This window comes from Scophthalmus maximus, chromosome 3 (assembly GCF_022379125.1).
Source record: "Scophthalmus maximus strain ysfricsl-2021 chromosome 3, ASM2237912v1, whole genome shotgun sequence".
In the NCBI taxonomy this organism is placed as follows: domain Eukaryota; kingdom Metazoa; phylum Chordata; class Actinopteri; order Pleuronectiformes; family Scophthalmidae; genus Scophthalmus; species Scophthalmus maximus.
This window is the reverse complement of record NC_061517.1, coordinates 20972707-21044192: the sequence shown is the minus strand read 5'-3', so window position 1 is coordinate 21044192 and position 71486 is coordinate 20972707. Positions and strand designations below refer to the sequence as shown.

At 44.3% G+C, this 71486-nt stretch overlaps 3 protein-coding genes across 6 annotated transcripts in view; 2 read left to right on the top strand and 1 right to left on the bottom strand.

The window, feature by feature from the left end:
* LOC118316269 (plexin-B1-like) overlaps nucleotides 1-12564 on the top strand; it is a 64183-nt gene extending 51619 nt beyond the window's left edge. For both annotated transcript variants that reach the window (XM_035643919.2, XM_035643920.2), the window contains 14 exons: nucleotides 1-182; nucleotides 373-551; nucleotides 1087-1153; nucleotides 1641-1787; nucleotides 1884-2058; nucleotides 2292-2395; nucleotides 2523-2607; nucleotides 4509-4681; nucleotides 5487-5647; nucleotides 6626-6773; nucleotides 7107-7171; nucleotides 7940-8015; nucleotides 8197-8271; nucleotides 10132-12564. The exon at nucleotides 1-182 is cut by the window's left edge and continues 36 nt beyond it. In XM_035643919.2, coding sequence (XP_035499812.2) covers nucleotides 1-182; nucleotides 373-551; nucleotides 1087-1153; nucleotides 1641-1787; nucleotides 1884-2058; nucleotides 2292-2395; nucleotides 2523-2607; nucleotides 4509-4681; nucleotides 5487-5647; nucleotides 6626-6773; nucleotides 7107-7171; nucleotides 7940-8015; nucleotides 8197-8271; nucleotides 10132-10236 — 1742 coding nt within the window. In that variant the 3' untranslated portion in view covers nucleotides 10237-12564. The remainder of the gene's footprint in view (nucleotides 183-372; nucleotides 552-1086; nucleotides 1154-1640; nucleotides 1788-1883; nucleotides 2059-2291; nucleotides 2396-2522; nucleotides 2608-4508; nucleotides 4682-5486; nucleotides 5648-6625; nucleotides 6774-7106; nucleotides 7172-7939; nucleotides 8016-8196; nucleotides 8272-10131) is intronic.
* A 3946-nt stretch (nucleotides 12565-16510) lies between these two features.
* On the top strand, nucleotides 16511-24216 carry si:ch211-220i18.4 (SRSF protein kinase 3). Of its 3 annotated transcripts, none has more exons than XM_035646281.2 (13): nucleotides 16511-16601; nucleotides 16852-16946; nucleotides 17783-17886; nucleotides 19172-19280; nucleotides 19643-19730; nucleotides 20008-20095; nucleotides 20327-20433; nucleotides 21116-21284; nucleotides 21583-21659; nucleotides 21998-22105; nucleotides 23181-23250; nucleotides 23410-23502; nucleotides 23599-24216. In XM_035646281.2, exons 2-13 carry the CDS (start codon nucleotides 16900-16902, stop codon nucleotides 23784-23786), a joined length of 1248 nt encoding a protein of 415 aa, XP_035502174.1. In that variant the 5' UTR covers nucleotides 16511-16601; nucleotides 16852-16899; the 3' UTR covers nucleotides 23787-24216. The 3 variants fall into 3 exon arrangements, with proteins under 3 accessions (XP_035502174.1, XP_035502172.1, XP_035502173.1); XM_035646279.2 differs by having other exon boundaries at nucleotides 16520-16750; XM_035646280.2 differs by having other exon boundaries at nucleotides 16520-16756.
* Nucleotides 24217-34842: 10626 nt separating this feature from the next.
* Nucleotides 34843-65020, bottom strand: lhfpl4a (LHFPL tetraspan subfamily member 4a). The gene is made up of 4 exons (XM_035646264.2): nucleotides 64574-65020; nucleotides 40787-41023; nucleotides 37479-37495; nucleotides 34843-36394 (listed from the first exon to the last, which is right to left on the bottom strand). The coding sequence occupies exons 1-4, from the start codon at nucleotides 64980-64982 to the stop codon at nucleotides 36341-36343; spliced, it is 717 nt and encodes a 238-aa protein (XP_035502157.1). The 5' UTR covers nucleotides 64983-65020; the 3' UTR covers nucleotides 34843-36340.
* Between the last annotated feature and the right edge of the window lie 6466 nt (nucleotides 65021-71486).

The window sequence follows — 71486 nt, the reverse complement described above, 5'->3', positions numbered from 1 at the left end:
TGGTGGGCTCCGGGATTCCCTTCCTGGATTACCGGGCGTACGCCGAGCGCATTTTCTTCCCGGGTCACCAGGAGTCGCCGCTGAGGCGAGATCTGGACGTTCCCGAGAGTCGGAGGCAGACGGTGGAGCAGGGGCTGGTTCAGCTGTCCAACCTGCTCAACAGTAAACTGTTTCTCACCAAGGTCAGCCAACACGCTAGTGTGTTTGTTACTGTGAGAGAACAAGATCCACATCTAAATAAATTTCACCCTTTGTTCTGAGATTCAGGGACGGACATCATTCAACCTCAGTTCTCATTCAGTATTCACTCATTTTCCCAATACCTCGCTGTTTTGTTTTGTTCACATCGCCTCATTTGCGTTGTCTCTCCAGTTCATTCACACTCTGGAGGTGCAGCGGACGTTCTCCCCCAGGGACCGGGCTTACGTGGCCTCTCTGCTGACTGTGGCGCTGCATGGTAAACTGGAGTACTTCACAGACATCCTGAAGACGCTGCTCAACGATCTGGTGGAGCAGTACGTGGCCAAGAACCCCAAACTGATGCTCCGGAGGTGAGGAAGACGTTTCATCTCATCCTCAGTTTGATTCTATTTGTGTAGAGTGCCAAATATTAATATTCATTCTCTCAAGGCACTAAACAGAGTCAAGGTCAAGACCTTACAATATTGCAGAGAAACCCTTTGGACAAAGTACTTGTACTTCGTTACAGTACTAAGCTCTGTTATTATTGAGGACCTTCTTGTCCAGACCAGGTGATGTTACTGTAGATTGGTGGAACGTCTTTCGCGATGGCTGCTCCACAGCACATTTGTGGATCGCACCGCGGATCATCACCTCCTCTGACTCCTCTCCCCTTTTCAGAGTCAAGTGTCTTACGCAGCTCGGCTGCTCCGCCCGTGAACAATGATCCTCTTTGTACGGGACTGAAGTTGAGATAACAGTCCTCCATTGCACACTAACACATGACAGTGGAGTAAAACATAATGGAGTACTTTTCCTGAATGTGCAGTTACAGCCTCATCAGATAAGTGGTTAATGGACCTTCCTCATCCATAAACGACTAGTTTACATGTCTTCCTTTTCCAGAACCGAGTCTGTGGTGGAGAAGCTACTCACAAACTGGATGTCCATCTGTCTCTTCACCTTTCTGAGGGTATGTACAGTACATCAGTGTTTCAAACCTGACCGAAGGTCATGGCCTTGATGTGGACAACAACTGTACGACCAGAAAGATTTGTCCTTTTAACTGTAGATTGTTCCAATTTATTTGGAGCTCGAACGAGTTTAAGAGCATGAATAATAGAAAAAAGTAGTTAGTAATATAACATATTTTTTGGTCTTTCTAATTACCTTTTTTTTTATCTGGTGACCTATTGTGTTCTGGAGGTCCACCACTTCTATTATTAAAAGTATGGCTGTTTTATTATGTGTTTTTATTTCTTACTAAAGCTTGTGACACAAATCAATAATGTTTTATATTTGATCGTGTTCAAATGACACATCTGTTATGTCACAAAAACTGAAAAGCCGTGATATCGAATTTCTCCGAGGAGACGAGAGAGAGACCGCCTGGTCACGACATCGATGGAAGGAGTTAATTGATGGGGTTTTGTTGACCTCCGGTCTTTGTGCCTGAGCAGGAATCAGCGGGGGAGTCGTTCTACATGCTGTTCAGGGCGATAAAGCACCAGGTGGACAAGGGACCCGTGGACGCGGTGACGGGAAAAGCCAAGTACACACTGAACGACAACCGGCTGCTACGGGAGGACGTGGAGTACCGCACACTGGTGAGTATGCACGTGTTAGTACAGTAAGTGTCCGTGTCCCTTTTGCTTTATTATAGAATGGCTGATAGCCATAACCCGATCTGTATTTCTGTCCAGACGCTCAATGTTGTGATGCCAGCCGGGGCGGCCGGTGGAGGCACCACTGCGCAGACGGTACCTGCCAAGGTCCTGGACTGTGACACCATCACCCAGGTGAAGGAGAAGCTCCTGGAGCAAACCTGGAAGGGAACCTCCTTCTCCCAGAGGCCACACGTTGACTCGCTGCATCTCGGTACGACCACTCTCGTTTCACACCATCCCACGCGCGGGCAGGGCATCAGACGGAGCCGTTTTATCACATTTGCTTGTGGGCTAGCGTCCGCTCTGACTTGCGAATAAGCGAGCGCAGAAAATCCATTTCTATCGAAACATAAACAAATCTTCTGACCAAACTATTTCCAGGCCTCTCCATGTGCCCCCGGATTTGCTTGAAGTTGCACATATATATATTTTTATTCCCTCCAGAGTGGCGTTCAGGTGTTGCAGGTCACCTAATCCTATCGGATGAGGACCTGACATCCGTAGTGCAAGGCTTGTGGAAGCGCCTTAACACACTGCAACACTACAAGGTCAGAGCGAGTCACACACACACACACACACACAAATATTTGATCCATGTATGTGCAGGATCGAGCTGGAGAGAGAGGCTAGTTTTTCCCCACCGTGTGAAAGTTGTGACACTTCTTTGTGACGCAGGTCCCTGATGGAGCGACGGTCGCCCTCGTCGCCAGGAACACCAAACATCTCCTCCATGACAGCCATGATTACATGCCTGGAGAAAGTAAGTAAAGAGTGCCCGTGCACTTTTTTGTGGATTGTAAACGCGCAAGGGATTTACATTTGTATGTTGTTCTGTATGAAGTGGAACTGCGAGTCGTCAAATCGACACGGATTAGCCAAAGTGTTAACAAAGTGGCTACAGGCAATAAGTCGTTTTTAGTTCGGCATTCAACCATTCAATAACTTTTCATTCCTTTTCCTCAGATTGGTCGTGTAGCGCAGGATGAACCTTGCCTAATTTGGCACGGGTGTTATTTTACCCCATGGTCTGATAATGAGGCCGGCAACTTTGCAAGGACTTAAAGGGGCAGTAAGCGCCTTTCAATCAAATTTTCTCTTCTATCAAAAATCAGCGAATATTTGTTCAAGGTTCGCGAGCTGTCGATTCTGTGTGCACCGGGAAAAAAACCTGGGTTTTTGGCTCAGTCCTGGGTCTGTAAATGTGAAAAAAAGACCGCACCACACGACACCGTGTCAGGAGCTTGTAAACATCCCGTGCTGACACCTGACAGGCTTTTGGCCTAGTGGTAGGCACGGTCGGTCTCCCACCCCCTAGGCTGCGGGTTCGAGACTCGGTCAGAGCAGTCAAATCATCAACAACAACAAAGAGAGAAAACAAGCTTTCCTCCAACATCGCTTACTGCGCCTTTGGCGAGAGACGGCGATATGAGGAGCTGAGGTTAGGGACCGTCGTTAACCCTGTAAAGCCCAAATATAGAAATAAAAATGAGCTCAATTTTTTTCAGATGTTGTTGTAGGAGGCCTCTGATGCAGAAATTAAAGGGGGTTTTGAATTTTACACGTTTTAGTAAGTTTTTAGGGTAACTTTGTAATTTTGCAACGCTGGGCCTTTTGCACTCACAGTCTGAATGAATGTACAGAACTACTAAGGGATTATTTACAGGCTTGTTTGCTCATAACAACATATATCCTGAATAATCATCAAACAATGATAACTTATGAATAAAAAAATGGGGAAAATATTACGGAATTTGTCTAAAATATTTACAAAACTCAATGAACTGAATGAAAGCCTTGACACAGACCAAGTGTTCCACCATGTTCATTTGCAGTGACAGCCCCAAAGACAGTTCTTCTCCTTTATTCACGGACACTGCAGAGTGTTGGTGAAATTGGCGATCATGTCCTTGCGTATGTCCACTAAGAAGTCCTCTTGGCTGGGACCCTATATTTGGTGCACTCTGATCACCTGAGCAAGGTCTCTTCTGAGCAGTCTAAGGGCTCCTTGATGGCACTGTCTGTGTTACTGGGCTCCCATTGCCTCAAGACGGTCGCCCTCTTTGGTGTGTTGACAGTTGTGTTCACCAGGATGAGAGAGGATGTGAGTTAGTTTAGTATCTCTTTCTTAGGAATGCTTTGCAGTCCTGTCAGATTCCTTTCAGGGTGTAACTTTTAAGTTTACCTGAGCTTCCTATCCTTACATATTCAACCTCCAGTTTTTAGAGAAAGATCAGTCCGCACCTTGCTTTTCTCTTTCCTCTTTTGGAGGGAGGGTTCAAGTATAAACCAGGCTTCATTTAATTTGAAGCAGTTAAGTGTAGATACTGTATATGTCAGACTGAATGGTGGGACAGAGCCTGGGCAGCCAGGAGAGGGCGCTGTTTGACTGTGTGTTCATACGACGACACTGGATGGGATGAAGCCTGATGCTGAGGCACAGTGAGAACAGCGGAGCTGTTAACTTTGGATCATCTAAGGCTCTTATAATCATATTGATTATAAAACTGGGGGGGAAAAATTGCATGTCAGAACAACTCAACAAGCAACCTCAGTTTCACACAGTTTCAGTAAAATAAAGCCTTATTTAATTTTTCTCAGCGTGTAAGCCCTACCCGAGCCAACAAAAACACACAGTGTCTGACTGTCTGTGCCATTCCCCAGAGACCCCCATGCTGGATGACGGGGAGGAGGGGGGCGTGAGGCTCTGGCATCTGGTGAAGGCCAGCGAGGAGTCGGAGCTGCCCAAGCACAGGAGGGGTAGCGTGAGGGAGAGGGGTGGGGAGAGAGCCAAGGCTATCCCCGAGATCTACCTCACCCGACTGCTCTCCATGAAGGTAACAGATGATGATGTGACTGGTGCCGCTCACTCATATTTAAAAAAGTAACGCACATGGTAGATGACCACATAAAAATGAATCCCAAAATAAGTCATCATGGCTAAAGTTAAATCTTTATAATCTTACGTCACAGATTCAGATCCCAAGTATGAATTCTGACACTGTCATTATCACTATCGTGACATACTTGAAATTATATTGATTTAAAAAAAGGGTTAATTTGGTTGTTTAGTGAATCACACTTTATTTGGACAGCGATACTGCACTTCCAACAATAAACACCCTCTTCTGTCCTCACAGTTTTCAATCCTGAACAGGCCACATCAGTTGTTTTTATTTTACTTTTTTTTTTTGATATTTAATATATTCAATGTGATAAATAATTGTCAACATCTAACATAATGCAGTTGGATCTTTTCTGTTTGTGATTTTTGATTTCAAGCTATGATTTGCATGGTGTAAAAATTGCAGTGGACAAGTAATATGTGCAGTATATTGGATAAATACTTTGAAATAGTTTTAGTGTGAACTTCAACACGTGAACAAAAAGAATGATCATAATCTGGAGAGCAGAGGCCGAGACATCCTGACTTCAGTGTCTGGTGTAGGATCAATTCCAAAAACAATGGATCCTCCATTTCCCATAATGCAAAGTGATAGTGTTGTTTATCAGACTCTGATCTGGTAAATTCCATTGTCTCTCCAAATCCAGTCTGAGATGTCTGATGACATCACTATGGCATCATCAGGGTTACTTGACGAAGCCATGTACATTAACGACACTGTCACTTGTGTTTCACAGGGCACGCTGCAGAAGTTTGTGGACGATCTATTCACTGCGATCCTCAGCACCAGTCGCCCTGTACCTCTGGCCGTCAAGTACTTTTTCGACTTGCTGGATGAGCAGGCGCTGCAGCACAACATCACGGACCCCGAGACCATCCACATCTGGAAGACCAACAGGTACGGTATCTGTCCAGCAGCGGCAGCAGCTTACAAAGAGTCTGGACGGGTTGAGGAGGGAGAGATGGAGGCAAGGGAAGGGGGTCACAGGCAGACCAAAGTTATAAACACACGCAAGGGTCATTTCATCCAGAGGTTCAAGAACATCATGTGCCAGTGAAGCTGAACCACATTTAACATGTGGAGAACAGTCGGTCTTTATATAGCATGATTTGTGTTTCATAAAACCAATATGATCTCTAGCTGTGGCTCAGCAGGAAGAGACAGTCATCCACTAAACAGAAGGTCGTCAGTTTGAAGGCACTCAACCCTAATGTGTGTGTGAATGGGTAAAAGTGACTTGTGTGTAAAGTGCTTTGAGTGGTCGATAAAACTACAAAAAGCGCAATATAAAAACAGTCCATTTTCCATTTATCTAAGAGAAACACAAAAGACTCCACTAGTGTTTCTTTTTAGATCACATCTGTAATGTTCCAAAAATCAGTTCCTGGATCTATCCCTTTTGCCAAGTTCACACAACAAGAATTTAAAAGACGTTGGATGGCTTTGCGGTTCACACTACGCGACTTGCTGTCTTTTGATCTGGAGCCTTGCAGTCGTGACTGGCGACAGGGCGTCACACACTTCTCGATCTTTCACCAGCAGAAATCCCCGACTAGTACGTCTTGTCTCCAACAAACAAAAAAGAATTTAAAAAAATGATGAAAGCTTTTGGTGCCGAGTTCCAAAATTTGCTAGTGAGTGGAAAGTTGAGCTGTCATTTGTAACCCAAATGAACTTTTTTGGAAGTGGTATCAGTCAAGCATATTAAAAAAATATACCAAACAATTCCTTAGAGAACTGTCTGGTTTTTTTTCACTGTAATTTGAATTAAAATATATTTTTCTCTGTATATATGTCCCGTCCTAATATAGCTGATATAATTAGTGGAATCTCATCTATTTCCACGTGCGCCCTCTCTCCCGTCTTGCCGCGCAGTTTACCACTGCGCTTCTGGATCAATATCCTGAAGAACCCACAGTTCATCTTCGACGTGCAGACCTCGGACCATGTGGATGCCGTGCTGTCCGTCATCGCCCAAACCTTCATGGATTCTTGCACCATCGCCGACCACAAACTGGGACGGGTGAGCTGACCCAAAATAATGGAATATTGTAATTCTATACAGTGCCGCCGGAGCTCTGCTGTTATATAAACAAAAACCCCAAAAAAGACTATGCTAAGGACGTGATGGAATGGGACTTCATGCGTGGTAGTTCATCACAATGCTAATAAAATCTAGAAATTAATATCGTGATGCACTATGGTCACTGTGATACACTCCCTGACAAACCAAGTAATATAAATATGTAGGACGACAGCTGCAATGAGCCCTCATGCTGTTTGTACCTGCTGCGTAGTTTAACTCGACAGAGCTTTATGGTACCGACACGCTTCTCCATTTGTCTCCCTCCCGCAGGACTCCCCCATCAACAAGTTGCTGTATGCCAGAGACATCCCGCGCTACAAGCAGATGGTGGAGAGGTAAGAGCATGGCGGGCCCGAGCGCCCCACTGACCCTCAGGCATAAAAAAAACACACCGCGGAGGGAGGTGAGAGAGCGAGGCCCGGGACAATCTGTCGGTGCCAGGCAGAGGGCAGACGAAAAGCCTGCGAGGTTTCCACGCATGGATGGTCTGAGAGCAGACGGCCGCACTTACTGTACTGTCTGCTGCACATTACACTGTTGATGAGGCTGCGCAGGACGAGGTTATTGATGTAGCAAATATGAGCATTTTAGATGCTTTATTAGTGAATCAAATCAGGAAAAAAAACTTGTATTTCACCAGACCAGTTCTTAGGAAGGGACAAATGGATCCAAGGTAGCAAACAAAATCCCGTCTAACTTGCAATAATGCTTTTTTTCATGAATAAAATAAATGATAATAAAAAATAACACATATTCATAACTTTTACTTAGATGAAGATCTGAGTCAAATTTGTACATAAATGCTTATTATTCTCTCTACTGTAAACAGCTCTGCTCCTCACCACCATGGCGGTTTTGCATCAGTTTGATGGTACTGTACATACTGTACAGGTTCTCCATGCAGCCTGTGGTTAGGATGAGTTTGTGTAACAGCTGCTGTAAAATATTACCAGGAAGAGAATCAAGACACGTGAGGCCTCAAATTCAAAGGTGTATTTATCGTAAAAAGAAAAAAAAAAGGAAAGAAAAAAAAGTGTCTTATCAACTTGTTTTCATTTCACCAATAATTACGTCATTCCTTTTTCCCCTCCCTCTCTCACCAGGTATTACGCAGACATCCGTCAGACCATCTCTGCAAGTGACCAGGAGATGAACTCGGCTCTGGCAGAACTCTCCCATGTATGTTACCCGCTCTTGTTTCCCCATCCTGTAAAAATAACATTTTGAACACACACACAATCATTTCCTGACATGGATGTTTCCGTCTGCCTGGCAGCCCTATAACCAGCGAGACGTACAGTTTGAGATACTCTTCTTCACCTCTCTCTTTTCTTCTCTTTTTTTTCCTCTACCAAAACAGAATTACGCTGCTGAGGTCAACTGCCTTGTGGCTCTACACGAGCTGTACAAGTACATCAACAAATACTATGATCAAGTGAGTACAAGAAGCATGACTGCTGAGGTTCATTTGGCTCTGGTCTGCATACAAAAATCACTTAATTCTGACAAACAGTACCCGAGGGAGCACACAACAATTTGTAAAACATGTCAAATCGTCTGTTTGCGAAGCCCCGACCCCATTCGTTTCCGTCGCTACGCTTTAAGACTCTCCGTTTTCATGCGATTGCAGATGTGTCTTTATTTCACACAAACAGACAAAGCTTCTGGGTTATAATCGGCAGTTATCAGAGACAAGTTTTTGTTTTTAGATGATATGTTGATTGTTGAGCTGTGATGTAACGTTTACACTCGACTTTGTCATCCATTTTGACAAAAATGCTGCAACACAAAAACTTCTTTCACTTTGTGAGAATTAGTTTAAAACCTTCAGTTAAAGCTACAGTGTGTAATATTTAGAATAACTTATTCAGAGAAATTTAATATATTGTCCATAATAATGTGTTCGCATATGTATAATTACCTGCAACAAAGAACGTTTTTTCATTGACTTTAAAAGAGTTAAATATAGTAACATGAGGTGGACCCGACCTCCGTGTAAGTCTCCATGTTTGCTTCGTCGTGTAGAATACAGTTGCACAAAACAGTCCAGAATACTTCAGATAGATTTTCAGCGCTGCCGGAAACGGGAAAGGGAATTAGCGGTGCACAATCATAAAGTGTCCCTGTCAGGGGCCTAGTTGGTTGCAGTTTGCAACTTTACCACCAGATGCCGCCAGAAAAGTACAAAAATTACACATTGGGGCATTAAGTTAGACCTAGCTGTCTTTATTAGGTTGGACGAGTTTAAAGCTGTCAAACCATTTTAATGTGTCTTGACCAAGTGGGAACCCACCTTGGCGTCACCCGTTGATTTGTGAGCTTGTCCACTGCGCACTTACACCTGCTACCGTGCACCGATTGGACAGAACCAGCCGTCAATCATCGGGGAGATAGACGCAGAAGGAGAAGAGCAGTGTGACAGAAGCAGGGGGGGAGGTCGAATTGTCAAATTGGCTTAGGAAGTTTCCTAAATCTTGACGTGACCCGGAAGTATTTGATCAGCAGCCATGATAAGAGCTGTTCGGTTTCTCTAAATTCATAGGCAATGAGCTTCAATGCTTCCTTTCCTATCTCCTTTAGCATAGGGTACATTGGATCTTCCTAAGTGAGAGTAAGGAGAAATAGACGCCCCACAATTCATCGCGACAGCGATATTTAACGTGACGCGCAATGCAAGGACGTAAACGATTAAATCCGAAACAAAAGTAGAAGAGTATGAATATGACCCAGAAGAGACGCATGTCATCATGTCAGTAACTGTTACATATTAATCATTTACATCCGATCTTACACTGTGGAATAACACACTGAAACATTCTGACGGAGCCGCTGCGTTTTTTGTAGTTCATCTCTGGAAATTCGTAGTTTCACCACGGCAGACGCACGTCAATAACATCCGCCGTCGCGTTATGACGTAGTACAGTGAAAGTTGAGTCGGATTCTCTGAGCAGCGCTGTCGGCTTTTCCTAAGTCCTATGAGTCCTCCTTTACACCTTTCCTTGACCTCATGGCGTTTTCCACTGAGGTCAAGGAATAGCAGATAGGAATAGAGGATAGGAGGGAAATTTCGACATCACCCCAAAGCTTTACGAGCCCTTCAGACTTAATTAAGAGTCGCTAAGCTGTGATTGGACAGTCTCTGTTCAGGGGCGGGGCTAGCAAGCAGATAAGTAGATGTTACCTCGAAGCCGCTCAGCCATTCACATCCACAATGCAAAAGTTTTTCCTCCATTTAGGTAGTCACACAATATTCCTTTCAAATTCAAACCCCCCCCCCCCCCCCCCCCCCCATCAGATCATCACAGCTCTGGAAGAGGACGCCACCGCTCAGAAGATGCAGCTCGGCTACAGGCTCCAGCAGATCGCCGCTGCTGTAGAAAACAAAGTCACCGACCTATGACCCAGAGGACACGCTGGATCTCTCCTCTAACCTCGAAGAGACGGCAACATTGGCGAAATTGGTTTCTTTTCTCTCTTTTTCACGAGGAGGTACAAAGGAACAGCTTGCTGTCATTTGACAGACTCAATTTTTTGTGAAGTGAGCAACAATCTCAAGAGGATCACTGACACTGACCATGTTTCCTGACTCCCGACACATTTCCTTACCACACTGCTCCGAGCAGAAAACAGGAGAAAATGTGAAATGAGTCTCACGAAGCTGCGACGCCTCTCCTCCCGAGGATTTCCCACCATTGAGGGAGAGACGTAATACGAACAGAGATCAGTGCTGACTCTTTGTATCATGTTGAACATTCCTGCAGGCTTTTACAGGCTCGTCAGTCTCGTGCTGAGGTGATGGATGCTGGGGGGGGTGTGTGTGTGTGTGTGTGTGTGTGTGTGTGTGTGTGTGTGTGTGTGTGTGTGTGTGTATGTGTGTGTGTGTGTGTGTGTGGGCCGGGCCGATGAGGGAAAAGGGAAAAGGAGGATTTGAAACTCTTAACGTCAGCTGTGTGTGTTCCAAAAGTCTTACGCAAAGGACAAAACAGATAACGACACGGTCGAGGAGCCTTTTTTTGAAATTCTGCTTTTAGCTTCGTCGAATCATTCTCCCAAGTCTTACTCTGACAGTTGTTGTTTTTTTTAATCTTTCATGCTTCACATCCCTTCTTGTCCTTTGACTGTTTTTAACCGATCCTGCACTCGCGTTTGAACAGAAAACCAGAGTTGATTTTATTTCGTTGAAAACCCGGCACACCGATAATCTCGTCTGGCTCTCTCCTCGACCTCCTGCTGTCGTGTACAGTATCTTCTTCTTCTTTGGCAGATGTCGATGTACGTTTTTTGGTCAGGGTGCTTGAAGCTAACTCCGTCCTGAAGGAAACCACGAGAGTAAAATCCTCCACACGAGTTTAACCATATAAAACCGATCTCCACTAAACCAGTGAGAACCGACGGATCCTATCACCAGGGGAAAGGCCGAGCCTGACTTTTTAAGGAAACACACATGCGCAAATAATGTTAAATAATGCACACGGGAATCCAGGAATATGTATCTGATAAAGGAATTCCACATACAATTTTTTTTTTATCTTTCACCGCCACTCAGGGTTTATTTCCTGTTTGCGTCAGACATTTCCCTACTGCCGGATTCTTTTTTTCTTCTATGAATCATAAATCCTGGGGTTACTGTGAAAAAGAAATTGTGGAATTAAACAACGTAATGTTCAGTCATTTCTTATATGTGCATTTTTGTACATGCATTGATTTCCATTGCTTAGTCCAATTTATTTATCTTATTTAAGTCAGGTTTGATCTTTCCGCGTTTCATCCAAAATATGTTTTGCTTCTGTCTTTAATATACACGTTCCATTTTTTGGATTGACGATTATTTTTCACTACTCAACCGAGCTGTTGTCTCTTTTCCGTGGTAACTTGACGACACCGGAGTCCACGTTGCAGCTGATTCAGCTCCACGTGTACATGCCTGTACGTTTCGAACTTTGCCTTATTGTTTTTCAAGGTGAAGGAAATCGAGGAAACGGCGGTCGCAGCACAACTGCCTCCAGGTATCTGGTTTTCACACCTGAAAGCCCACGGCCCGATTTTAAGCTTTAATTTGCATTCGCGTTTTCGGTGTCGATGCCAGATATTAGCGGTGCAAAGCTGCACCTCTTCACCCCACGCAAGACGGCATCGCTCCTCTTCTTCAACGAGTCAATGTGGCTGATAAACAAAAGTGTTCCCAGTTTCTTTGTGATGAAAGACTTTTCCCAGTTTTTTTTTCTTTTTTCTCCAATTTAATTTATTGTTTATTTATTTTATTGCACATGTTGTTGGTCATTATTTTCAGACTTAGAAAATAATAATAATGCTTATGTCCCTCCCAATCAGATGTTACGTTTTGATTCTTTTTTTTCTTCTTTTGTTTTTTAAAAGCAAGAGTTATTTTTGGACCTCATGGTTTTTCCGTTTTTATCTGCTGATCAAGTCAAAGTCAAATTCTGACACAGTTCCAATCGCATTTTATATGTTGCATCCATTTTAAGAAGCTGTAGAGAAATATGATTTTATAATGTTGTACATTAAAAAAAAAACTTATTACCATTCTTTGCCGTACACGTCAGTGGCTTACCTGTGTATGCGCAGCTCAGTTCTGATGTTTGACCATTTCTCCGTGCTGTAGATACAAACTGTTCTTAAGTAATCCTGACTTTAGTGAGCTCTGACTAATTGATAGGACGAACCTAACAACAACTTAATGTGATGCAATAAAGTGGTCCCAGTGTTACTGAGTGTGTGAAGTTAGTGTTCTGATCACACCTCGCCCCCCCTGTCAGTAAACACACACACACACACACACACACCCCCCTAAACCTTCATACTCAACATATCTGGCTTGAGAAACGGGTCAACACAAGGTGATTAGTTACTGGCAGAACGCTTTTATTGTGACGTGTCGTAGCAGGAAAAGCTCAGGTGTACTGTAACTCGGGTCTGATGAAAGTGTCAGTAAGTTATGCAAGTGAGCCAACATGCACAAAATGAAGAGGCCAGAAGTGAATCACCTCGGTGCGAATCCAGTCATTATTCATCAATTTTTTTTTCCCGTCAGGTTTCCCACATGAGGACAAGCTCAAAGTGTTGTGTAGTTAACATCAGTGGGGATTCGCTTTGGTCCATTTATGTGCAGTAGATCAGTGAACATACTGCGCCAGCCGACCGTCCAGAGCCTTTTTCTGTGTGGAGTTTGCATGTTCTCCCGGTGTTTTCAGTGGGTTTTTCTCCAGATACTCTTGCTTCCTCCAAAGACATGCACATTGGGGTAAGATTAATTGGAGACTCTAAGATCATAGGTGTGAATGGCTGACATTGGGTGCACCCCGCCTATTACCCAATGTCAGCAAATGCCAATGTCAGCTGTGATTGGCTCCAGAACCCCCCCCCCCATTGACTCTAAAATTGGTACAGTTAATGGATGGATGAAATGGATAACCCTCCTACATGTTATGAAAGCTTTATTTGTGTTATTAATTGCAGCAGTTATAACCAGTTGGTATGTCTGCTGAAAGTAAGACATGTTAAAAAAGGGATCCTTCTTCAGACTGTGAAACAATGGGGAGTTGTCATATAGACTTACTTAGTCTATATACTCATAAATACTTATGAGTTCAAATGTAATACTCTGGGGTTATTTCTACATTGTTACAGGAGTTATCAGTAGTCTTTACTTCATTATTACAGTAATCATTGCTACATTATTACAGCAGTGCTCGGCAGATTTACTACATTGTTACAGTAGTCATTATGACATTATTACTACAGTGCTCGGCAGATTTACTGCTTTATTACAGCAGTGATCGGCATATTTACTACGTTATTACAGTTGTCATTACTACATTATTACAGCGGTGCTCGGCAGATTTACTACGTTATTACAGTAACCATTGCTACTTTATTACAGCAGTGATCGGCATATTTACTACGTTATTACAGTTGTCATTACTACATTATTACAGCAGTACTCGGCAGATTTACTACGTTACTGCAGTAGTCATTACTACATTATTACTGCAGTGCTCGGTATATTTACTACATTATTGCATTAGTCATTACTACATTATTACAGCAGTGCTCGGCATATTTACTACGCTATTACAGTTCTCATTACTACATGGGTATACAGTGGTCATTACTACATTATTGCAGAGTATTCAGCAGTTATACTACATTAGTACAAGAGTAGTCAGTCATTATTCCAGGAATACGAAGTAGTTATTACTACGTTATTGTACAAGTACTTCGTAGTAATTGCTACATTATTACACGCTACTTATTACTACATCAGTACTTGGTAGTCATTACAGCGTTATTACAAGAGTACCCAGTAGCCATTGCTACATTATTGCAAGAATACTGCATAGCCATTACTACATTATTGCAAGAGTAATCAGTAGTCATTACTACATTATTGCAGGAGTTTTCAGTACTCATGGGTCAGACCACATTAATCTTCGAACTCGGCCTTCAAGTCAACTCCATCTTGCTCAGTTGCTATCGGATTAAATCTGTCAACAGAAAAATAAACACCTGCAAAATGACTCAAAACTGCCTCTTTGATAATTTACGCTACAGTGGCACACCCACCCACCCACACACACACACACACACACACACACACTGATGAAATCCAACGATGCTGTCGCAGCAGTTCATTCCTGCAGTACATTTCATGAGGTCGCCTGAAGGTGTCATAGTAAATCATAAGTAGTTCCAGACTGTCCCCGTTAGTTGACACTAATGGGCGCACTCGCTTAGCCTCAGACAGCACGTGAACTACTTCCTGTCATCAGGGAGACAGACTGGAGAGACTCCATATTTGCACATCTGAGATGCCAACAGAGCCCAGTTTGAGGCCCACACCAGATGTGTGTGACAGGTGCTCGTACCTCCAAGTTGTGTTTTGTCCGGAGACAACAGTTACAAATGTAGTTAGTGTAAAAAAAAAAAAAAGCCAGTAAGACAGATTAAATACTGTAGTCTAACAGATAATCGGCCATCCAGAGTATCAGACGACGGCTGTGTGTTTGCTTTGGTTGGAGGGTGATCAAATCTCAAATCTGTGAAATGTAGCCACCATATGTGAATACATATGTGCTGTGTGCACAAGCCGAGGACGAGCAGGATCCGTGTGTGTGTGTGTGTGTGTGTGTGTGTGTGTGTGTGTGTGTGTGTGTGTGTGTGTGTGTGTGTGTGTGTGTGTGTGTGTGTGTGTGTGTGTGTGTGTGTGTGTGTGTGTGTGTGTGTGTGTGTGTTCGTGTGTGTGTTCGTGTGTGTGTTCGTGTGTGTGTTCGTGTGTGTGTTCGTGTTCGTGTGTGTGTGTGTGTGTGTGTGTCTTACATTAGCAGCAGCATCATAGCAAATGAATGCAGGTCACGTTTCAGTCTGCGGTAGACAGGCGTGGGGGTCAGACAGGCCAAACTGAGGGTCAGGGTGTGTGCGTGGGTGTGTTTGCGCGTGTGTTTGTGTGTGTTTGTATGAATATGATTCCATGTGTGGGAACACTGATTGTGCAGCGTTGTCCGAGCCACATCCGCCCTCACACAACCCCTTTTTACAGATGAAGAGTTTGTTCAGCTTCAGATAAAAAGAGCCTTTTATAACTCCTGTGCTTACTTACACTATATTCTTTACTTTAAAGCTTTACCTCAATATTTTTAACAGCTTCTCCTTCCACACTAGTTACATTAGATGATATAGATTTAGGTAATAGGATTCCTCTCATCAAATGTTTACCACCGTATGTGTTGGCTTTTCATGCCCTAGATATAGATTCATTGTTGTGATTTAAATGTTGAAATTATGTCATCTTGTATCTATTGTTCTGCTGCAAATGGGCCACATGAATGAATGAATTTGTTTAAAATGTGTTACTTGTTCACTTTGTGAATAAAAGGGTAGGTGGAAGTGAAAGTGTGCAGTGCGCTCTATAGTTTAAGAGCCCAGATAAGAACCTGTGATAACATGTCATCTGACTGACAACGGTTATTCACGTGAGGTCGAGTGGCACACACTCTCACACACACACTCACACACACACACACACACACACACACACACACACACACCTTCACTCCTCAACTCTCATTTCTCTCACTTCAACACCAAGCCCCATTTTTGTCTGCGGTATCAAGAGAGCCTGTGTTTGAGTGGGGGTCTTAACAGAATGCTCCTGGCAACAGAAAGCAGAGCAGTTTTCTCAGCATGTGTACACACACACACACACACACACACACACACACACACACACACACACACACAGAGGGGTGAAAGGGTTTAAAGCAGGTGTATATATAGCAAGCTCGCACCATGTGTCTCCTTCTTCCAAAAAATTTGAATTCTTTTTTTTTTTCGGGCAAATGGTTTTTGATCACAGTAAACCCACACACTTTCACACCTCATCACGCCGGTGAAAACAACCAACCCCTCCTCATTTGACCTTTGTTGTCATGACCATACTGTGATACTCTATATCGTGTTGGAGGACGGGCGATCCCATTCTTCAACCAGGATTAGTATTCTGTCATCCCAAAGGCCAAACTCCCCGTGAGACGTGGGGGGGGGGGTCCGGCAGCTGTCACTCCCTCACCTCCCTCGATCTGCCTGGCCCTCACGAGACACTCCTCTCATCTTTTTCGCCCCCCCCGCTGCCCTCTGTCGTGACTTTCCCACAGCAGGCGACGGGAGAGGAGAAAAATCCCGACGGAGAGGGGCGACCTGTCAGCCTCGGGTTCACTCAGCCCTGGAGCGGGTCACGCAGCGGAGCAGGTAGAGGCCTGACAGGCAGTGAGTTAGGAGGCCGCGTGGGGGGGGGGCTTTCCATGATTAGACCCTGCTGACTCTCCTGAGACGTCGAGCCGGACCCCTCCCCCTTTGCACCTCTCGGCCGCTCGACTGTTCTCAAGGGGTCAAAAACGGTAAAGGTGCTGCAAGTCTTCAGTTACTGCCGCTCCTGCTACTTGTCTCTTTTAGGGCCAGAGATCTGTCATCTGTCCACATATCTTTTTATTTGATTCAGCTCCTCGACTGCTCCGCCGGCTGCCGCCTCTGCAGGCTGAGCCACGCCATGCAGAGGAGTCCCTGCTCGGCCGACGCAGCTGCTCAGCAGCGGAGGTGAGTAATGGACTGCCTGTTCGTTTGTTTCTTGGTTGACTCACCTTCCCCCAATCCTCTGCAAACACAGAAAGCAACTGGGCCTCGTAGCCGTTCGAGCGCACAGAAGATGCAGCAAGACATCTCTTGCATCTCGTTTGGTGCTCGAATGCCGCGCTTGACCTCATCCGAATGCTCTGACACTTTTTCCCTTCTGCAGGTCGGGGCCGTTGAGCTCAGCAAAGCAGTGCACAGATGCAGCGCACCAGCACTATTCGATGCATCGTGGAGGTGACTTAGATAATAGTTTGGAGTTGAGCCAGAGTTAGTGGTAATTCATTTCGCGGTGACCCCTAAAACAAAGGCTCCTCACATTAAACTCTCCCGTGTGTCCGAAAATCAGACCCGCGGTCGGTGTTTTTACAGACATGACGTGGCCCGCAGTCTCGCGGCCATCCCTTCCAGTCGACGCGCAAAGCAGCTGGGGTGCAGAGTTATCGGGTTGCGGGGACATGCCGCAAAATGATTTACAGCTGAGTCAGGAATAGTGCAACTTCCGATGGTCCCGGGCAGTGGGACAAGTTTCCATGGGCAGGCCGGGTCTATGGGAAACTCTATAAGTAGTTTGACTCCCCCAGCTGCCCCCAGCAACTCAACAGGGACGCGCGTGCACACACACACACACACACACACGCACACGCGCACGCGCACGCGCACGCAGACGCACGCAGACACGCACCTACTGCACGGTCAGTAATGCTGACTATAGAATCAAGTTTTTTATGTGACATGCCTGTGTGTGTGTGTGTGTGTGTGTGTGTGTGTGTGTGTGTGTGTGTGTGTGTGTGTGTGTGTAGGAGTGAAGCCGGGTCGTCCAATAGTTTCAAAGCCTTTGGATGCCCCGAGCAGCTGGATGCCAAGGAGAGCCGGGACTGTGAGGACCCCAGAGAATACTGTTATGGTACGGTAGTTTGGCTCCTGCTCACTCCATCATCTGCACACGTGTTCATAAGCTGCAGCCAGTGTTACCGCCCTTCTTTTCATGCTCGCCCTCTCCGTCCCGTTAGAGCGGCACCGCGCCGGGTCGCGCTAAATGATTTCGTTGCACAGTCAGCGCAGACTACACAGTGGAATCAGCTGAACATCGTGAATGAAGCAACAGGTGCTGGACACCTCTACGTATATGTGACCTATCATCCTCTCAAGCTGTAGCTGCATTTCTTTCCCTCGAGCGAAAGCCCTACAGGAGCGTGGCTTGAAAGAAATCTGGTGCGGACCGCACCACACAACTCCTGTGTGTCCAGTGCGTATACCTCACGCCCCGGCACCTTAAAGGGGCAGTACGCGATTCCAAAGAAACACACGTTTTGTAAAAAACGGCGAATATGTCTTGCATGGCTCTGTAAATTGTAGACAAACAGATGGCTCGGGTTGCACCAACAGCACTGCGAGTGCGGTTTGTAAACATCACGCTAGCGGGTGGTGATGCAACGCAAGGTCTTTGGCCTAGTGGTGAGGGAGTTTGCGGCCTGCCCCGAGCAGTAAAATCACAAAGCTTTCTCCAAAAATCGCTCACTGCCCCTTTAAGAGACGTGCCAGCGACAGACCCTACGGTTGGCGCGTCCGTCTCCCGTTACCCAGGCAGCGGGTTCGAGGGCCAGACCACTTCAGTCAGCAAACAACAACAAACAATCTTATTCCAACGTCACTTACAGATCTTTTTTTTTTCTTCCTTTTTTTTTTTGGCAAATCTGACCCTGTCCCGGTTCTTCCCTCCTTCCCTACCTGCTCTTCAGGTCTCTGTGTGCACCGCTTAAAAGCAGATGAAGCTGCTGAGTATATGACACCACAGATACAGTAATAAATCCCATACCGCGTTATATTATACTATAAGTTTTAATAGAAATGGAGATTTGACTTTGCTCAGTTTTAATAGTAACAGATTTCATTTTTCTCAGATCTCTTGTAAGGTCCAAGCGTGTAAGGCATCATACACTCTTGGACCTTACGTTGTAATGCCAGAGAAATGCCAGAGAAAGAAGCTATAGTGCCTCAGTCTCATCTATCCAAGCCTTTCCTCACATCAAATGAAAAATGTACGGCATACAGTACAATGGAAAGGCTTAGGATTAGGGTTTCACATTCCACTGCGACTGTTGTTTAAGGCTTTACTGAAGTGAACTCACATCAACAATTATAATCTTACCTTGTTCACTCCTAGAGTTGTCCTGTTTCCGTCCCCTCAGGTGGATACCACCCCGTCCAGATCGGCGACACCTTCAACAGGAGGTATCAGGTGGTGTCCAAGCTCGGCTGGGGCTATTTCGCCACCGTCTGGCTGTGTCTGGACCTCAGGTGCAGGAGGTTAATCGGGGGCTGTATAAAAGCTATAGGACTGTAAGGCAGCAGCTTGTACAGCCGCTGTTTTATTACACTTTTCCTTTTATGGGAAAAGAAAGAAGAAACAGAACAAGAGAAAAATATACTGTATATATATATATATATGTTACATAACTATCCCTCGCCCTTTTCAGCCTCTTTTCTATGTCTGATAATTTCTGTGCAGTACCACAAAGATACAAAGAAAGAGTTGAACCGATGAGCGTTTTGTTATTATGATCAGTATCCGATCATTTGACTAAATCACAGCTCTTGGTGGACTCAGCCCGGTGGACTTTTGACGTCCTGTGCTCTGATGTGCTGTCTGTTGTTGGCAGAGTATGTCGGCACGTCGCAGTGAAGGTGCTGAAGAGCGGTGCAGGCTTCACCCAGGCGGGACAGGATGAACTGGCTCTCCTACGATGTGTGAGTGACCCTCTGCCTGTGTCTCCTGTCCCTGACATGTCTCACTCTGTTCTGTCTATCTTTGTGATTTTAATTTTTCGAATGCAGTTTGGAACCTCTACCTCTGTCTTTCCCAACACCGTCCTCATTTTCACCCCTTCTCTGCCTCCCTTCGACGCCAAAAAAACACACCTCCATCTTCTCATGTTCCTACCACCTTTCCCCTCTCTATATTCCCCTCTGGTTTTTTTTTGCATTGTCTGCCCTCTTCTCCATCTTCCTCCCACTCCTCCCTCAGGCCAGCGGTCCTACGAGCCGTCATCCTTTCCGGCAAAGGGTCGTTCAGCTGCTCGATGACTTCAAGCTGGCCGGGGTCAACGGGGTCCGTATCCTTTTCACAGCCTCTCATTTCTAAACCTGACACCGAGCGCTGAAGAGTTATCATGAGTGGAGGTGTGTTGCTTGTGTGCAATTTATCTGTGCAAAAATCGATTTGAACGTGACCACAACAGATAATGCGCGCATTGCATTCGCTAAGCTGGCTCGCTGAACAACGTATTGCGTCCTATCGTACAGTGGTTTGATTCGTAATTCTGACCTTAATGGCCGGTGGTTAGACATTTGCCTGGTGCTGGAGCTGCTGGGGCCCGACCTGAGAAGCTGGCAGCTCTGTTTCGGGAGCCCAGGGCTGTCACGGCAGTGGGCCAAACAAATTCTTGGTCAGGTAAAGCACAAAAGACAACTGGAAATAAACCCATTACCCCAGATTGGCAGCATGAAGTTTAGATCATACAGAGAGGTTTCTGTTTAACATTTTGTAAAAGAACTAAATCAATTAAATTAATTCATTTGCATTCTTTCCGAGCGTCATGAGGAAGATTGATACCACTCTCCTGTCTGTATGCTTGAAAGTAAACTACAGGTGGTTAGCTTAGATTAGCATGAAGACTGGCAACAAAGGGGAAAAGCTGGCCTGGCTTACTTTAACATATATGTTTGTCTAAAACATTTTTTGGGGTTAGGGTTGGCCTTTTTGTTTTTTCTAAACACATAGGACAAAGCCATGCTAGCTGTTTCCACCTGTTTCCAGTCCTAATGCTAGGCTAAGCTAGGCAGCTGGAGCTGGAGCTTTCTAGTGGATGGAGTGGACATGAGGGCGCTGTGAGGATAAGTGTATTTTACCAGATGTTGAACTGTTTTTCTCTGAGGTCACCCAACATTGTGGTATACACACGTTTCGGATTTTTTTGCACAACTGGAAACCATACAGCTTTTAACATATGCGGTTGGGTTACCCGAGTCGTCCAGTAGTTCCGACTGAAATTATAGTCAAGGTGACAGTTTAGTGAACAGTTTAGCGCCGGTTTTATGGAGGGGAAACTTCAGCATAACTCTGCTTTCACAAGGTTCTGCAAGGCCTGGACTACCTTCACGCCACGTGTAAAATCATCCACACGGACATCAAGCCAGAGAACATCCTGCTGTGCCTGGAGGAGCAGCCTCACAAAGCGCCAGTGGGGGGCAGCCGCTCCCCGTCTCTGCTGCCCGGGAAGGCGTCGTCGTCCAAGTCCACAGGCACAGTTGGTTTTTGTTGTCGCTTCCGACGCTGGCGAATTTCAAATTAAGCACTTAAGTACTTCTGATGTTCGTTTTTTAACATCTGCTCTTGATACAACTTTGGCATATTGTAGGGGTCAGCACATTGGTTGTGCTGATATCAAAACTAAAAGAAAGAAAGAGATCTATTTAGAATAATTCAACCATGCAAATGTATCCTACTCAAATGAATAGGTGTCCAATGTTGTCTCGTGTATCCAAAAAGATTACTTCTTGAAATGAATGAGATGTTTAATTACATGGTTTGCTCTTTCAGAGAGGGAGCGGGCGAACCCTGACAGTTTGAAGGAAATCACAGTGAAAATTGCTGACCTGGGCAGCTCCTGCTGGGTGGTCAGTACTTTACACTCAGCCATTGTAATGCTCTAAGATTGATATGTCACATCAGCCTGAAATTGGTTGACATTTTTTTTTGTAGACCTAAGAGAAGGGTCCATCTTTACGAGCCATTCAATGCCTTCAATATGAAAAGCGATCAATTTTAAAATCAGCGTTTAAAGCCACTATAATGACGTATAATGACGTTGCAGTCATGATTTGTAACTATATGTTTATGCTTGCAGGGAATTTTATGCTCTGAAAAGTAGAAGCCCAAATTTGTTGCACATAGCACCAAAAGGCTAAAATTCCTCTTTCTTGTCTACTCTGTTTGTCTCTCTTTCTTGGCCCAGTACAAACATTTCTGTGAAGAGATTCAGACCCGACAGTATCGCTCACTAGAGGTTTTACTGGGATCTGAGTATGGCCCGCCTGCTGACATCTGGAGTGTGGCCTGCATGGTGAGGGGGAAAACTATGCATAGACACAATGGTTTTGTAACTGCATCACACTGCATGTACAATGAAGCTGGACTATCTATATTCCCTTTTGAAAAAATATTCTGATGTTTAACAAAATCAAAACCAGAATTTCTTTTAGTAAAAAGTAAAAGTCAAAAAAGATTATTATGAACTAAGTTTTTCTTAATTTTGTTCTGGTAAGAACGAAAAATATTTGCATTATCTGCAAATAGCATGTATTCCAATGTTTTGGAAAGCTCACATATGTAATTTATGTTCGAAACAAACAACAAGGGGCCTAGCACTGAGCCTTGAGGAACCCCGAAATTAACCTTTACAATTAAAAAGAACCCAAACTTTAAAAAAAGATAATATTTGTTTTTCAACTATCAAAGTGAAGCAAATGTAATGACTGGGTGGTGGTGTCTAAATGTATTTTATCTGGTGACTGATTCTGGGGGAATTACAACGTTGTGATCTTGAAAAGTTATCTTTATTTACGTGAGAGTTGTGTAAGCAGAAAGTTCAACATTTTCATCAGGATTCATCCTTTGGGAATCATGAATGTCAGCATAGAAGTAAATGTCATGTCAATTTTAGTTAAAGTGCAACATAACAAGTCAGGGATTTTTTCCTCAAGGGGCTCTACAGTCTGTAAAGGAAATAACACCCTCTGTCCTTAGAATCTCTGTTGAGATGAGGGAAAACTCCCTTTAATTGGAGTTTAATGTGTCAATCCATCCAGCAGATGTTGGGATATTTTACCAGATAAGTCGAAACACCAGATGACGGCTCTAGATGTAAAGTGTTGGGTCATTAAACTAATGGGAATTCCCTGCCAAACCATTTATTTTGTGGTAGAGGTACTTCAGTCGGTACAAAAGTGGTGGACCTACTGAAAGGCCGACTCTTAAATCCTGTGGTCTAACCTTTATGTTACAGATTGTAGCAGTTGTGTGCCACAGTTAAACAAAAACGTGGACTCTCATTCGGTGTGGTTGGGATTGGTCCGGTAGATATAGATGCTAACTTGGCCATACATCTCAACCTTTCTTTTTCTCTTGTATTCTCTTAGGCCTTTGAATTGGTCACTGGAGACTCGCTGTTCGAGCCCAAAGCCCGGGAGTCCATTTCCCTGGAGGAAGGTATACGCCTACTACAGTGTGCTGACACTGGCAGAAGTGTGACAAGTACTCATACTAGGACTTGAATGGGATTACACTGTAGCTGCATTGTAATTGTTGGTGCAGTGAATGCTAGTGTGTCCTGTAAATGTGTGTGCTTGTTCTCTCCGTCCTTATCAGACCACATAGCCCAGATCATGGAGCTGCTCGGTAAAATCCCACCGTCTGTTGCCTTGTCGGGTAAATACTCGGCAGAGTACTTTGGTCAAAGAGGTAAATCTGCTGCTGCCAGTTTTTGCTCCTGTGACTTCATTTACGTTCTTCCCTGAAAATCAGTTGGCTAATTGCGACTTGTGGGCATCCTTCCAGGTGACCTGCGCCGCGTCGGTCCACTCGGGCTCTGGAGCCTTTATGACGTTCTCGTGGAAAAATACCACTTCCAGTTAGAGGAGGCCTCTGGGTTCTCCGGCTTCCTTCTCCGCATGTTGGATTATCATCCGGAGAGGAGGGCCACCGCAGCGACGTGCCTCGGCCACCCCTGGCTGACCGCACAATAGCCCGTGATGGCTATGCAGGGCATCGGGCCCCATCCACAGTCCTCGCAGCCAGATGCCGTCAGCAGTTGGACTGGATTATTTCAGGGCATCATTTTTAGAAGACAGTTTGTGTGCTGCTTTGAAATGTGAATTCCTGCCAATATCGAGTAGGGAATAAGATACTCTTCTCCAGTGAAGGCCTATTGTGCACTTTATGCTTCTAAGGTGTTTTAAAAAAAGTAGCTAAGTTTGACTGTCAGACCTTTGAGTCAGATAAGAAGCGGCCCCTCATGACGCTGACACAGCGAGCCAGTGTGACGCTGTTTGATGCAAACCGCTGTTGTTCAGTGAAATTGAATGTCACCGATGAAATCAAAAAAAAAACGTCGCATGGTCTTTCACGGCGAATGAACAGGGTAATGAGCCGCTTTAATTTCAGTGCACGAGTCGGTCTATTGTAAATCTATTTTATTCATATGAACCCAGATCAAAAAAATATACATCAACATTTCCCTTAAAGCCGATATAAAAAACAGAACAACATATAACCTGACCTAATAAAAAAAAGAAAAGAGTCATAAGATATTCTTCATATTCCACAAAGGGTCCCAACAACTCCTGCTGCATTGATACAAAGAAACTCTGAATCGCAACTGAAACCTGCTTGAAGCTGATGAGGGTCCTCAAGGTCTAAATGTTTCTCTGCTGGTGTTGTCTAACTTTCTCATCTGTTTCGTTCTCCTCTCATTGTCTGTCATGCACAGAGCATTAATCTGGCGTTTCTCTCGCTCATGCAGTTCACGAGAGGAGCCTTCCTTCACTCTATTTGAAATATTTAAAGCTTCACCAGTCAAAACAACGGATCAGGCCACAATCTCACAGAGTTATCCCTCGACTCTGCCTTGCTGAAAAGTTTGCCATGTTAACCTAAAAGGGTCCATGTTGTGTTTTCAGCAGGTGAGGAGGCCACGAGGAAATCGCTACATGGAAAAGATTGCCCACTTTTGAATTTTTGTCAGTTCTGATTCTGTCTATGATCTTATAACAACAGGTAATGCGAAGATCAGACTATTGTAACAGCTTCTTTAAAACAAATACAGTTCACCTCCACTCCCTTTCATGCCGCTCTGTCAAAGAATTGCACATCGTAACTGCGCTGCTGCCTGTGTAATCTCCTCTGAAGCAAAGCCGTCAGGGTGTGAATTTCAGATCTGCTAAAATCATCGCCATCGGACCAAAGTCAAGTGAGTATAAAAGATCTGTGAGCACCATGTTTTGTCACGCTACACTGTACTGTTGCAACCTTTGAATTACTAACAAACACGAAACCTAGAAGACATGAATTAACAAAACGTTGTCAAGTGCAATAGACTGAGAAATCTGCAAATGATCTCTAATCTTCAGCTGAGGATAATATGCTTCTCTTAATTTCCAGAAAAATCAAATGATGACTCGTCCCCATTGCACCTTATTACCATAACACCATAAGGTCATGATGTCCACATTGTACTTTAGATCATATATTATCCACATGTGTAAATTGTTTTCTAGTCAGTTGTCCCAGTGGGTCATCCTATCCAGCTGTAGGCTCGGCACTCCGCCAGTGGGTTTTCTTTATAGACGACTGTATAACCGCACTGTGTCCTGACCCGACGGCACTTCTGGGGCCACGAGGTGGGCTTCATTGGCCTGCAGGGGACAGAGGAGAGGAGAGGGGCGGGGAGGACAGTTTTCACAGGGGCCAGACACAATGACAGAATGCCCAAAGGCGATGCTTGATATAACTGAATTATTATCAATAATTATGACCGGAGAGTGAATAATCTACTCACGCAAAGCAGTAGAATCCCAAGTCATGACAGAAGCACTTGTCGCAGCCTCTGCGGAAAGAATCTCCTGGTTTGTAGAACTTGTCTTTGTGCGAGCAGATGCCTGGGGATGAAATGAAACCACGGTCACACACAGTATCTCACGAGCTTTCCTCCCCTGTTCAGGTTTGGACCCTGCCCGGGGGAAAAACCCGACGGCGTCTTTTTTATAGGAGGTTACGTCGAAAAAGCTCTGCAGAGGCCACGAATGTCCGTCCCGCTGGTGGAATACATAGAGCCCCGCTGCAAGAGGTCAGGCACATTAATGGCTAAATCTACTCGTCCACAGCGAGTTCCCCTCCCATTCCTGCAGGCTGCGCTGCGCTATCCTCCCGGGGTACGTCTGTCACCCCTTGAGGAGGGGATCAATAGGAACACACTGATCTGCTGTGAAGAGCCCCACGGGGGGCCGAATGCAAGGTCAGGGTATAGAGGACAAAGTCCGTGGTCAGCCCATTTGGGTTTAATGGCCGAATTGTGCCATGAGTCACATTGCGAGTGTTGATTAATGCGCCCAGGGCGAAAAACGAGGAGCCCAGGGGCTGGGTTTGGACAAATGACTTAGAATACAAGACTTTTGCAGAAGAACAGAAGTGATTCTTACCTTTTTTGTGGTACAGAGAGGCCTCTGAGCGTCTGTCGTTCAACAGGAGGACGAGGGACAGGCAGAAGGCAAACAGCAGCGACAGAGAGCATCCGTGAATGTTACTCCCTGAGTGTAACATTGTCGAAAAAAAACGGAATGAATTAAAGAGCTCTTCCAATCCGGAAGAATATGTGTCAATCTCTTTTTCAATCTCTATAAAATTGACTATGTCAAAATGGGATGGTTTCACTACTTTGAATCTCGCCAGACGGCTCAGTCCAATAACATCCTTGTGATTGTCCAGTAGACAGCGGCTAATATTTATAGTCTCTCATACTGAGCAGAAAGAGGAGAGAGGGAGAAAGAAGAAGAGAAAAAAAGCTTCTCCACATGTTTTGTTCTCTGGTTTGGCTCCGGCGTCCAACTTTTTGTTTCAGAGCGAGGTTTGTTTGGAGTTTGGCTGTGTACCCGTGCGTCACTAAATATTACCTTTGGGCCCCGCTTGCCGCGCACGAGGCAACGTGGGCGCTCTGAAAAGGACGAGCGATTGGTTCAGCGGTGGCCTCTGACCAGCTGGACTTTTGCAGGTTTTCTGCATCTTTATCTTCTATCTACAGTACAACCTACCCTTCATTTGACCTGTTTCTCTTTTACACGTCACTCCCTACCGCAGATGCTGACTGTTAAAGCTAAACATATTTTTAAAACATAACTCCTGACATTATAAAAATATAACACTTTGAGCATACTACGGTCCCCGTACTATTTTTGTTTTCTATTATTCCAAACTAAAAGCCCCAGTGTGTAATTTTTGTTCTTTTCTGGTGGCATATGGTGGTAAAGTTGCAAACCGCAACCAACTGAGCACCCGACAGGGGACACTTTATGGTGGCACACCGCTGATTCCATTTACAGTGTCCAGCAGCACTGGAAATTCAAGGCGATGCGCCATATTCTGGACCGTTTTGTGCAACCGTATTGAACACGACATAGCAAACATGGCGACTTACGACAAGGTCGGGTCCACCTCATGTAAGTATAATGAACTCGTCCAAAGTTGACGAAAAAACATTGGTTCGGGTGATTATACGTATATGAACACATAGTTATGGACAATATATTCAATTTCTGTGAATAGGATCTTTTCAATATTACACACTGTAGCTTTAAAACTTGGAGGGACAAGGACTTTTTATACTTTTTGACTTTGGTATTTGATATGGAGACGGCAAGGGAATGGAAAGAACAGTATCGCGGATTGCCCAGGACGTTCTGTGCTTTTTAGCTGTGTATATATGCTGCAGTACACATAGCATGAAGTAAAGACTACAATAGAGCCAAGAAGGTAATATAGAAGTGTCATATTTTAAGCTGTATTTACACGTTGATCAGCCGCAACATTAAAACAGGAAAACGGTTTAAAGTTGTGGCTGATCGGTGCAGTCTGGAAACATTTCTCAAATACCTGAGGGCAAAATCAGGAAGAGTCCAGTCTTGCATGTTTACAGATGGTGTAGTTTGACCTATAGAGGAAACTACTCACATCACTTTGTTTCTCTGTCACACAACCACAGGCGGACATTACTGGAAGTGTGACCGACCGCGGGACAGTTTGTGGACACTGTCTTCCTTCCGGACCGCCTCTGGCCAGTGACCAAGTCGACACACCATCCTCTGACAGGAGAGAAAACAAACTGGGACCTCGAGGGACTGGAAGGAGCTTGTGGCGGCCGAGGGACTCCAGCTAGCCGCCTCCATGTCGACACTTTCAGGGTGTTCGGTGGCTCGGTGGTCAGTGTTTTACGCAGAAGACGGAGGTTGGCTTCTACTTCCAGGAGCTTTGAGTGGTTTGTTTTTGCACTCAGTATATTACTTAAGTGCAAACCTCTAAATGTATATAATATTTTCAGTTCTACAGTTGAGGTGTTGTGCACCTTTCAGGCCACAAAAGCTTAACACGATATGCCAGTATTGAGTTTAACATTATCGTCCCAAAATATTAAGATGATAAATTGCAAGTAGTCCTTGTTAGCTAGTCCAGATTTCGTTGATAATCAGCCTCAGCAGTACTTTGTGTTTAGTGCCAATTAGCCACCATGGCTAATACTAACACACCAAACTAAAATGGCGAACCTCTTCAATATCATACCAACTATACGTGAGCATGTTAGCATTTTTTCGAATTAAGCATTTTCACATTAAGACATGTAGCTATTTGTTGATTTTTTTCTTCTTCAAGACAAGTGAGTATAAATTTATCACAAATTTTCCTCCAGGTAATGCAAATGACAGAGGTTAAGCTTTGGGAGAATGAGGGCAGATTTGTTGCTGGAACAGCCACAAAGGACCAACTTGGAAAAACCAACCGGACGTGGAAGCTGAGCTGATAAGGTAAGAATGTTTTTTTTTTAATTTACTTTTCATGTAGGTGCTGGACAGGTTACAACCTCTTGTTGTTGTAATTCACTATCATAGCTTCGCCCTATTGGACAGCCATGCACTTGTTTTGTCAATGACAGGAGTCCTTGTTTTAGACAGCAGCGCATGACCTGGCTTGGTAACTGAAACAATGAGGGAAGTAAATTGTTTTGGTTTCATATCCCATGACCACTTGGCGTGGTAGATGCACTCGCGCTACGTCACTCATTAGACATCCTGTAATTTGCACGTTTGCTCCGAAAAAAAAACAGCATCTCTGGTCCACATCCTGGAGGAGTTGCGCTGAACTTCTTACAGCTTATTTGCTGAGTGAGAGACTTACAAGTTAAATGCCTTGATAGATGGCTGACTGTCTGTCACACAATGTGGTAGGTCGAAGTCAGCGGATTCTACGTGAGCACGCGCTGACTGTGGTAGGTTGGACGGAAACAAGTGAAGGAGGCTCTGCCTCTGGAGTGTAACAGTGTGTAGGTAGGGCAGCAGGAAAGGACCACACAGACATCCACACCACTGATGAGCAAGATGCAGTCTGGCTTTACACTGAATGTCAAAGCAAATTCAAAATGAAATGGCAGCCTTGTGGAAAATTAGGTCCTTTTAGATGATGACCCTCTTTAAAAACATGACTCAATATCATGTGATTCAAGATTTCGATGTCATACAATAGAAGGCGTAACCTTGGTTACCAGGCTGCTCATGCATCCACCATGACTCGCACTGACCCCAGTTAATGTCTGCTGCATGTCATTCCACATCTTTCTCCCGTAAATTGTCCAAAATAATTAGAAGAGTTAGACTGTTATCTCTTAGTATAGCTCTGAAGTTGCAGCGCTATGGCCCAGACTGGAAAATCCCCCCATTTGTAATATCTTTGATAGTGGTCAAGCCCATTTTTCCATTTGTACAACACAACTTAATAATCTATAACTAACCACTTTCCCACCAGCACTAGCTTTACTTTGTGTTTAGTGCTAGTTAGCAAATTGTTTCATATGGGTTGCACAGACCCATACGAAACAGAGGGCTATTCATTGTTCACGCTGAAATACCAATTTATGAAGTGATATGCAAATTTTAACGATTAAAGATTTTTGATTGTTTGCGTTAAAACACAGAATCATGTCATGCTATATAGTGAGTCATCTCACTGTAAATGTAGCATATCCTTGTCACAAAAATAAAACATTCTTGTTTAGAGGTCTCATGTTTGAAAAACAGAAGCGAACCGAATAATTTATTATTTTGCAATATTTGTGGTGATTGTGTTTTTTCTCTGAACAACTGGATTGAATCTAGAGGAAATCTGTGATGGCGAGCCCAGCCAGAGAGACTGTGGACACATACCGGTGCAAGACATCTGACCTTCTGGATTCACACATTCGGACGGCACATAAGAACGCATGCACACTCTTTACTCTATCTGGAAAATAGTTGCAGTACAACAATTCAACTCACACATTCGCAAGGGGAAGCAACTGAACTATTGGATCGCAATCGTTTTGGTGTAAAAAGAATTGGCACTGTGCACGCTAGGTTGTCGTCTCAAAGCAGTACATCCGTCAGCTCTTCAACATCCTATAAACTCCTCCAATGGGCAATCCTCAAACCTCGGTAGATCTCAGCATCAGGGCTAGTCCCGTTAGTTGACATTCGCTTGGTTAGCATGGTAAACATTAGGCTATACCTGTTTGACATTAGCATGTGGTCGGTTGGGGCTCAGGAGGTATATAGCACAGCCCATCTAGCATGATAGCACGTTGACACATGCACTTCACTCAAAGTGCAGCCTCACAGAGCTGTTAACATGGCTGTCGATGTCTTGTTTCATACTCAATTATTTATATTTCATCGAATAAATGTCATATTCACTTCACTTCGCTGAGTAGCTAAAATGGCATCGGATTAGGCCAAATTAAACTATCTATTAGATTGGCAAGAGTGTTTTTTTAAGATAATAATAGTAATTAAAAAAAAAAAAAAACTGTTGTAGCAGTTATGTGGTTCATACCTGTTTGATTCAATGAAACAATACACTGTCCTTTGGCATCGCCTGCAGTCGTGCTTTGATTGTCACCGGTTTGGCTTCAGGTTTCCGCTTCAGTTTCAGTTCCAAACCTTGAATGGCAGTGTGCCTTTTTGAGTTTTTTTTTTCTTCTAAAAGTAGCACCTTGTAGTGGAGCCATGCCTTGTGGTGTCCAAAGTCTCATCCTACTTCAAAAAACGGATACAACACGGAGCTGAGTGAATCACACTGCTGGGTGACTGGTGCGGTGGGAGCTGAAGGCAGACCACACAGAGGATGAACCCACTGATGAATTACAGGTACTTACTGTGACAGGCTGCGGATTCCAAGTCACAGGCGGTCTCAGGCTGAGCCACCCTCACACGAGGGCATCTATGTACAGTGGCCTCGTGTGATATTTTTGGTTTGCGTGACTCATCCTCATCGCCAAAGCCGAACAGGATGCTGCTAATTACATAAATAGTCCATTTTCAACCACAAGTATCAAGATTGATTCAGGCATCAGGACACATCTGGTAGAAAATGAGGTGGCGAAGCATCGTGTCATCCACACTATCAAGTGATTCATTCCTTCAGTCAGAATAATGTTTTTGAATGTAAAATATCTTTATTCGACCCTCTCAAAATGTGTTTCGAGAACAGAAATTGTCATCATGGTGAGTTGGAATACTATGCACAAATAGGAATTAAATAGACATTATAACTATTCAAATCAAAATCAGCATGTCATCATAACCCATGAAAAGCAACAAGCCCCTTTCAGACTCTGTCCACTTGTCCACGATCGAGCAACTTCATAAAGAGACTCATATGCGTTTGGGTGTTGAGATTTCAACAAGCAGTCGTCCATCAGTGAGTCACAACTGAATCGGAGATGTTAAGTTTGATGTGACGAAACAACAATCATCATACCAAAAAATACATAGAAAGTAATCCATAACAGAAAGCAAAGATTCTGTAGTTAACACATAAAACAAAGATCTCATCAGAAGTACTTGACAAATATCAGTATATCTTTCTTTTGTTATACAAAACAAAAACGGATTATTTCTTCTTTTTTTTTTTTTCATGTCAACTCATGATAGCCGATGGTATTTTGGCAAAATCTGCATTTCAGGAGTTAACAGAAAGTCAACTATTATCATAACATAAGTCACTGGACATTATTCATTTTTGCCCCCCGTACCTGTCCCGCCCCCAACATTAGGTCTTTATACATGATATTGCATGATAGAAAAAAAAACTATGATGAAATCATTGATGCATCAATGACATTTACATAGTCAACAAACATCTTGTTTGCTGCCAGAGACCAAAAACGACTTCTCATTGACTCGTGTGTCCTCGTATCATTCTCTTTTCACGTCTTCAGATGGTTCTGTAGTTCTGTAGTTCAAGACTGAGGTGAATTCTGACTTGGAGTCCAATCGCAAAATTAAAAAAAAAAGAAATGTAAGCAAATCAACTGCTGTCTTTTCAAGGTCTACATATCAAAAAGGTTAACAGTTGGGGAAAACTGTTCTTAATTTTTTTCTCTCCTTTATTTCCAGTTGTTCGGGTTGAAACCGAATTGACCTCAGATCTGCAATAAAATCCATCTCGATTCAGCGCTTGGTCAGGAGACGTTTTCTTTAGTAGAAAAAAAACCTACAGTGTCACTACTTGTTTTGCTGGTTCTGCAGCACATCTGAATTAAATCAATAGTTCTTAGAGGCACCTGGAGTGGTACAAATATGTGCTCATTAGGGTTAAGGTATTGTCAGTTCCTTGTTAAGGTATTTTTCAGTTCGTCGTCAAGTCCTCAGGAACGGCGTTGCCGGAGAGGAGAACCGGACCAGTGATCGCACAGGTAATGATGCTTGGAAGCCTGACACGACCTCTCAGCCATCAGGCCTTTTTACCTGGACTATTTTTCTTTTCGAAGATTTGTCGTAAAATACAATATGTCCTGGGCCCGGGAAAGCATTCCCCAAATGAGAAACGCGGGCTGTAGGCGATGTCTAAAATCACAATATATGCCATATGAGAGACATTTACCGCCTGCTTTATGCAAACTTTAGATACATAGAATAAAAATAAAAAAAGTCACCATGCTGATGTCGCAGCAAGTGCACTGATTTTCTCGAATGACCATGTTCATACGAAAAAGCAAAAAACTTAATTCCTGCGATACCAAATGGATGAGGTCTGTAAATACTGCGTCTGTCATGTAGTTTTTTTCAAATGCTCGAACAAAGACCTCCAAGGTTGAAGTGAAAGAAACTTTTCTTGAATGAAGGGCCCAGCGTTCCTGCCCTAAGACGGTTGATACATATATATATATATATATATATATATATATATATATATATATATATATATATATGTAGGTTAAGGTCTGTGCAGAACCTGCATGAACATCATCATTAGATTAGGGGCTGTTTTCATATTGTCTTAAAGGCCCAGCTTGGAAAAATAACCGGCGACAGCGCTATTTCATCCAAAACCCAAACTCCGCTGACAGGGAATGTCGCGGAGTGACGTGTCGTGACGGCAATGACCACATTCGCGAGAGCGTCGTCCGACTCCTGTGTGTTGGCGCTGATCATTTCCTCAATGAGCCTTTAATACAGTACTGTGCACACAGCTTCCTGAGAGTTAGCTAGCTAGCGTCCTAAAAAAAACACACCGCGCGTCTAGCTATCTGCTCATTAATTGCCCAATGTGTTACAAGTCAAATTCTTGATTTTTTTCTTTTTTTTTATATGTCTCAAGTTGTAACTGAACTGCTGTTAAGTTTTTTTTGGAAGGAAAACTGTCTTGCCTGATATGTCAAGGTTTAAGCTTGTTAACACAATGAATGTGTCAATAGTGCATCCCTACAACAGTGTCAAATTACAGTCAAACACAATGCAGTGTAATCAGTCCCTCACTGGATTGCAGTTTCCTTGTGATGAGGCCCGGTAGATAAACTGCTGCCGGTGGATCACCTTGTGTGGTCCAATACCCCGGTCAAATGGATTCAATCATCAATTTCCTCTCAGGGTTTTACAGCATGATCCGACCTCCCAAATGGGCAAAGCACACCACTTCCTCATGTGAAACCATTAACTGTGTGCTTTCATTACACAGCTCATTTGATTCTCCCCGCGGTGACTCTGCCCAGGTTCGGGGCTTTAGGAGGCTCGGTTACAGTACGTCAGTACTGCGCTGGGAGGAAGAAGAGCCCCACTGTGCTCTGAATTACTCTGTCGCCACCGCACAACCGCAACGCGCCACATTTTTCGAACCGTACCTACAGCGAAGTCACCGAAGCGGAGTGATATCAATTGGTCGTGGGGCCGCTGATGTTTTTACTGCGCTAATGGGTAGAGTGGTGAGTCGCCGGGCCTCATACTGACAGTGTCGTCAAGCCGAGTAAAACACAGTTCTTGCAGGTATTTTTTTTTACTTTCTATCCGTGCGATTGAAAAGAGGAAACGCCAGTTGCAGCATCTCCCCGGTTTTCAAAAGTTGTCAAAGTAACCCATGAGGGCTGGTCAAGCCAATCTCCATTGGGTCGTTCCAAACATCCTGTAGGAATGACAATGTCAATGTGTTTTGAGTACAACAAATGACACTAATGTCAATTGTCTTTCAGTGCTACATCAAGGTAAAAAATGAATGTTGGAGCGACAGAATTCTGGGTGGTTTTAGTGACGTGTCACAATAAGAGCGCTTCAGAAATAATGTTGGCTAACCCCATGCCAGGATAGTGGCTATGCAGCCGACGACAGTGGCATCATGTCATCCGCATTTCTTCTGGGAATTTTGGAGGTTTTATCAGCCTGGGGAATAATCTGCTCTAACTGATTGTGGGTATAGGTTGATTCCAGGATTGTTTGACTCAATGGGCCCTAATGCAAAATAATTAGTACATATTTGTTTTTTATATTTTAAATTCATTTTAGTAGGTACATACACAAATCGCTGCTCTGTTGATGCAACACCCGCTTTGCTTTGGGCCCATTCAGATGATATCGTAACATGACAAAACTATAATCATAATTAAAAGAAGGCTACCTAAACTGCGAAACTTGTTTTTTCTGCCAATCTCCAACATCAGATTAAGCGATTCACGACACATATGCGGAATCTGATGTTCAACCCGTCAAACCACAACAAAACACAGTTTTTCAAATGTTCTTGCATCAGGTCCAATATATTTGTCATTTTTTATTTGGCCACTGAATGTTGGGGTTTGCGGGTGGTATCTTGAAATCAGTATGTCTAAAATCCTGGCTACAGCCCTGCTTATAATGACATTAAATGTGTATCTAGCATGGTTCCAAGACTTATGTGACATTTTGAAGTGATTTAGCACTTTTTAACTTTATTGCCCCACGTATGATTCCTATGACTATGCCGTGAGCAACAAAGAGGCATATTAGTGACATCACCTTTAACTGCAGCACTTGGGGCTTCTATCTGAGAGAAGGCCCACTCGTGTACAGTCGTATTTCCCCGCACTCTTAAGACATTTGTAGAGTAAACTGATCACTGTATGCTGGGACCATAAACTGGAGTAAACTGCACACTGGGTATTACAAAGTAGAGAACTCAGACCTCGAAGTCTATATCTTGGACAGCTGCAAATCAGTTCAGCAACTTGACATTTTTACTTTACATCGCAGGGGGGGATACTAGAGTCAAGGGGCTTGTTTTGAGACCATGCTGATGCAGAGGACGCATCTTTTTTCATCTCTTTTTTTCATCTCTTTTTCCATGTCAAACAATTGCGATCACTCACAGAAACGCATTGATTCATGGTGCTCTGCTCTCCTGCGGTATGTCCGGGGAAGATATCAGTGTCATTCCGATCCTGCGTAATCCCACCAAATCAGTAGTGAGGAGTCATACAAGCGCAATGGGTTCGCACCTACTCCCGTGCTCTTCCAGCACGAGGAAACCGAGAGTAGAAACACCAAACTCGAATGCATTAAGAGTCAGATGAGGTTTTGTTGTCGGCTGTTTCTGTCAGCGGTTAATGTTATTCACATAGTTCAGTATGTACAGGTAGAGAATCTCCCAGAGATGTTAGGTTCTGTAAAGCTGCAATGGCGGGGCGGGGGGTAACTCCTTTAAATTCCTCGTAAGTCCTTAGATGAAGCACCATACAAGTCCCGGGCGGAAATGTTTCCGTGTCGTGACTCTTTTACGAGGAGGAAAAGTGATCTGCTCTCTGAAGCCATTGAACGTACACAACAACACACCAACTCAAAAAGTCATTAGATAGCAAGATTTTAAATCCATAAAATCATAGGCGGACGTTATGGTTCTTCATCTGAAGGATCGAATTTCTCGCGCAAATCTTGGAATTTTTTCTTCAGCGTAAAAGGCATTCGTTGGGAAAGTCCGAGTGTTAAATGCACTGTGCAATGTGGTATAATTTTTGTCCTCATCAAAATATAGTTTATCCCAGCGTGTTTCGTTGTCGTTGTTGTTGTTGTTGTTTTTTTTGTCTATCTCACAGAATCCTGCACACTTGGTGTCTGCATTGGGATTGGTGGCGATATCCTGATCATTGGAGAGGAGAGAAGAAGGGAGGAGAAGGAGGCGAGAGAGGAGAGGGAAAGTAACAGGTGGATGAAAGAAGAGAAAAAAAGGGGAGAGGAGGTGTCCAGGTGCTGCGTCGTTGCCCTCAGTGAAGACGCTGCACTCCGTACCGTGGCTCTCTTCTGTCCCGGACTTCAATCTGAGGAAAACAACATGGAAGTTTCTCATTTAACTTCATGTCAGTACTTTGGTCACAGACTTAAAAACTTGACAAACGGAAAGAAATCCACCAGCTTTACATGTCACTGAAGGACAAAGCAATGCAACCGGAGTGATGTCGCGGTGACGCCACCGGGGTTATCCTGGCCCGGACACACAGCCTGCTTTTCTAACTGCAGCCGTGCAGCTCGAAAAATAATGCTGTTGTGCAATGACAGGGCAGTGGCACCGCAGCACCCAGGGGCGCCTTGAGGATGGGCCAAGGTTGCTGCAAGATTTGTTTTCATCGTTTTATTTTACACTTTAACTGCTACTGTGAATTCCATTAACCACTCTATTATTAATCTATAATATCATTTTTTAAAGAAGAAAATAAGCACCATCAAAATCACCCTATTAAAAAAAGCGCCAAATCACAACATACATTGTCTCAAGGCACTTCACATAGTGAGGTCAATATTACAATATTACAAAGAAAACCAATCAAATCCCACATGAGCAAAGCACTTGGCGACTGTGGAGAGAAAAAAACCTCCCTTTTAACAGGAAGAAATTGTTCTTATGGATAACATCAGCTAGCTGTTTTGCACTCTACAGGTCTACAAAATGTGGAGAGAACGTTTGAGAGACACCAGGAGGCAAAAGAAAACACACTGAATACTTCAAGGAGGCACATGAGACACTGAACAGATGCCTGGTGTTGTCTGTGGCTGGCTTTTGTCCCTGAATGTCTGGAATGGCTGTTATTCTGTTTATTTTAAAACAGAATTACAATTCAAAAAACTAATTGATTAAACCATTAGCATACATTGTTACAGTATGTGCAAAATCGGCATTGCAACATGAGACAAAAGAAAATCTTATTATATTTCATTTCACTGAAAAAACTGTAAGCCACCTTACATCCTGTTAGTAAGACTTGTTGATCAATAAGCAGCCAATCGGCTGATGAGCTAACGTGACTGTGCCTTGCTTTTCACTGGACAGTGCTCGAAATACAGCACGCATTACATATTGCCACCAACATAATGCACGTGAAATGCATAAGGCAAAAGTCAACTTACCCTTGACACAGCAAAATCTGCAAGGAGAGAAAAAGCACAAGAGTGTTGGCCATTTGGCACAGTGAGCCGAGAGCAGAAAGAGTGCACATTTGTGCAACAACGTGAATATGCGTACGTAAGCGTTAAGCATTGTAGATATACTTTGTGGTGGGGGGGGGGAAAAGATTAATGCATGTCCACATATTTGCAGTAACAGTAACACTCTACACACTGCATGTTATTATTGGCCTAACACAGATTTTGAGTTTACCGTTTACCTTTGGCACGTACTGCGACAACGGCTGCTGTTACGCACCGACCCTTAGGTTATCACATTATGAGGAAGCTAAAGGATCTTTTCTTTCTATAAAAGATATGTGAGGGGGGAGAAGAAAAAAAAAAAAAGGAAACTTCTCACAGCTGACGAAGCATCAGATGCATTAAATGTGTAAAACCACGGAGACAGTCGGTGAGGTTAATCAGATGAGAACCGAAAAAAAAGACACGCCCACTCCCTGGAATATCTCCAGTTACCATGGAAACCCTCCTGGAGATAGATTGTCGGAGAACTGAGACATCTCGTGTCACTGTTCTCTCTCTCTTCATCTCTTGGCCTCCTCCTCTCACTCCTCCACTCTCCTTTACTCTATCGTGCTCTCTATCTGTAGATCCCTCGCGACGTCTACTGCTGTCTTATGGCACGGCGCTCCGTCTTTCTCTTTCTGCCTCGCTGTTTGATTTCTGTGCTGCCGCACATTGGCTTCCACGGAGTCAAGTCAAACACAGAATCCTCTGCGTGAGGAGACTTATTTCCATTGTTTTGCATTGTGTCTCTTGTGCTGGCCCCTCCGTCGCCTTTGTCTGCCGTTCCTCTCCCTCCTCTCCGCCTCTGTTCACGCAGCGGAATCGTTGCGACGCAACTGCCCTGATGCAACATCATGCAAAATGTCAGAAACCCTCCGGAGGACACTCTCGAGCCCTTGAATACGGCACCGAAAAGCAATTTGGCTGGAGTTACTGAGGTCAGGTTGGAGCGCCGTCATTTTTCAGCGGGTCACGAGTGCGTTCGTGTTAATGGCCTCAGCGGCTAAGGTCTACGAAATGAGAGTTGGGGGGATGACTGAGCCACCTTGGGCTCTGCCTGCTCTTTCTTTCTTTTCCTTCATATTGATATTTAGGTTTATGATAATGTGGCATTAGAGACGCAGCGGGTGAACTTAGCTAGATTGTAGAAAAGCAGCCATTAGTTGTATAATAGTGCAAAACATCAGTATCTTTTTACATATAACAACTCTCTATAACTTTTGCTGAGCAACAGTGACCCCTGCAGCCACAATCATTAAATCTATCGAAATGCCATCGCCGTAACAAGGGTTAGTTCTTGGTATTTAAAAGGTCCCTCCATGACGTCGGAGATGAACGCTGGTGTTTAATTACTTTTAAATGATCTATACTGTTTGGCATTTTTCTTGAACGCGCCGGGCCCGATTCTGGCAATTCAAGCGGCCGACTATCGCTTTAAACCTGTGTTATACCCCACCCAGGACATAGTGTAAGAACAGGTGTTTGAGGTGTGGGAATGAAGGAGGTATCATTATCCCTCTTACAAGTCAGCGAAGCATCAAATGTATGTTTAAGGCTGTTATGGAATGAATAAAACCCCTCCATTGGGCCACGGCGTGCAATTGTAACTAGGCCGGTGTAACTAGGCAGGCCTGGCGAGCGGCGAGCATGAGGCTGGAGTGACGGTGCTCTCCGAGGGCGCGGCTGCGACTGCTGCCTCCACGGCTTTGCACGCAAAACGCAGCGGCAGTGGCTTCACGGTCTTGTGAACACTCAGGGCTCTGCGCTGCCGCCATCGCAGTTCATGCCGGTTCAACTTTGTCAACTTGCTGCAGTGGCCCACCGGGTGACCATGGCAACCACTGGAACTACAGCGGCCACAGAGTAAAGGATTCCGGGGCGGATTTCATACTGGTTCACTGACTGATATGCCTTTTTCATCGGAAGTGTGGCGTCTTTAACCTTTGCATGCCAAAACCGTGCATGTTAAAAAGAATGGGTTAAACAATGTTTTTGTTGTTTCTTTTTAGGGATTTAACTAAGGATTGCGCAAAAGTCCCTCAGGAAAGAACCCATTACATTCTGTCTCAGACGAAGCGTCAGATCCATGAGTTCTTTGGCACTGTGCGAGATGAGAGGTGTGTTTTTTGACATATTCACCAATTTTCCAGGAAATAATTCATGGATCTTGACATGAAAAGAAAACCCGAGACTGATATCTCTGAGTTGTCTGGACAATTTGGTGCAGGTTGATTGAATTTAAGAGGACTGTTGGGCCTTGGTGGAGGTATGTGCTCTACTGACTGATCATTCTAGTTAGCTAACTGTTATTATTTTGTGTTGTTATTTTGGTGGTGTCTGTGCTTGTGTGCAGACCTACAGGTCAGCCTTGCACGCGGTTGGTTCTTGAACGCACCTCCATAGCATCAAATTAGCTCCACCCAGACCAAACCCCCTCATTAGCTGAGCGTATTCAAACTTCCTGTGCTATCATGGCTGCCTCTTTGCTTTCTATCTGCTTGACAGTTGCCACATGGGATCCTCTCCTTGACCTTTTAGGTAGGTGATTGAGTTAAAAATCAGTTTTGTGCTTTCAAGGTGTTTCCGAATGACTGAGTTGCATATTTTGCAGCAGTCTGCTTCCTGCCTTAGTGGTGTCGGCCTGGCTGATAGGGATTCCAAGTTCCCCTGCCTGAAGTGGCGTGATGTACTCTTTTTCCTTTGATCATTTTAAGTAACAACATGGGAGTGCATTTGTTCAAAAAATGTTTCCCTTTGACGGCTAAGATGTTGTAGTAAGCTTTTCCTACATTTTCTATGGTAATTTGATTAACTATCTACATTTCTAACCATCCTCTTCACAGGCACTTCCAGTCATCGATTATTTAATCATCAATAATGAGTATTTATTTTGGACCCACTGGGGTGCTAGTCAAGGTAGAAATAAAACATTTCCTGGGGTGGAAGTCCTGAGGTGGCATTGTCCGATAGTTACCCTGCGTTCCATTATACCCCGGAAGTCGGGTTTATCGTTCCAGTATAGTCTCCGAACTTGGAATTAAGACCTCAGAGTCGGAAAAAAAATCACCACCCCAACTTCCGGGATCCGCGCCACCCTTTACCACATTCTGTTGCTAAAGGCCTCATTCAGGACTGGCTCGTCCACCATATAGGGGCGGCAAATTGAGTTTAGGGTAAAATTTGCCAATTAGTTTAAAATGTTAAAGCCAATTTTAAGCATTGTGTTTCATTACGCCTTTACTTGCCTTTGTTGTCTGTCTGCAGATCATCAAGATAGAAGTCTGTCTGCCTGTTGCCCAGGACGAAGGCCAAGAAGGAGAGGATGAGGGCGTCCAGGATGCCCATGATGGCCAGCATGTAGGCCCAGCGTACAGAGCAGTCGCCCAGGGAGTATTTCCCTGCCTGCTCCCCGCACATGTCCCGGATCACCTCGGCGTCCCATCCGTCAGGGAAGATCATGCAGCCCAGCACCAGGCACACTCCTGCAGGCGCACAAAGAGGAGTGGAGGAGCAGGATTAAGGTGAGAAGTGGGATAGGTGGGGTATGAATACGGAGGGGAATGTAACATCCATGTACAATAGCATACCGATGGCCTTAGACTGCAGCAGAAGGAAAACTCTTTAGAGAGTTTTAACTTGAACACCAAGAAGTCCTTTAAAATGACACAAGTAATCTGCACAGAGCCAGATAATGTTTACAAAGTTGGCGGGTCTGCTTCATACCAAAGGACACCACAACCAAGCAGAAATGCTGAAGATCGCACACTTAGTCCAGTCTTTGTTCTTCATATCCTTTTGATAGTGATAATGCAGTTATATTCTTTTCTGTGCACATAAGTGAAATATTTCACATATCATGTGCAAATGTGGTGTTTACAGTATCTATGCGCTGGGAACTCAGCTCTGCTTGAATCAGTAAGCAATATACTAGATCCAGGAATACAAGACAGATATCGTTTTATCTAACGGCAAACCAGTGTAAGGTGAATTTTACGTTTAGCTCAGATTCTTCGCATGCATGTGTTTCATATGCATGCGTAGATATGAGTTAATCAGTGCATACACTTCTGAGCGGTTTTTGCTTCCATCCTGCCGCTATACTGGTCATGTCACTTCTGTGAGCGCCTGCATAATCGACATGTATAGGTGTTAGTGTGTTCCCAATCCCGAGACACACTGTTGCACCAAAACAGGTCATCCGCACAGTTAACTGGGCTCGTTTCAGAGACTAAACCTACATGAATGTTGTTCTCTATTCTGATGCCACGCTTTTCGCTTGAGCTGTTAAATGTCGATGTTAGACGTCCAAAAAACAAAACAAAACTAAAACTGTTTTTTTTATTTTTTATTCCAATCAATTCCACCTCCCCACATGCTTGAATGATTCAGTAAGGTCTGGTTTGGGTTTCTTCTCATCCGACCAAATTATCATTGGTCGGTCAATCTCCGGTGTTACATTCATGAGGAGTTAAAGGGCTACATCAGTAGTGTTCGAGGACTAATCCCTTTTTTTTTTCTGGGGTGGGAAGGACTGACTACCTGTGAAAACCGGTGGGTGTATTGTTTAAAGAAATGCTCTTTATGCTGATGTAGAGGATTTACTATCCGGGGCATTGTATCTACCTTCTCTTGTACAACATCTGAGGGCTAGGTGGGAGTGTGTGGGAGAGGGTGAGCCGAGCTGTTTGTGTCTGCGTATTTGTATCTTATGTAGGTTATGTAATACCGTTTTTTGTTTTTTTTGTATTCCTGTGTTTAATGGTTTGGTATCTGTGTCCCTCGAAAAAATGAGATGCTGCATGAATGTGCTCTGACGTGGCTGCGGCCGCTGCAAATGCTCAGTCCACCAATCAGCAGCTGTGAAATGTTCGTGTGAAGATTTATTGTTTCCTTAATTTGTCAACGGGCTCTATGTTATTAAACTTGACAATTACATCTTTTTTTTTTCCGCAGAGAAAATGAAATTAGTGAGGTTGTTCCAGTGTCTGGATCAAAGTTCCCAAGTCAACGCGCAAAACACAACGAAACTATGAGAAATTAGAGCAAGAGATGAAAGCACCTTGAGTATAATAGATGAGATAAAAGCATATTATGAAGCTAGTTAGTCAGTTTAGTTTTGACTTTTTTTCACACTGTTGTATATATTAGGTAGCACTATGACATTACACGTATGCATGTGCAAACGTGGCAACGTCTAGCGACTTTTGATCAGCTTTTAGCTGCAGTGGGGAGACGGCTACAAAGTGTGGATGAGGATACAGAAAAACGACATATTCCTTTATTTGATATATCTCTAAAAAATTCCAATTAACTTCTCTTGGAAACAACTACCACAGCTTCTGTCACTCGATGCTCACTTCTGTCCAACTTTCCGACTCTGTGAAGGGTCCACAGCTTAATATAGTCTAAAGCTGCTTTCACATACAGCAGGTTGGTTTTCTTGGATGCTTTCTGTTGTAGTGTAAATTGTTGTTTGCCATTCAAATTGATAAAAAGAAAATGATGCTGCTGCACAGCTTCTAATATTGAGTCATTTTATAGACCCTCTCTCAGGCCCCACAAAAATTCTGACTGACTTCCAGCATTCCCGATTGATCGGAAGGATTATTAACGGCAAATGAGAAGTCAAAAATAGATTTGGTGAGTCCAGCTTTTGATTTCTCACTGTTGGTTTCTACATGTGCATAGTGTCTGTGCTCAAAACTCAAATTTAGGTTCATTAATGTGGTTCCATAAACTCTCACTTAGCCCCACTTTATGATTAATAATGTTTTTCTCTAAACTGCTGAGTTTACGACACCCGTGAGGGCTTACATTATAAAGGTGGAATAACATGCTCACACTGCATTCATTAATCACCATGAGACAACGGAGGGAGAGAGGGAGGGAAGGAATTTGAAACCTACAGTGAGTGCATGGAACATACACAGCCCTGTGGGGAAATCCATACATGCAGTTTTGACACTCCAACAAAGGTGGTAACCCATTAAGCTCATTTATCAAAGCGTGCATCACCGGGGAGCTGATTGCGCCATATCGCCATATCGGGAACGCAATTGTGAATATTTGAAGTGTGTAGTGAAGGATGCTGGGCAGAGTGTATGGTAACACGGAGGATAATAGTTTCCGTAAAGTCTGCCGAACGCATGAAGCTGGATCCTTTCTGTCAGCACGAAAGCCTCACAGGTCAACAATTGGGTGTAGACACAATACTGGCAGATGCATCGCCCCTCCTGAGTCATCTATCGCTGTCCAGAGTTTTCTAAAAAAAGACATTCATTAGCTGATGCATTGATTGAAGTCCAACAGTAATGACAAAGGATCTTGGGAGAAGCCTCTGAGTGGGCGGGCCTGCGTCTGCGTTTGAGTGACAGCTGAGCCTTCAGGCACACAGCTACACAATGAATTAAATTAAATAAATTAAGCCACCAGACTCACTCAGAGCACGCTGACAGAATGACCTGCCACTGAGTGGAAATGAAGCAGTTTTTGCTTCATTGTCTTTGTGTCGAGGCTGCACGGTGGTGTAGTGGTTAGCACTTTCGCCTCACAGCAAGAAGGTTCTGGGTTTTCGAATTCCGGTTCAAACCAACCAGGGCCTTTCTGTGTGGAGTTTGCATGTTCTCCCCGTGTATGCGTGGGTTCTCTCAGGGTTCTCCGGCTTCCTCCCACAGTCCAGAGACATGCAGAATGGGGTCAGGTTCATTGGAGACTCTAAATTGACCGTAGGTGTGAATGTGAGAGTGAATGGTTGTCCGTCTCTGTATGTGGCCCTGCGATAGGCTGGCGACCTGTCCAGGGGGAACCCCGCCTCTTGCCCAATGTTAGCTGGGATTGGCTCCAGCCCCCCCCCCCAACTGATAAAGCGGTAGACGATGGATGGATGGATGTCTTCGTATCGTGTCAAGCACGGGAGGTTTGTAGGGCTCGTTGGTCTCGTCATGCTGAACCTACAGCTGCAGAGGGCCCTGAGGGGAAACATGGGCCAGTCATCGCAGCTTAAAGCTAAATTTCCTGATGAAGTACTCAAGTTAGTTTGCGTTAAAAATGATTCAGTTTTGACTGCAGGCAGTTAAGGTTGCTAACGTACTGTATTGCCTGGGAGCACCAGTGCAGATATGTTAATGCAAATTAAAAAAAAAAAAAGAAAGTAGAACAGATTTCCACGTTTGTAAAGCTCTGGATCACTTTGTGTTATACTGTAGCTAGCTGAAGCATTTCTGTCCCACTATGATGTCACAGTTGGACTCTTTTGGGGGTAACCCCGTCTGCAATCTGAAAATATTCACTTCTTCGGTGAAGGGGCGTGACATTTCCTACACATTTTGAAATTGGTTGACCAATCACAACAGTATGGGCCAGCTGGCCAATCAGAGTAGACTGGGGTTTATCGGGAAGCGGGGCCAACAGAAACCCAGGCGTTTTAGACAGAGGGTGAAAGAGGAGCTGCAGGAATAGGAAGAATGAGAACAACATTTCAAGTGGTAACCCAAATTAAAAGTATGAACCTGAATATGAGCATAATGTCACCTTTAAAGTGCAGAAATGGGACATGCAGTGGGAGCAAAGTGTATGCGAAAGGAAATAATCGAAGACAAGGTTGTTGCAGTTATGATTTTCATCATAACAATTGGGCAACTGAACACCTCTCTTTTAATTTCTCAAAAGAGATAACGGGAAGTCGCGGCGCAAATGTGTGTGCCGTAGCGGGAGATTAGCACGCGGTTTAATTGTGGCTAGACTCTAAAAACACGAATGGATTCACAACAAAGTGCAGACCTGCAAGAGAATGTTGTGCTCGCACGGTACGAAGGTGATGCATATCTGGGTGTGTAACTGTGAAGTCCATTAGTCATATGGTTGAACCTTGTCACATTAGCGATTCCCTTCGAAGGCCCCCGTGTTTCATCTCCTCGCCATCCATCATGAGAAAATGGTGGGTGGTGAACTCGCGACAGCAGATGAGGGAGGATATGAGATTAGTCACCACCTCCCCGCGTAAAGTGGAAAACCATGCAAATACGAGGAGTGTTGTTTCGAGCGGACACGTGCGCCGCGTGAAACTGTGACCACTCGTCTGGCAAAATAATTGCAGGTATAATGAGAGCATGTAATGAGAAAGAATATAATAACGATAATACTGTAAGTAATGAGAGAATAAAGGAGCGATGGAGGCGATCATCATGGGAAATCATCATGTTATTAGCTTCTTTTATGAACCCTTACACAAGATATTAACACAGAAGAGAGGCGATAAAATCATTAACTGACTAATGAGCGTCATGTTACGTGTTTTATGGATTTTTGATGAATGTTTCCCCGTCTTTGCGTGAACGTCATCCAGAGTTATTGAGTGTGGGCTTTTTGAAAGTGTGGCTGCAGAGCCACTTGAAGAAGTAAAGATACTTCGGCCTCATGGCAGCGCATTAACCGATCCGTTTCTTTTGTAGTGATTTTTAGCGGTACAGTGTATGTGGTGGAGCTAAGACAGTCGCAGTCAACACTGTTTCTGAATGAAACCGTATTTTCAATCGATCGTATTATTCTACTACACAAGAACATCTATGGATAGTTGCCATGCAGGTCTCATTTCCGTGTGTCTAGCCTTAGGTTTGGTTTCTAAGTAGTGTGACAATTATCATGACACAGAGAACTAATGGCATGATGTTTGAGAATACAACTGGAGGTGCAATAGTTTTCCTTTGAGGCTGTGAACATGCACAGGTGTCATTCAGAGATGTTTTTTGTGTCACCGTCTTACATCCTCTTCTCTGTGAACATGTATGGTGGTCCCTCAAAGATGAATGGGCATTGGTGTGTTCTATAGATTTACTACACATAAACAGATTTTCTTTTCCATGACGAACTTGCCTCCTGAGGGGCGGTCAGATCTAACATTTGTAGTGATTGCTTCTTCGTTAAAATGCACTTTCATACACTGCACATGCAACAACAAGTGCACACGCCACCATTACTCCCCTTAAACTCAATTAAGACGCACCAAATTGCACACACTCAGAGATATCAGCCTCTTAACTAGGCCTGATTTTCTCCTCAAGATCTGGGCCATTATTCCCTGGGAGCTTGGTGAAAGATTAGAATCTATTGTTAAAGTGAGAAAAAAAAATCAAATAATTGCTAGATCTGCCCCTTTGTCAAGACTGTCAAATGGATGGATGGTTCTTTCCATCTTTCCACGAAGTTTTGTTGGAATCCGTTCCGTAGATTTTGCATAATCCTGCTGACAAACAAACCAACCAACCAACCAACAAGCGGACTCCTTCGCTGAGGCAATAAGCAAATGCATTAATTTTAATAATGCTGTGGCGTTAATAATCAAATATTAAGGATATCCGGGTTATTATTCAGTACAAGACTCGGCCTCCACAAACGCCGTGAGTGAGGTTAATATCTCAGCAGCGTTGTGTTGAATTTTTTCTCCGTGGCTTTCACCATCTTTTGGTAAACTTATAACTGGTGAATGATAATCCTGGCTGAGATGACACCAACTCTGTCAGCCACTGCTAAAAGCTGCTGGTTCAGTCACGTAGCTTCATTTTGAAGGTTCTGCGTTGAAGATAAATTCCTGTACATTCTATTGTGAGCCCTATGATTGTAATCACTGCCCTCTTCTCTGCGTAGAACTTCAATAATCAGCCTTTGGAGTAATTTTGAGATCAATAATTTGACGTTAACGCTGATAAAAATTGATAGACTCAACAATACCTTAATTCTAAATAGCATTTAAGAGGGGGGAAAACAACATTTGTGTCCTGCAGGGCAGATGACGGTAAATGGCCATGTGACATGATCTCTCCCCTCTCTGCCCTTCCCTTTCATCCTTACACTCAAAGCGTTTAAAGTGTTCGCCAGTCGACTAAAAATAACCCACCGCCTCCCCACAACCCAAGGAAAGCCCTTTCAAGTTGCTGAGGGTTCCTCCTCTTCCTTTGCTCCCGTCCGCTGTCTCAGGACGCTGCATTTCTGATCGTGGAGGGGAGCGACTTCAAAGGAGGGAGGGAGGATGGGAGGGAGCCGAGCAGGTTGGCTGCCGCCGCTACGCTCCATTTTGTAAGCCCCCCCCCCCCATCTCAGTTCGTCACCTCTTGTCATTTTCTTCTCACCGCGGCACTCGCAGCCCGCCAGCCGTTAGAAGCGAGGCCTCAAAGCGCCACGCCGATGACAACGCCGGTAAAATGCGCCGCCAAGACACGTTTGCGATCCGACTAGTTGAATCTACTGCGAGACAATTTATTTATAGCACCCCCGAGATATTCATAGGCTCGTGGCATAACACATTTGTCAGACTTTCTTATCTACATGTCCACACGGATCCTTTTTTTTCTTCTTCTTCTTCATTCCAGACAAGCTGATTATGTAAGAGCTCTAAAAATACCACCAGTGTGCTATATATATATATATATATATATATATATATATATATATATATATATATATATATATAGTGTGTGTGAAGTATTTTCGATGGGAGCAGCTCGAGGCTGCACAGCGTTTCCTCCTGAAAAGCTTGACTTTGTTCGCCGTCCATAAAACACACGTTACATGACGCTCATTATCAATTGTATCCCAGCAAATGCCCCAACAGAACATACGTTTCTTGTTTCGGTGACAAAGCCCTCTGATTCTGTTCAAAGCCACCATCAGTCATTGAAAAAAATGTATATCATTTTACCTGACGGATCTTCTGCTGATGTGACCAAGGTGACAACTGCCAGTCGACTATAAGAAACAAGACACCAAAGCACCTTTTTTCATCTGCTGCGCCAAGAGCAGAGAGTGGGGGTCATGTTATTAGCGGAAGTTGTTTTGTTAACCTCGTATTTGACACATGTAAGAGGGTTTTTTTTGTTTTACATTGCTGTATTGGTACTTTTACTTACATTAAGGATTTAAAGACTTACACTTAAATAGACTGACAACTCCCGGGGTCTGGGAGGTAAAATGACATTGTTTCTGTCAATGGAGTCTGGTGGCTATGAACAGAGCGATTAAATGGCTCTTTCTGGTTTACCAAAAATAATCTTCCCTTTTGAATGAAAAGGTCCATCTCTGTAGAGGCTCTGACTATATTTTCGTCAGGCACAATATATAATAACATAAAAACATTCTGAGCATGTCAGTGTCAAAAACAAGCACTTTTATTAGACTCACTTTGGAAGCATGACAAAGTGATTGTTGGTTATAAGATTTTTATCCCTATTCATTATCTATTATAGCACAAGAAGCCCAGTGCCAATTTTGATCCAAACCATGTTCTTTCCTTAAGCGTAACCATGGAATAGATTTTCAAGGCACAGACAGTATTATTATATTGTCCGCCGATCCTGGCGTCTAGTTAGAAAATCCTTTGTGTGTTTTGTTCAGAAGGGCGGTTAAAGCAAATACAATGCATTCCACAGTAAACCATTAGTCATACCAGACTAAATAAGGCCAAGGTAAATTCTGGGGCTTGTCGACAAAAATCCCAAATTGGAGGGGAAAATCGCCGTTAAGTCTGGGTCTGCAAAATTGCACTCGATCGCTGTGTGTGAACTACCAACAACGCAATCAAAGTGACTCACCGATGCTTCGCTGACGTCTACCAGATACCTAGCAGGCTAAATATCCGCGAGCCCAAATCCTATAGTGTGAACTGTGCTGTGCCTGGCAGTGAATGCGTCGTCTACTACGTGAGTACAATCGGCGCACTTCAGCCAATGAAAGCGCAGGACGACACTGAGCGGAAACCGGCGAAACCCCCGGGGGAGGAACTACCGTGTCACTTTTCGCGATTGTTTTTTCATGAAACACAGCGTACTCTGGAGAGCAGAGACACTCGTTGAGGATTCCTCCTGGTGAAGGACCGTGTAGTGTGTGACACCCCCCCGCCGCCCCCCGTCGCCGATCAGTCACGTAGTGTGAACAGCACAATGACTGAAAAGCCTCACGACTGCAAGACAGCAAGTCGTGTGCCATGAACTGTACAGCGGCCCTGCGACTTTGAAAATCGTGTGGTGTGTCCGAGCTACAAGACAGTAGCAGCAAAATCCCCATAAAGCATTGCATGGAACTATGGTGCTTAATAATTCTTTTTTTTTTTTTTTTAAAGAGGAATACTATCATTGATTATTCCAAAAGTTAAAAAGCTTTCAAACTTAAGACCACTGTGTTATCCTGTTTTCAATAGATAATTAGAAACTATTTTCTATATTTCTGTGGCCATGGTGTGACTTCCAGTGGAGAACCACAAAGCCCAAACTTAAAAAAAATTGCAAAGTCATTGTGGAAGCGGAGAAGCAAACAAACACGGCTGCGTTTGTAATCAGCCTCCTGCAGATGCAGTATGGTTCAAGGCAGCGGCCTCGGTGCGGAGGCGAGTCCCGGCAGTTTGAAGTCCAGCACAGAGCAGCGGAGTGGAAAGGTGTGAACGCGACTGCATTAAGAAGTCGCCGCGTCTCGCCCCGTAATGTAATAAAGCTGTCCGAGGTCGGCCCTTCCCCTCACTCCCGTGTCTAGACCTTGGCCTGCCGTCCTCCGTCTATCTAATAGATGGCCACCTCGCTGTTATACACGGGGCTTTTATTGGAGTTGGGATCATGTTGTGTGTTTGTGTGTGTGTGTGTGTGTGTGTGTGTGTGTGTGTGTGTGTGTGTGCGTGCCCGAGTGTGTATATTGCTGAGGGGGCACTTTACAAGATGTCGCTGCCGTCAGAGTTAACTGGCCCGCTTGGCATGAGGCGTTCCCTCTTTTTTCTACCCTTTCATTCTGCCTACTGTGAATTTTTTGTTTGTTTATAGTTTCATTTATTTATAATAATTGGGGAGTGTACGCTGAGCATCACACTCTCTCCTGGTAACAGCTTGCTTTTTATTCATTCATTTGCACATTTTATCAAATAGGGTGGCCGTGCCTTCATCTTATCCCCCCCCCTGTGTCATTCACTGGCGGAGTAGGAAAATTGCTGGCTTTGGGTCGTAAATCTGGAGAGGGGATTGGCAGGCGCGCAGAGGCCGGCACACATAATGTGAAATCGCACAAGTCCGAACGTCGTTTTTCACGAGCAACGCGAAGCAGTTTTGTGATATACTGATACCCCCCAAAGGGCTGAGCGCTCCCCTTTGGCAATCCATCCAGTTCATAAATAGAGGAGGAGCATCTCGCTGAACCGAGCGCTGATACTGGCACTACGCTTCACTAACCACGCTGGAGAGTATTGTTTTCTAACTTGTTTTTTAAATCACTTCAAACAACATATTGTTTTAAGACTTATTTGTGGTTTGACATGGATTTCTTTTCTTGTAATGAGTAGATGGGGAGAGTTATGTGAACATTTACAGTATCCATCACAAATCTACAATAATCGTAGTATTATGCCAAAATGAATAATACATAACACTGTATATATAAATATATATTAAGCTATAAGCTTGAACCAACCTATGTGCCACTTTTTCCATTGACCAGTGTTTACATCCAATCACAGTTATGGATTATCTTTCCGCAGTTTTTATCCAAATATTTTGCAAAATCTCACCCTAACCCCACTTACTGTAACCTTAAACACAAAATATTTGTATTATATTTAGCGGAATCTGATATCGGGGGCGTACACAAGTGCTCTGCCATAAAGTCACAAGCTTTAGTAATAAACATATACTTAAAAACGCTCAGATAATTTCTGTTGAATCATTTTGACAAAACCGCTCGACTTATGTCATCGGTCTGGGGTTTGAGTATCGCTCACTTTGCTGCGTTGGCGACTCCCAGTGTTAGTCTCCACTGGTTGTATCCGCTCGTTTGTCGGAATCAGGGACTGGGCCTGATCCGATCGCTCAAATGTTGTGTGCGTGTGTGGCACCCCAGCCTATTCAAAGCCAAGATGACGTCCACAGAAAGACGATTGATGAACAGCTCTGTACAGGCGTGAGTGAAAACCCCCTCGATCATTAAAGTGATTGTGATGAAGCCCTGAACTGCAAATGATCTTCAAAGAAAAGAATATGGCTTGTTCAAAAACTATAAGATGAAAACACAGTCGGAAGTCATGAGAGATAATGAACAGCGTCTCCTTTTGAAATGGAGGTTTATGAGTAAATCAAATATTGCACATTAATGAGAAGAATGGATGAAGATGTATAGTAGAGAAATGTTTCGCTTTAGGGGCTTTCTCTGTCTCTCTGCTGCTCTCTCACTCACTCACTCACACTCACGCACACACACACACACACACACATACACATTGACAATGTTGAGGAGGAGCAAAGGAATCTATTATTCAGCCGTCAGGATATTTTTAGAAACACCCCGGTGACTTTGGAATTATTTATTAAGCGCCTAATAATTAAAACATGTACATTTGGTTGGGGAAAGCCGGCCAGAAATCTCAGAGAGAGAGAGAGAGAGAGAGAGAGAGAGAGAGAGAGGCAGGGATATACCCCAGGGAAACTCTTTTCTCTCTCTCTCTCTCTCCCTCTGTATTTCTATATTTAAATCGACCGCCGAAGCATCTATTCAGTTCCTGCTGGAAACACATGCATGTGGGCGCATTTATCTACATACAGTGTGTACACTGGCACTGCCATACAAATGAGGCTACACACATGCACACACACGTGATCTTTACAAACTCACTAGTGAAGCAAAGGGGAAACACACACACACACACACACACACACGCACACACACACTGGCTCCGAAGAAGAGAGACAAAAAACGTTCTCATTAATAATGCAGCTCTCACACCACCATATACACATTCACCCGCTGTCTTACACGCTCACGTGAACCAATGAGTGTGTGGCCCTGCAGACACGCATGCACGCACGCACGCACGCACGCACACACACAAACATAAGCAGGAGCATGTCATCAGCATACAACGCACAAACTCAGCCACTTGCTGTGTTTCACTCATTCTCGCTCCCTCCCCCTTCACACACACGTATGCACACAGGAGGGTTCCTCTCCTGCTTCTCACCAGTTCATTCTGACAGTGTGCGCACAAAATCGGACAATGAGGAAGGTCAACAAATCTGCCTGTGTGTGTGAAAAGAGTAACGGATACAATCCAATTGACATTTATTCATATAGCGCTTTACAGCAACCACCAGGTATCCAAAGTGTTTTACACCAAGAAATAACATAAAATAGAATATAACAAACAATAAAATCAGACAAAAGTACATAAAGGAAAGTGTCACGGCGCATAAGTGTTAAAGGCCATTTGAAATAGATACGTTTTAAGGTGGGATTTAAAAAGTGGTGAGTCAGCGACAGAGCGTATGTGAGAGGGTAATTTGTTCCAGAGTTTTGGAGCAGTGAACAGCGAAGGCACGATCACCCCACTTTTTGGACCTCAACCTCGGGACTTCTAAAACAAGTTGACTGGAAGACCCTGCAAAGGCCCTGTTGCACTTGCGAGGGGGGTTAAAATCTCTGATAAATAACCTGGGGTCAGACCAATAATGTCTCTAAAAACAAGATCTTAAAACCGATTCTGAAGCGAACCAGGAGCCAGTGGAGAGAGAGTATAAGATGGGTGTAATGTGTTCACGCCTGGGAGATACAAAACAAAGATTTAGATAAAACATACAAAGGATGACACTGTTAGAAAAACCCAACCCATTTATCTCTTGTTGAAATCACACGTCCCAATTCTCTATCAATGCTAACATCTAGTGACAATACAGTGATTACTTTATGTTGCGAGGTAAAGAATAAAGAGTGTGGAGGTTGGGGCCAGGGAGGGGAATGTGGCAGGTTACATGCCAGAGTCGTGTCCACCTTCAGTGTTCTGTCACAGACTCGCAATTAACATTTTGTTGTCCTTTAATCATGACCGCAATCTTTGTCTAACCCTATCATAAGTGTAGTTGCCCAAATCAAAACGTAACCATAATTTGTTGCTCATAGCCTCTTCATATTTTCCTAACCGTAGTCGTTTCCGTAGCGGACATATGCAAACCGCGATTTTTTTCAAAAACGTTGGCATTTTTATCCAATATGAAAATTCCGATGTCCAGCCGGAATATTTACATGGATGTCGCTATTTTGCAGCGAAGGACAGAACCTGCCGGTTGAAATAACATGTTAGCTGAATAAAAGGCAGATTGAATTGTCACAAACTCATTTTGAAATATGCCCATTGCCAACACTAGCTCACAGTGTGGTTGTGTTTATCTTCTAATCTGACACATGGGCGTGCATATTAATTCATAATATATAATATAAACCACCAAGCATTTGTTTGTCAGCAGGATCACGGTAAAACTACTGAACTGATTCCCACAATATATGTTGGAAGGATTGGACATGGGCCAAAAAACAAACCCAATAAATGTTGGCACGGATCCGAACAAAGGGGCCGAACCAGGATTTTTTAAAACATCTTAAGATGGGATGGCTTTTGTTTTCTGGCCTATTCAGGGGACTGATATGTGTGAGTGAGGTTTGATGGAGGTTTTGCGCTGTAGTACGTGCCATTTTTTGGGTTTCCTGCTGTCTCTGCCTTGTGTCATTCGTGAACTCATTGTGGATTCCCAGTTCTTATTATTTGGGCAGGAAGATGAACTACCTGGGAGGGGGGACACAAAATGGGATCGTGAGGGAATGATGTGGTTCAGTGCTCATTGTGATGCACCCCTTTACTCGTGGGAAGATTAAATACATAATAGGGCCATTTAGCAGGTGATTCTAAGTGTCGATATGCTGATTGGTGCATACGTCACAACTAATCATTAAACACTGGTTCATTGTCACAGTATCGACGGTCAGTAGCAGTAACTTCCTTGATTCATCCTCTTTCAGAAGCTATTCATCGTGATTTGTTAAGAGGCAATTTGGACAGAAATAATAATGAAAACATCGGGACCTAACTACTAAGGATTGTAAGGTGTTTAACTTTGACCTGTGAAACTGTGCCGCAACTGACAGCAACATTTTTTCACCGAGGCAAAATTCAATGTGGCTCGAGTCTCAACAATACTCGTATCACCAAGCGCTGCATAATTTAAAATGGTTCTGTATGGTTGTTGTTTTTAATGGCAAATGAAAGCCAGTGTTTCTCTATGAATTGTGGATGTTTCAACAAGAAACTATTTGAGAATTTATTTGCTAAAATAACTTTATACTAGTTAGTTACTGCCGGAAATGTGCCTTTTTTTTTATTGCCAAGGGCTGATTGCTCGGCCCTGCGTTAACCCAGCTTACAGTTTTCTTGAGAGCATCGTCCAAACAACTTCACACAGTTGAGTGGACCCTCCCGGTGGCGTAAAATATAATCCATGTGTAAATATGTAAGCTCTCAGTTAAGAAATCCTTGTTATTGTCTGTGCCCTCAGCTCAAGCAACCTGGCTGCGAATGAAAAGCACAGTACTGTAAGTTGTGTTACGCGACGGAAGCAAACCCCGGCATGAGCGTTGCTGTCAATTGTGTGGCTGTAGGTCCAACTTTCTTCCCGTCAAGTAACGTATATAAAAAGCAACGTTTGAAGCTTCCTCTCGTTCCTCCGGGAACTTTACAGTCGACACTGCACTTTCTTGGGTCCAGTCGTTCGGATGAGCAGCTGTCGAGAATATCGACATGCAGACGGACAGAGATTAGTCCATTTATAGTTAGATTTCTGTAGCTGGCTCAGAGCAGTTCTGCTTTTTGCCTCAATACGTTGATTTTGTTTAATAGCAAGTACTTTTTTTAGTTTAAATGTGCTTCAAAAACATTAATGTAGAGAGTTGCTGTCAAAGGCTTCTGTGACACAGACTCATCGAGCAGCCTGGCGGTAGTGCAGAGATGTTCACTTCTAAAGTTTTTGAGTGAGCCTCCCCCTCCTAACCAATCACAGAACGCCAAAGTCAGGGGTGCGAGCCTATTGGCCATAATGTCGTAACCATCCAAGGTCGACTTACCACGAGCTATGAGACTGTGAAACGATGGTATATGCACATGTAGAAGCCACAAGTCCGTATGATATCGCCCCGTTTTAAGCAAAACTTGCTTTTTTCGCGATGTCATTGAGAAGTAGTACACCACCCACAATCATAAAGTGTAACATCGACTACTCACTGATTGGTGGAGTTCGCTGTTATTTTTGGGAATGTTTAACACACCTGCGAACTCGGCTAGTGATGCTGTGTTCCACTATAACTCGGAACTTAGAAGTCAGGTTTGTTGTTCCAATATATCTCGGAACTCGAAAATTGGGGACCTCCGAGTCGGAAGTTGCGCTTGGAACGCCCCCTTGTGGAGGAACCCCACAAACCCCGACTTCCAAGCTCCAAGTTCCGAGGTGTAATGAAACGCAGCATTAGTTACCGCTAGCACTGAACTCTACGATCGCTATACACTATATACTGTACACAACACAAGCTACAATATGTTGCAACACTATTATCAACAATATAGACACTATGATGATGATGATGAAGGTTAAAATTGAGAAGAAGCGCTCGTAACTATGGGTTGGAAATGCATTCGCAAAGGCATATGGGTCGAGTTGTTCCTTCGCTCTAAAAAATAAGTATGTACACAGTCTCATACCTTTGCCTTTTTTCCGTGTTCCAATTTTTTTTTTGTGCTCCGCATGAATTGTTTTATGGTAACGATTCATCTAGTCATGTAATGGCTTGGTTCCAGGCTTAAAACTCTTAATATAAGAATTCTATGGAAAAACAAATGAATGGGAAAATTCACTTCCGGAACCGGAGCCGTTCTAAAAGTGGGCGTGGTCACTGTTGTGCTCTAAACTCTTCTTGCTCAGAGGCTTCAAGCTTATATAAGCTGCTGCAGGACGTTGGAACTGACTCACAGGCTCCTGAGATTCCTGCATTACATCTCATTCTCACTCTCTATTCTATTCCTCCAACGCACACGCTCTTTCCTTTTGTTTTTCTTTATCGCTTTTAGACACACACACGCGCGCGCGCGCGCACACACACTGTCACATTAAGACCGAACAGTCACCGACAGGTCCATTTCTCCCGGGACAGCACTCCCCCTGGTGCCACGGCCCATGTCCTGCTTGGTTCTGTTTAATATTGCAACAGACAGGGTCAGGCGTGGATGAGGGATTGGAGGCATGAGCTGATGGAGTAAAGGAGGGGGAGAGAGATGAAATGGCTGGCGGGCCACTGGGCGCTCCTGCGGTGCCTCGTTTTCTGCCGGAGGGGCCGAGGGAACCGGAGGGAAGATGGGAGACGAGCGAGGGGAGGCAGTTTGCGAAGGAGAAAAACGGAGGAGGAACGTTAAGTGACTAGAGTGACCTCTCGCTCTCTGTTGGAGGGTAAAAACCGAAAGCTCGCTCGAAATCCCCCAGAGATCCTCGCACCGCCCTTCTCATGTGATTTCAAACTCATTCCACACTAGTTTTTCCACAGAGCTTTTTCCGTTTGGATTGACGGAAATCCAGGCAAAGGTGCCAACAGCGTAGCTTTTCAAAGACCTCGGGGGCTTTGGGGAGATCTAGCCCCCCACTTGATCGTTCCGCGTGAGGAAAAACTGCTGCTTAGTCAAGATTTTACGCCTAAAATGACCCTATTATTCACCGAGGTGTGACATAACCATAACCATAGGGAAAGTCACCTATTAGCATGCAGGTGTTGATGCACTATTGGTCCTGTAGATGTTTTTTTTTGGTCTGTGCCTTACCCTTCTGACTTCAGTTATGTTCGTAAGTTTTCCCTAAATAATAATTTAGCGTTCATGTATCCACTTTTGGTCGACTGTTGCTGCTTTATCGCTGCTCTGGGATTTTGTACGGTCTGTGTCACAAGGAAGGTTCAGCTCAGTCCGGCTCACTTTGTGTTATCTGGCTTCACCGAGCCCGACGTCGGAGATCCTGGACAGTTGGTATCACCGAGCCGAATGCTATCTGGGTCAGACGTTCTGAACTACAAGAGACGTCATCCGAAATGAGTGGAGTGCTCAAAAATTATATTAAATCAAATCCACACGGACACTGAGGCGGCTAAATGTGATTTTCAGCAAAGTGAAATATTCAGTTTACGGTCACACAAGGAGAACTTAAGAGGAAGTGATGAAAGTGTAGGAGTAATGGCCCAAATATTCAAAATAATAATCGGTGTAATTATTACAAACTCTGTTTCATCATGGATTGGTGTTATGAACATGTTCAGTAGCCTTGATTGAGAATGAGGAAATAAAGGGATTATTCATAGACGATAGATTAGAAATAAGATAAGAACTCTATTGATGGGACGCATTCCGATGAAGTCTGTCCGACCAAACATTTACATTTATCATTTAGTGAGCCAAGAAAAAAAATCACGTTGGATGAAAACTAGTTCATATGATGTGTCAAAGTGTTTAGTCCTTCATAGAGAGGGATGTGACGCGACGATCGCTCTAACACGTGGATAACAGCGCACTCTTCCAGTCTCCTCTGGGAGGCGTGCTAAGTGTCGCACTTGTTTTTGATCGATGTGCAAATGGTGACTAAAACCTGCACACTTGTGTTCACTTCCAATTTAAGCATACAAGCCCCTGGATTTTTTTTTCTCTAATAACAGGTGACTGCGACTGATTTAGGTAAAAGGTAGGTAAAAAAAACCCACTGTTGGCTTGGTCCTGATGCAATGTTCCACTTTAATAACTCAGAAAACACGTTGTTGTGTCCTTATGTAAATTTTTCAAAGAAATCGAATTCATTCTGTTGGTTTAATCTTTTTTTTCTATTGATTCAACTTTCAGTGTGTAGGATTCAGTGGCATCTAGCCGGGATGTTGCAAATGGCAACCAGCGGACGACCCCAACCCCTCCCAAATGTGAGAGGCCCTCTCCAGAGCCATCCTTTCACCTGCCTGACCTGGGGTTTTTACAATCAATTCCTCTTGGATTTCACGCAGCAAAGCAGGAGCAGTGCCCCATGCATGCAAGCACTCGAGGTATTTCTGCTGGTGGGTTCGTTTCTTGAGATTATTCCTCGGCTCGAGTTTGCTTCTCTGTTGAACTACAGCTTCGCCAGTAGCTTCACAATCATCAGTAAAAAACCTGTATCCAGGTACAAAAAGATTTTGTAGATTTGTTGTGTTTTGTGGTTCATATCATTTATGTTAGAGGAGCAAAGAAACCAGAAAAAATTCACATTTAAAGCTGAAAGCAAAGAGTTTTAACTTTTTCTTCCATAAACACTACTTGAACCGATTAATCGATTATCAAAATAGTTGGCGATTAATTTAGCAGTCGATTAACTGATGCAGCTCTATTTCAGCTGACGTGATGGGAAGTAGATAATGATACATGTTTGGCGCACATGTCTCGTTTGCCTTCCTCTTCCTATTAAACACGCTCGCCGACCTTCACGATCAGGTGCCAAACTTCTCCCTAATTGACACTTTTGGTCCATTTGGCCCAGGTCTCGGCCTTGACCGGCTCAAATTGGCCCTTGCTACATTGTTCCGGTTGCCAGGAGACCTTCTGCTCCACCCAGCGGGGCAGGGTGGATGACTAAAACGATCATCGCCAAGGTGGCGGACGTCATTAGGTCGTCTGCCAGGCCCATTAGACAACTCACCCATTCACATGAAGGACAGTAAGAAGTTTCAAAAGCTCCACTAAATTTTGTTTAATAATGAAAAGTATTGATTGATTTTTATTGTAGTCAGCACTAAGCATATGTGACAAATGTATCAAAGAAATTTTCCAAATGAGGAAAAAGATAATTGGTTTTGTTCAGAGCTCAATTCAAACATTTAAAAAAAATTATGGAAGTCTAATTGTGATATTGTGATTGTGATTTGAAATACAGACATTTAAGTAAATGGTACTATATTCAATTATCTGTCACGCAGGCTGTCGCCTTCCTGTCATGCGGCGATCGACCTCCGACCTTTTCAGCCAGGGGGGTGGCAATGTTGGGATATTGAGGCCTGGAGTGATTCAACAGCATCGTCACATTCAGTGATTTTATGGATCAATGCAACATCCCTCATCACTTAAGCTTCCTCCTTAATATCACCGTTTATATAGACTTGTTCCATGTTTATTTTCCTTTCTACCCTGTTGATAAGTGGCCCCTCACATCTATCTTGGGACCCTTTGGACCCCTGGGTTGGAAACCTCTGAACTAAACTACTGAACTGTAAAGTGCTACATGGATGGAGGTGAATATGTTTTGGTTTCCTTCATTCTTTATGGCAGGTTGGTAAATATATCTTCATGTTTTGGACTGTTGGTCTGTTAAAGGTGACATATTATGCTCATATTCAGGTTCCAACTTTTAATTTGGGTCACCACTTGGAAAGGTTTACATGCTTTAATGTTCAGAAAAGCCATCAGTGTTCTCACACTGACCATTCCTGCAGTTCCTCTTTTCACCCTCTGTCTAAAACGCCTGGATTTATTTTAGCCCCACCTCTCGATAAACCCCAGTCGGCTCCCGATTGGCCAGCTGGCCCAGTCTGTTGTGACTGGTCAACCGATTTCAAAATGTGTAGGAAATGTCATACCCCTTCACCAGAGAAGTAAAGATTCTCAGATTGCAGGCGGGGTTACCCCCAAAAGAGTCCAACTGTGGGAGAGAAATATGAACCAATCGTTCAGGGGCAGGCTGTAGGGTTTAGCCAGCTCACAAAAAAAAATGACAGGGTGGTCTTTCTCAGTTTGTGGGCTGGCAGGCTGTGATACCTTTTTTCTCCTTTTCTCACTATTGAGCAAATGGTGAATAATAAATTAATTAATCGGAGATATAAGCTGCACATTACCACGAGGAAAATTAATATTAGTATCACCAGCACATTTAGACAACAGCCTGTCGTCACGGGTGCTTTAAATGTGCCCATGTTGCTAATTGAATGTAAAAGAGTCTTTTGCATTGAACTTTAGTTTGGAAAATATATTTACTTGTTTATCTTTATTTACATATGAACGATTAAGCTCAGTTCCTTACTCATATTCATATGATCAAGATCAAACATTTACTTTTTTTTAAATATACTAGATGAGCATCAGGGTTTAATTGTGTATAGCAACCGTTGTGTTTTAGATCTGTTTCTGAATACGACGCTGATTTTAACCGAGTATAATGAATTTGATGTGAAGTTATCATCTCCTGAGGAAGGTGGATACCAGTGATTATCAGAGAGCAGATGCTCAAACATGAAAGTGGATAAAACGATGAAAGGAGAGTATAGCAAGGGGATTGTACTTTACTTACATTTAGGCCCACAGAAGTGTGGAGGAGTGAAGAATGATATGTATATATATATATATATATATATATATATATATATATCCTTTCGTTAGCACCGGCTGCCCTCATCTAACCCGAGCCATCAAAGGCACCGATCAGGAAATGTAACAGACCTTCTCGCTTCTTTTGACTTTCAGTGCAGTGCTTTGACCTGCAAGTGAGAATTTTAATTTTTTTATTTATGTCACAACTAATGTTTAACTTGATTAGTAGTTTGGCAATGCGGGTGCGATTCCCGTGAAGTCATCAAGAGTCAGACAAAGGGAGTGGAATCTGCACCTCTGCGTGTTCCCTGCGATTCTTGCCGTTTTGTGGAGCACCAGGCCCTTCCAACGCACTCGGCAGAACAGAGGACAGAGTGGGCAGAGGAGGATGAGGAAAAGAACAATACAGGAGGGGGGGGGGAAAGTGCTGATCTCTCTCTCTGTCTCTCTCTCTTCCCCTTCCTCTCTCCCTCTTCCACTCTCCCCTCCCTCCCTCCCTCCCCTTCAGTATGCTGACTGTTTCTGAACAGAAAAACTCCCTCCCACACGGTTCTGCCTGCATGGCCTATTTATCACATTGATCAGCCCCATAAAGGAGTAGGATATACACACAGGAGGCTCGCGGGATCCTGATGTTCGGACCCTTCAGAGAAACACCCAAAGGTGAAATCTTGCTGACATGGTCATTTTTTTATATCGCTTTTGGCCTTTTGACACCAAACTGTTTAGTTCAGCCTTTCTCTCTCTCTCTCTCTCTCTCACACACACACACACACACAGCAATGTTGCTCAGAACACGAGCGCCTGCGCCTGAAAACCAGCAGACAAGACAGTTGGCAACCAATCTGGACGAAATTCAAAATGTTGCCCCGTGTGGGCGCCTCCAAGAGTGATCGGTCAATATGAGCGTCACGCTCTTTAGTAGAAGAAACTGTATGAAAAGTCAAAAGAAGAGCTGAAATGATCAATGACTTGGTGACAGACAATAAAATCCAACTGCAGAGCTGCTGATACCTGATTGGGTGATTGGAAAATGAAAAAAAAATTGTCTGATTCCAGCTTTTCAAATGTCAATGTGGTTGGGTTTTGGACTCTTGATCAGACAAGACGTTTTCAGATGCTTGATGTTTTTCTTTCCATTTTTTAAATTCAACATGTGAACCTTAATTCATAATGACAAGATGATAGACTACTCTTCTACAGGCTAGGCTGGACTGCCCATCTGGCATACCGGGCATTTTCCCGGTGGGCTGGCGCACTTTTGGGCCGAATCGCCGATGTAATTAATAGGCCTTTTTTTGGGGGGGCCGCGCCGGCCCATGAAGAACTGACAGCAGCCCATTGGTTAATTTTTCTTTATTGGCACTGGCCTGACCCAATCAAATCCAGGAACCCCCTTACCCACTCCCGGCCGCAAATTTACGAAGCCGATTGGTCAGGGGATTGGACCTGTACAAATGGGGTTCCGTTACCCTGCGTAAGCATGGACGCCTGGCCAATAAATGCTATTGCATAGTGGGATTCGTAATATCGCCTCCCGGCCCTGAGACACGAGCTGTAATAATGCTCATGCTGGAAGTTTAGCAGCCACGTTAAAATGGACAAACGACCACCAAAGCGCAAGGGAGGTGGAGCGAAAGTAAGGGAGAAAAAGATTCAAAATCTACAGGCGAATGCCTCAAAATGTGCCAAATTTTCGGGGCGTTCGGGGCTGTAGGAGGAGGCGAGTGACCATGACAGGGCCAGGGGAGCGAGTGAGGAAAAGATGGAAGAGAGAGTAGTTGACGACGTGGTACGGAGTAGGCAAATTAACAGGGACTCTCAGGAAGGGAGGGAGGCTGCGTGTGTGTGTGTGTGTGTGTGTGTGTGTGGGTGTTATGTGCGCCTCACGTCATAACTGCAAAAATGCAATAACATGAATAATACTGAATGAAGTACTGAAGGGGAAGATTATGGGCATGTACCACGCGCACCCAACCGAGCCAGTGCTCTCCCTAAATCAGCATTTAAAGACCTCAGCAGGTGCCCGGTGAAATTCGATAGCAGGGCAACTGTTGACAACCTGCAGATGGAGCTGAAAAGCTTAGCCGACCAACAGGACAGGCTGAAACTATCACCATTGGATGAATATGCAACCAGAACGGTGGATGATGGATCAGATGGAATGGAGGAGGACATGGATATCGTCAACAAAAGCTGGGCTTCTCGTAAAGAGTGCCCTCTGTGCTGCCTTCGGATTCTTCAGAGATTCAACCTGCTCACAGATGCATATCACCTGCTTGGACTTTTTGTTGACACCAATAACCCAGTTGGCCTGCAAACGATCCTTTTCAACACTGAAATACATTAAAAAAAAAAGCAGACTGAGGAGTTGCGCGACTTCCAACAAACTTGGAGCCTTCATGTTGATGGCAACGGAAAAGGACATACTTGTGGCTTTGGATCCAGACACTGTCGTTGACAGAGTTGCAGAGAAGAGTGAGTTCGTCAAGGAACCACTGTTGTTGTTAGGTGAGATTATTTGTGTTATCAATGTTGTCAAATGATTTGTGGTGTAATGAATCTATTAGACAGAAAGTCATGTGATCATGACTAATTATTCCTCTGTTCTTCTCTCTCAGAAGATTAATAATCCAGTGTTGTTCAGAGGGCCACGCAGCTTTCCACTGTTACTTACCTGCACGTGTGAGCGCAACATTTGAAGATGGACTTATTATTTTAAAGCAAGCCTGAATTTTGACACACGTTGAATTTGTTAGTCACAAACCATCTCTATAATGTCATACGTGGTGCCTTTAAAGTGCTCGGGTTGTCCCCAATGCGCCGTGCACAGATCTGAGCGGAGCCATTTCCCCGGCGCCGAGGCCACTCGGTTGTCCGTGAAGGCGGCACGGCTCGGGATTGCCCCCGCGTGCCGCTGCATGGGAAGACCCCGTATGTCCCCAAACAACTCTGCAAACTGCTCATCTACTGTAGCCACAAGAGCCGGAAACGACACATCATGCGTATTCCTGCCCCCCCCCCAAAAAAAGTAAAACACTAATCCAATCGACCTGCAATCATCCCTCACAATAGCACCGGGGCCCGGCGTGTAAGCCACGGGTTTGCAGGAGCTCATATGTCCAACAGTGCGCGCGCGCGCACGTGGCTGAAAACGGATGAACGAGCGATAGGGACATTTGCATTTCGTCAGCACGAAGCAAGCAGCTCGCCTGCCTTCTTTACAGATGCGACGGCGAACAGCCTCGGAATATAAATGGTAACGTGGTGGGTGGGTAGGGTTCGGGGGGGGGGGGGGGCTCGGTGCGTGAATAATGGCAGAAATGTTTTCTCGCTGCCCCTCGGTGCTGCTGCAGGAGTGGAGAGGATCTGCACAGCGCTCCTAATTAACTGTAACAGGACAGAGCCTATACACACACACACACACACACACACACACACTTTCTGCCCAGGCCAGAAGCTATACGCGATCGTCCTACATGGGCGCGTGGGAACGAGTAGTGTGGTCTACATTGGCACTGTTTTTTCTTTTCTTTTTTTTTAACCATTTTCCTCTTTCAAGCATTTGAAATAATCCATATCACACTAATATTTGCACTGCCTCCTCCTTTACAACAGCTCCCGTGAATAACAGAGAGCAAACGTACCGTCGGGGGAACACGAAATGCTCGCCTAGATGACTCTAACGTGGCTATGTGTGCAGGTTTGCTTGACTCGGTCGGCGAGTTTGACCTATTTCCAATAGCTTTTTTTGTTTGTTGGCTTCTATGTGACAGAAAGGAAAGGAAGAAAGAAAGAAAGAAAGACACCCCCCCCCGCCCCGGGTCGTTGTAAGAGTGCCTACCACACAGCAGCTGCATCCAGGCGCACGTCTTGTAGACGGTGGAGGTGTTGCAGAAGAAGAAGAGCGCCATGCAGGCGATGCAGCTGAGGGTCAGCACCATGGACAGCAGCACGAACACCGAGGCCGCCTTGAAGGCGCCGGACGGGATGGAGCCGAAGTCGGCGAAGCTGCCCACGCAGGTGAGCTCGCGGCTGGGCGACGGCCCCGTGCCCACGCAGTAGTGGAAGAGGCCGAAGTAGCCCGCCTGCGGCGTGCTGACGCTGTCGCCGATCCAGTAGGGCTGGATGAACACCACCACGTTGACGATGGCGAAGCAGATGGTGAAGATGGCCCACAGCACCCCGATGGCCCGGGAGTTGCGCATGTAGTTGTCATGGTAGATCTTGGAGGCTTCTTGGGAAGGCAACATGTTTGTTTGTTTGGTTGTTGTTTTTGTTTTTGTCTCCCCCCGCCCCCTCCCCCCCCCCCACCTACCTACCTACCCCCCCCCCCCCCCCCCCCCCCAACTCACCTTTCCTCTGTATAGCTCACTTTCCACCCCCGTCCTTTCTTCTCTTTAGACTCTCACAAGAAACAAAATCAATCTAAAAAAAACCCAAAACTAAGAAACTCCCCCACAGATAGCTCAACACCTCTCACTATCCAGATCTTCTTCTTTCTCCTCCTGCGCCAATATTCTCACCGCTTTGGCTGCTTCTCTTAAAAGGGCCCTACATCCAAAAATGTAAGCTGCAAATATGTATGTGACCTCACAAGCCTAAACATTGTATACATAAAAAGAGAGAGAATGACAGGAGGAGGGGGGGATGCTACATTGAAGGAATACAAAAAAAAATCATAGTCTACCTATATATCAGTTATGAATAATTTACCAAGACCAGTGATTCAACATTGCTGTCCGAGGCTCGTTTCCTCGGGGCTACACCATGAATGATTAAAAAAAAAAGAGAAGAAAATCTATCACAATGTGATTTTTTTTTTTTCTTCCTTTTTTTCTTTATTCCACAGTCGACGCGTGGCGGGGGCTAAAGCCGAGTTTCATCCTCATCCATCGGCGCACATCTTCTCATCCGGCGGTCCGTCGTCACCATCCGTCGGACGAGATGCGTCGTGCAGCCCGTGGCGCCAGCGGTGGACCCCGCGTTTCAACCTTCCCAGGCATCCGTGGGGGGTGGTGGTGGGGGGGGGGGGGGGGGGGGGGGGGTGTTCCCCTATCCTCTATGCTCGCCTTCTGTGTCCACGCAGCGCGTGCAAAACCAAACCCCAAATCGAATTTCGAAAAGAAAAAAAACAACAAAAAAAAACACGAGAAAAACGTTCGCACACGAGCCCCTCCGTCAAATCTCAAACTGTCCTTTCCCGTAATTCCGACATCCTCCACCGCCTCGACTCCATTATCATCGCGGTTCTTCTCGTAGCCTTTATCCTGTAATGTCTCCCCCCCCTCTCTCTCTCTATCTCTCTCTCTCTCCGTCCTCCTCCTCCCGCTTCTCCGCGCGCCCCCAGAAGATGCTGATGTTGTAGGCTGCCGATGACAGCGATGGAGCGCGTTCACGTGCGCGGGCGCAGCAGCGGCAGTGGGGGTGGGGGGTGGACTGTATTGTCATCAAAAAGCGTCTCCGCCTCCGTGTCCACATTCAAAATCCGAAATTAGACCAACCTATATCCCCTCACGTGTGGATGAACAGCGAGCGTTTCCATGGCGGGGACCGGTCGAGCCGACCGACATTGGTCCACGGACCCCTGCTTGGTAAACCCAGGGAAGCCCGTGTGAGCGAGAGAATGGAGAGAGACTGAAACATGCACAGTAATCAGAATATTCTACTCTTCTCATATTCCTTCTCAATAACAGTATATGTAATGGAGGAATCCCCCAAAATTTTAGTTTTCGAAAAATAAACAGATCCTTATACTGTCCAGATACATGGAGTGCAGTAAAGACACTTCAGAGGGACACAAATGTGTCCCTCTGAAGTGTAGGGGAGTAGATATAACTGTAGTGTGCTACTTAGATGAGGTAAAACTTGTCACGTGCAAGAAAAAAGGTGAATAGCGTGCAACCCATGTAGTTGGGGTTCAGGTGCAGGATAAATAAATAGAACAGCAACAAATGAAAAGAAGAGGTTGTCTGCACACGGGAAATTCTGAGCTCCTGAAACATTGCAAGAATGAACTCTTTGGTGCTCGGACATTTCAGTGTGCTGCTCCTTTTCCTTTTTAATTCATCACAAGTAGAGAGAACAGAAAAATCGAATCTGTGCACATGTTATGCGTATGTAAACAAACATAAACAGGTTATGAAATGCATTTCAATTTGCATGCACTTTCTTTGGGGCCAAAAATCCTCATGTAGTCGTCAAACCTCATCTTCCTCCACTGTGGCCAATGGCGACTAGAATAAACTGAAATTAGGAAGATTACAGAGGCAACAGACAACTTTCGTGCCCCTAGCGGTTCCAGGTGGTTTTATTGTTTGGTCACTGTGAGACAGTTACTTTTCTTCGGAGCTCCTGAGGAAGTTGTCAACACCACTTTGGAGATAATGGAGGAGAAGAAAGGAGTTTGTACACTGGAGGTCGTACTTCATTTTCTGGCTTTAGCCATAGACTATATAAAAATGAATGTAGTCACTGCGGCGGGTAATGAAGCCAATGCGGAAGTGCCTGAAGCCTGTATTCTCTGGAATCACCAGCAGATGGCGACTCCCTGCTTGCAAAAAGAAGTCAGTTTCTATAGAAGTCTATGGGAAAATGACTCTACTTCTCACTTGATGTATAACATCATTGAACATTTTCCTGAGGAGTTTATGGTCTCAATCGCTATAGTTTCAAGTCTTCTCCAGTGAAGCATGGTGTTCATTTTGTAAATTGTGCTCTCATTCAAATAGACGGTAAAGCACTGGAGCATGGATACAGCGGGATTGACAGATTCATAGATACTGGGAGAACGCTATTCTCTTCCTTGTTTCGGTTACGCAATGAGTGACGCAGTTTCTTTGTGCCATGCCGGCGTCATCTTGCTAACAGACACATATTGAAAAGGCTAATGTGCTAGCGTCAGGCAGGTAAAAATGTTTAGCCGACCATCTTCGCCATCTCAGTTTAGCATGTAAGCAGCTAACCAAGATGTTTTGGCACAAAATAAAAGTGGGTGCATATTCCTCGCAATCCGTCTAATAGTTGAATCGTTTCACTAAGAAAACAAAACAAATGTGAATCGCACGCTGGAGCAAAGAGGAAAAGTAAATTCATTAGGGTGCATCATCTGGGAACCATGAATGCCACATGCTGTGGCCAAGCCTGTGGAAACTCCAGCCTGCCGCTGGTGTGACCAGGAAAACTGGAAGTCGACCGAAGTCGTCCTTAGGATTTATCCTCTGGGGTCCTTATCAGCCGGATTTCCTATGAAGGAGGAACTACGGGAATCAATTATATCAATGCCGGAAAGTATTTTTCACTGGAAGAGCAAAAGACCGGCACTGAAGACCTTTCTCAATGGGAAATCGACTTCAGCAATCACAATAGACCGTTTTAGACGGATTGGTTCATCCAATCACATGCCAAGTATATCTTGAAAGCACCTGCCTTTTTTCAAGCTGTTTCTAAAGATGGCTACCTGGATGTCCATTTGGAACGTCAGGTTATGCTTGACCAGTTGAAACTAAATATCCGACTTCAATTAGAAGGATATCAAAGTGGAAGCGATATCTTTTTTTCACATCTCAGAACAAGGATCTGATGTTGCCTGTTTGCACTCATCCTGTAATTTACTGCCCTCTCGTGGCCACAGTTGTTTTTTTGAGGCGGGCTCGGCTACCAGCTTATGTATCTATAATTTCTCTTACTGTCATGGGCGTGACCACGTACCGTTGACAAAGGCTGGGGCTTGTCAAGCAGAGGGAGGAGCAGCCTTTTATGGACGTCAGTACACGCGCATTGTGCATTATCCTGAGATCTTTGACATGTGACTACCTATGTAATGACGTTACACTCATTGTTATACACATGCATAGATGTGAGCGTAAACTGTACTTGCACATTGGAATATTACATCAACGGCCGTTTCTTTCTAAGAATTCAAAGGCATACTGTAAGGTAGCAAGTCAACAACCATCTCGAATTGGTGGAGGTTGTGTTTCCACGCCGCTGGGCCACCTCACAATTACAAGATGGTATGTCTAGATTTAGAATTTTCATATTAAGTTAATTTACATATTCACACATTTTCTATACATGTAACATAATGCCCGACCCTTTTTAATTCCACCTTTTAGTTATCATATGGACCTCAGATTGTTCAGCCTGGACCAAAGCGGCGGACGAACCGACAAACCAACGTACACCGGCGAAATTCTCTGCGAATCAAACCCATCTCTTTTCCCTTTCGGCGTTGGTCGTCATGCAATCCCCAGCAATCATCACACGATTGGTTTCTCCGTGCCCACTGCAGGATGTGAACACGGAAAAGCTTTAAATGGCTGCTCAACAGCAGAGTGCTCGACAGTGCTCACCTCCTGTCCGTTTCCTTCAGGGGCTGATGTTTTCTTAACTATCGAAGGCTTTCAACAATCTGTCCATTAAGAGCTCTGTTACTCTCTCCGGAGGGAAGAGGCGCATCTGCCCTGACGCTGGCATATTCATGGAAAAACTAGGTCAAGGCGGTGGTCCGCGAGAGAGTGTGTTTCCAAAGTGCAACGGACAAAGGCTGTTGCATTCGATGACCACTGCGGGATGGAATGTCCGTCTTTAGGAAGGTTATACTTGAGTTTGACAAAAATAGGCGGGCGGCAGAGGTTTCAGAAGAACTCCAGCACTTGCCCTAATGTTTCCACACGCTTGGCAATTCACACAGAATTGACTTCGCACATAGAAGTCCGATTAATAATGTACTTGGTTCCATCTTTCCGTCATAACTTCTGGCTGCACTGTGCGCCCGGAACACATGTAGCACATCTGGGCGCTGTCTAAACAAACATGTAAGTCGGTCCCCCGCGTCCACAGCACTCAGGCTATCTCACTTCCTCGCGAGGCCTCCAGTCATCTGTTCTCGGCAGCAGGCCCCCGTTGACAAGCCCCGTGCGCGCGTATGTGTGTGTGCGTATGTGTGTGTGCGTATGTGTGTGTGCGCGCGTGTGTGTGTGTGGTAAAACTGGCAGCGTGAGAGCACAAGGTGCAGCGTAGCTGCCGAAGTGAGGACATGTCAGTGGGAGAAAATAGACTCGTACACAGCAAGGGCACGCCCCTTGAGGAAAGAGAAGTGTTTCAGGAGAGGGGGGAATTGTGTGTGTGTGTGTGTGTGTGTGTGTGTGATCAAATAGTGAAAGGCTGGCGACACGAGCGGACTTGAGGCCCAGTCAGTCTCATGCAGCTGTAAAACACCCAATGGCAGTTGGAGGTATTCATGTGTGTGTATGTTCATGGTCTGTGATATGTATTTGTTCCTTATATGTTCATATCATATTAAAAGTACGTGACGCATTTTAGATGACATGTTCTTGTCTAAGGCTGCCATCTGTTGGAATCAGAGTGCAATGCAATGGTGGAATTTGAAATTCCCCTGGTTGAGATGATTTACTGTTATTGCTTCTTTTGAGGAATTGTTTGCAACGTACCCCAGCATATGTTACAACCTATCCCGGCAGTGGGTGCAGGTCGTAACAAAGGAACGTTATGTATTTGACATCAACTCACGAGGTCTGTGATATTCTTGCAGAGGTTTGAATTGGTGCTTTTTGTAGTAAACCCATGTGTGTACTTTGTATACAAGTTTGGGAACTCCAGCTAATAATTTCACTGAGTTACAGGTGCTGAAGCAGAAAGTGTCATAACCGTACCATGTCTCGCCTATAATAAGTGCTCATAATGTTCACACACATATCTGCTCAAGAGCAGGGCTGGCGATATTCAGAATTGGTGTTGACACAAATCTCTGGTTTCTCAAATACGCTGATGTGTTTTTAAAAGGGTTCAACACTTTTCAAAATAAAGTGGCCAGTATATTTAGCAAAACATTACTCAGACAGGAGTAAACCTTAATACACACTGGATTGTATTTAAAGCACCAGAGAGGTGTATGTGAGGGGAAATAAACCACAGCACCTGTATTTTCATTGTACTGAAGGAACATGTCACTCAGTTGCAACAAAATGTGGCTCGTCGCTGTGTTTGTAGTTTGCAGCTCTTTACGGGACGGAGGAATATCATATATCAGGCTTTGGCTACATGGCAAATACCCGTACCACTGTTGGTTTTACAATGTTGCGTATTTCATTGCCTTAACGGAAATGCACAAATGAAATGGAAAAATGAATAAATGAATAGAAAATCACCATCATGAAAATCCACCATTAAAAAAAAATCAATTGCAAATCAAATCAATTTCATTAGCTTCCTGCGTGTCTGCGTCATCATTTGTTCAAAATTGTTCAAATGTACTTTCTTTTGGATTTAACTGTTATAAGGCTTTCTGTCAAAAAGTGGCCTACTGACCCCTCACCCTACTGCCTCCAGTGTCCCACTAAATACAGCGCACACATCAGATTCATACGCCTTTCAGCCTTATGGTTATCTTCTCCTCCAAATCAAACAAAGCAGAAGAATACATGAAACGGCTGCAAAAAAACACTAACCTAAGAATGGGAAACTAGTATAATATGATATGATATTTTGTTGTAAAGGCAAAAATATATATTTTTTCAAACTATGAAATAATGTATAATGAAAATATAATGAAAATGACCCAGGAACAAATAAGGCAAGGCAGGTTTATTTGCATAGCACATTTTGAGGCAATGCTAAGTTCTTTACAGTACATAAACATGAAAGGCATCGTGGCAGGTTGTAGAAGCAACATAAGACAAGACTTAAATATAGAAAATAAAAAGACAATAATAAAAGACAATAACCCTAACCCC

Excerpts from the sequence above, each read along its gene's own strand:
- si:ch211-220i18.4 (XM_035646281.2), top strand. The coding sequence starts at position 16,900 with ATGCAGAGGAGTCCCTGCTCGGCCGACGCAGCTGCTCAGCAGCGGAG. Across the intron at positions 23,251-23,409 it reads GTCCATTTCCCTGGAGGAAG|ACCACATAGCCCAGATCATG; the intron begins GTATACGCCTAC and ends CGTCCTTATCAG. Across the intron at positions 23,503-23,598 it reads AGAGTACTTTGGTCAAAGAG|GTGACCTGCGCCGCGTCGGT; the intron begins GTAAATCTGCTG and ends GCATCCTTCCAG.
- lhfpl4a (XM_035646264.2), bottom strand. The coding sequence starts at position 64,982 with ATGTTGCCTTCCCAAGAAGCCTCCAAGATCTACCATGACAACTACATG. Across the intron at positions 41,024-64,573 it reads CTGGATGCAGCTGCTGTGTG|GAGTGTGCCTGGTGCTGGGC; the intron begins GTAGGCACTCTT and ends GTGCGCCTGCAG.